We start from the raw sequence: 68,487 nt of genomic DNA, 5'->3' as shown, positions 1-68,487 counted from the left end.
GAAGGAAGGAAGGAAGGAAGGAAGGAAGGAAGGAAGGAAGGAAGGAAAAGAAAAGGACAAATTAGATATATCTATATAAGGGAAAATTTGAAAACTGGTGTATTTCTTAAGAAGAGCCATGGAAGCTAGAAAAAAGAGAGAGAGAGAGAGAGAGAGCAGAACAATACTTATCACTTTCTGGCAAACAAGAAGTATTAACCTTGGATTTTATGTTTGGTGAAAAAGATGGGTCATCCAGCAATGAAGAGAAAATGCAGACAGTGGTGGAGAAACGATTATAGAATTCAGTGTTAAACAGGGCAATGACAACAGTGACAATTATAGGTCAAAGGACATTTGCCAAACACAAGTGAAATGATAACTGAAGAAATTTGGGCTATCAGGAAGAAATGAACACAACAAGGAAGAATATGAGGAAATATCACTACATTCCTTGTTTTTAAATGACTTCTGTGTTTGATAGTTGACCTTAGTGAAGTTCTGAAAGTGCACAGGGGAGATTCTCACAACAGGCATAGGGACATTGACACAGTTGAACAGGCAATACAATGTCTGTTCATGGCTACAGCTGGCTAAGTGAGGCACTACATGTATCTACACTTAAAAATTTGATAGCCAGAGAAGCCACAAAAATAGTCACAAAGCATGACACTGAAAATAAGAGTAGACAGTCCCAGAAAGGAAGGACAAAGTGGAAATAATACCTCCACGTGATTTCGAGACTTCTTAATTGCAGTAACTAAGACTTTTAGCATTAGTGCAGATGCTCAACGGATCACAGCGGATAACCAAGAGCCTGACTCCCTTCCACACCTCTAAGTAAGCTGAATCCTCTACCTCATCCTTGACTAACTGATGTTGACAGAGAAGCAAAGTCAATTCAGTGAAGGGAGAAAATAATGTTTTATACAAACACAGTTCTGGTACTACTAGACGTCAACAGATGAATCTCCATCCAAGTCTTGCTTTATGCAAAATTAACCCAAAAGGAATCTGTATTTAAAGGCAATATCGAAGAATATTACTCACAAACACAAAAGCAAAAACTTTCAGAACCTAGGGCTAGGCAGAGTTCTTACTACCAGGAACATGAGCAGCAAATGAAAAATTAATTAATGGGATTTCATCAGGCTCAAAATCTTTCACTCTGCAAAAGGTACACTTGAGAGGATGAGAAGGTAATCCACAGACTGGGGAAAATATCCCTGAGCCATGCCTTAGTTCTATTGCTGGAGGAGACCACGATGTACTGAAAAGCAAGTTGGGTGGAAGGGGCTTAGTTGGCTTAAGCTTCCACATTGCTATTCATCACCAGAGGAAGACAAAACAGGAATTCAAGCAAGACAAGAAACTAGAGGCAGGAGCTGATGCAGGGACCATGGAGGAGTGGGGTTTACTGGTCTGCTCCCCCCTGGCTTGCTCAGCCTGCTTTCTAATAGAATCCAGGACCACCAGCCCAGGGATGGCACCACCCACCACGGGCTGGGCCCTCCCCCATTGATCACTAATTAGAAAATGCCTTAGAGCTGGATCTCATGGAGGCATTTCCTCAACTGAGGCTCTTTCCTCTCTGATGACTCTGGCTTGTGTCAACTCATACTAAAGCAGCCAATACAAGCCATATATCCGAGGAAGGACTATCTTGCAAATATATGTTTTTGAAACTAAACTTAATTAGAAAAAGTGGAAAGACCTGAAGAAATTTGTCACTACAGAAGAACTATTGGTGGCAATATACACAGGAAACAGGATGTTCCATATTAGCCAAGAGTAAAATGTAGTGCAAACTGCAGTCAGCATTACCTACCTACTAGAAGACGAATGGCACCATGGAGTGAAGGCATGAATGGTTTGGCTCACTCCCAAACCATTGGTGGGAATTAAAAGGGACAGCATCTTTGTAAAAAATCAAGTATCCATAGGTGTGTGGGTTTATTTCTGGGTCTTCTATTTGATTCCATTGATCCACCATTCTGTTTCTATGCCAGTACCATGCAGTTTTTATTATTGTTGTTCTAAAGTACAGCTTGAGATCAGTGATGAAGATACCTCCAGAACTCTGTTATTATTCAGGGTTGTTTTAGCAATTCTGGGTTTTTTTTTGTTGTTGTTTTTCCGTATGAAATTGAGAATTATTCTTACAAGTTCTATAAAGAATTGTGAATTCAGGGAATCTTATAAAAGAAGGGAGAGATAGAAAGACATGTGGAGGACAGGAGCTCCAAAGGAGACCAACAAAACCAAACCAAACAAACAAACAACAACAAAAACCTGAGCCCTGGGGCCTCTGCAGAGAGTGATACCCCAATCAAGGATAATGCATGGAGAAGACATAAAACCCAGGCTCAGATGTAGCCCATAGACTCAGACTCCAAGTGGGTTCCCTAATAAGGGGAACAGGGTCTTTCTCTGGCATGAACTCAGTGACAGGCTCTCTGATCACCTCCCCCTGGGGGATGCAGCCTTGCCAGGCCACTAGATCAAGGCAATGCAATCAGTCCTGATGAGACCTGATAAGCTACGGTTAAATAGAAGAGGAAGAGGACATCGCCTATCAGTGGACTAGGGACGGGGCATATAGGGAGAAAAAGGAGGGAGGTTGGGATTAGGAGGAGATGGGGGAGGGGACCACAGCCAAGATACAAATTGTAATAAATGATAACAATAAATAAAAAATGTAAAAATAACAACAGCAACAACATCAAAACCCACTCAATTAATTTATGTGCCTTCAGATCCTAAATATTAAACAATTGTTTACTCACTATTAAAAAAATAAAAATAAAAGAGACAGCTACCGTGGCAGCAAGTGATTTTCACATTTTCATAAAAATTATCTACTCAGGGGCCAGAGAAAGGGCTCAGTGGTTAATAGGCTGACCGCTCTTCCAGAGGACCTGTATTGAATTCCCAGCACCCACATGGGCATCAGGCACGCATGCGGTTCCCAGACATATACACAGGCAAAACACACATTCACACTGAAAATAATAAGAGTTTATAAAAACAAAGACGATTCAGCTAGCACATGAACTAACAGTTCAACTGGGAGATATTTATGCTACAAAAAAAAAGAAAACTTGTATTAATATAAAGCTTACACATACATTTATAGCTAGTCATAATACATAAAACATTCATAATGACAGAGCTGGTCTGATGTCCCTCAGCAGAGAAATAATCCAGGGTAAATCCACACTACGGAACCATGCTCACATCACAAAGAAAATGTTGGTTGATTCAATAGACCTACTGGGGTGAGTCTCCCAAGAAGTGGAATTTAAAATGTCAGCCAAGAAGACTCATGCTACATAGTTTCAATTATATGACATTGTGGAAAATGGCTGAAACCATAACATATTCCTCACTAAAACATGCCTTGTGATTCCTGAGTCATCAGAAAGATTGGCTGGGACCTAGAAGCCTTCTTCACCTCCAAGTCTTTACTGATACTAAATTTTAAAAGGAATAAATCTCTCACATTTCTTGGGTTATATCCCTAATTTCTAGAACTATTTTTATTTGTCAACGCTCAGTATTTCTGTTGTATTGTAAAATCACCGACACAAAGCACACATTCCGAAGTGAAAGCAGGGATCAGCTCATCTTAGCCCAGGCGAAGTGGGTTCGTCTCTCAGCTTTGAGCGTCTAGTGGCACTTACAGTAAACACTTAAAAATTTGTACTTTGGGTTGGCCCAAGTGGGAATTAATACTCTTTCAAGTTTATTTAAAGACTCGGTTCAGTTCTAGAAGACTCCCTAGAAAACAAGTAGGGGTGTTATGCATGCACAGCCTAAACAGGAAATCTGGTTTTGCCTTCTACCACTCACATGAAAAGAATGTCATAACTCCGCAACCTACGGGAACTCAGTCTGAGCAGCTCAGTGACTAACTTCTTAAGGTGCTGCCAGAAGCAACAGCCTCGGCTATTTAGCCTCGGTGTTTAGAAGTCGGGTTATTTGGAGAGCGATGCTCGCTGGCTAATGTTTTTTGTGTCAATCAAAAGACAACCGGTTAAAATCGGCATGTTGATGCATATACCTGAATTACAGGAAACTACACTGGTATCAGCTGGCAGATGAGTCTTCATTCTTCCTTGTTCTTTTTGCTCCTGTCACTCTCCCTTGCCTCTCTTCCCTTCCCCCCACTTTGTATCTGTTACAGGTAGCCCAAACTGGCTTAGACCTTGTTGTGTAGCCAGTAGAGGCTAGTATCAAATCTCTGATATTCCTTCCTTCACTCCCTAAGTACTGGGATTTCAAGCATGGATTACAGCCCGTCTGAGAGTTTCCTTCTACATCCCCTTGTCATTAAAGGCAATGTAAGACATAAGAAAGAAAACCAAAAATGGCTGAGGATGAGGTAAGGTTAATTATGAAACATTCTGTGGTGTATTTTGCAAAGAGGATACCCAGTGCATTTGTCTGCAGTGGATTCCGAATTCCCCATGCTCACTCCCTTCTTTATACAGCTCTGCCCTCTACTGGAAGCAGTAATTCAGCGAATGTCTTATAAATGTGGGACCTGACATCCAAGCCACTCCTAATCCAGCCACAGCCATCAGAACTCTGTGTGGTGACATTTTAGATGGCCCATCAAAACAGATTCTTTCTAGAAAACTTGACTTTCTAGACGTCTTCTAAATAAGGAATGGAAATAAAACCCAGTCACTTTGTGAGGGGGAAATAGGATCTGCTGGAGAGACCCGTCCTTAGAGTGGTGGGCAGCGATTTAAGTACCCAGTGGTCCCAAAGTGAATCCATCCCTGCACACTTCCTCTTCCTTTCCTACCTTCCATTTTTCTTATGAAACATAAAGTGTAGCTCAGGCTGGCCTTAAGTTCCCTGTAGTGGAAGATGGCCTTGAACTTCTGATCCTCCTGCCTCCTCTTCCAGACAGCTTTATGCGGTGCTGAAGACTGAGCTCTTGGCCCTGCGTGTGCTGCATAAGCAGGCTACCAACTGAGCTACATCCCGGCCCTATAATAAGTGATTTTTATATGTCAAATGTCAAGACATACATCCTCTGTAAGGAGGATGACACTCGTTTGGTTCGTTCATAATCTTTATGCCCAGACATGTAGTACGCTGGCAAAAAGCTGATCCCAGATCAATGCAAAATAGTCAAGTATTTATTGAGGAACTGCTATGAGGATGGAAGTAGGGAGGAAAACAAGGAGGTGATGCAGAAAGAAACTGCTGGCCAGTGCTGACCTAACAAACATACATCTTGTTGGGAGAAAAAGTCACCACTCTCTCCAGCAGCAAGGGCAGCTCCTGGGGTGGCTTCGTCACTGTCTACTGAAAGCCAAGATCAAATGCATTTCTTGGATGTAACAGTTACTTTTCCTCCCTGCAGTTTTTATTTCCGTCCATGAACTTTACTTTTCTGCCCAGGGAAGCAAAAACAATACAAACTCCAAAATATTGTGAGTGGGCTTTGTTTGTTTGTTTTTTGCTAAAACCATGCACCTGTTTCATGGGCCCAGTGTGAACTGGGTCACCTGGTTTTCATGATAGGTTTGTCTAAACACACTCACATTCAAAATGCTCTGCTTACAAAATTGGGGCATTTTCATCAAATGCTAACTGCCCGAGTGCTAACATCTTCAAGTTGTGGTGGTCTTAGTGGTCCCTGCTGTAGATGTTGTCATGGTCCTTGGTACGGTCGTGGGGCCGCCAGAACATGGCTTGCTGTTTTATCCTGCCCCCCCCCCGCCCCCGTGCCCATACCTGTAACAGGAGACCCCATTCCCACTGAGAAATACTGCACTATATTCAAAGGGAATGGTTATTCTTTTTTCCTTTTCTTTTTTATTTAAGACAAAATTTCTCTGTGTAGCCCTGGCTCTCCTGGACTCACTTTGGAGCCCAGGCTGGCCTCAGACTCACAGAGATCCACCTGCCTCTGCCTTCTAGAGTGCTGGGATTAAAGGTGTGTGCCACTGCAGCCAGCTAACAGTTTCTCTTTACCATTAACTGTTCCGAAAAATCATGTCTTTACCACGTTTCAATAACCTGCATGTTAGCTGGCCATATGACTTAAGAGGCCAGCTCCTCCCACTCAGCTGGCTCTGAGAACACTGACCAACACTCAGGGAGGACATTTCTTCAGTCTGAACCGGACTCAGATGCAGTCACAAAACCCTCTCTGTTCGTTTTCCAGTGTAAAGATGCAATGTGCAAGAGCTGGAGGATGGGGAGAAAGCCTGAGAAATGCTGTGCTCTGGACGTGATGTGCCTATCCCGTTCATGAACTTACAGCAGCTGGGAACACCTCCACAAGACCCCCAGGCTACCTCCCACCCCTCACTGAGTAGCTAAGGGCAGTTTACAGATGGTTGGGGGGCGGTGGTCTTTTCTAAGGATGCAGCTATGGACGGAACTCCCACGCCATCACAGTTCCACACTTGTGTACATATAAACAGCACTAACTGATCCTCTCGAGCTATAAAAATTAAAGATGAATAATAATAAAAAAACACAAAGTTGGGGTGGGAGTCTGTTGAAGATATGGGCAGAATTTACGTGGGGAAATAGAGGCTAAGTAGGATCATGTTTCATGAAATATGTAAAGTGCATAAGAGCCTCAATAATAAAGAAAAATTTTCTTCCAAAGAACATTTCAGAGCAATTCTAAAACTGAGGTAAGGGAAACCTCAAGCTTTTGTTCTCATTTGGCTATTCTCTTATGTTTTGCATTTAAACTTTTTTTTTTCAATAAAAATGAGTTTTCCGTCCCAAATATTTCCATAAAAGCTTCCTCAAATTAATGCTTTTTAAAAGAATACGAGCAACTAAAGTTCCTGTGGTAGATCACTGATCAATGGCCCAGCTAAAACAATAATTTACCATCAAATTTTAAGTAAAGGCGCTAAGTCACGTCCCAGTTTTAGAAGGCGCTCTGGTGTTGGGGATGACCAACAGCAGAGGGCACAGAAGGTTTCCTTTGGCTGTGAGATGGCAGTGCACTGTCCCTGGAAGCTGGGGGTGGGGGTGGGGGAGGCGGTCGAGAAGAGAAGACCGGCTGGGCGGGGACAAACCTGGCAGCATCTACGTGAATTCTCCTCAGATCACCCATCCTCATCATGAAAACCAGCTGAACCTGGGACCAGAAAACCTCAGCGTTCCAGTCACACAAAAATGTTTTCTTTTCTTTTCTCTCTCTCTCTCTTTTTTTTTTTTTTTTTTGTTAGTTTGGTCAGAGTCCCAACTGTCTTGGACTCACTTTGTAGACCAGGCTGGCCTCGAAGTCAGAGATCTGCCTGCCTCTGCCTCCCTGAATGCTGGGATTACAGGCGTGTGCCACCATGCCTGGCACACAAAAATGTTTTCTATTATCACTTTTATAGGGAAAAAAAAAGAGGAGGTCAGGATGTAAAATAAAAATAAAATTAAAAAATTAATTTCTGAGCTGGGCATGGTGGCACAGATCTGTAATCCCAGCACTTGTGGGAAGACAGAAGGGGGAGGAAAGGCAGGTGGATCTCCGTGAGTTTGAGGCCAGCCCAGTCTACAAAGGAAGTCCAGGACAGCCAAGCTACACAGAGAGATGTCTCAAAAAATCAAACAACAAACAAGTTCTGCTGAGATGTGAACCGATGTCTACTTACTGATGAATAACCCACTCGATACTCCAAAATTAAAAATGCCGACCAGTGATCCAGAACTATGGAGACCGTCCGCCATGGTGCACAGCTTCTGTCAGCAGCAAATGTGAGGGAACCCTGGGTTCCACAGAAAGAGCCCTCAGGAATGAAAATTAGCAGACATCGCTGAAATCATCTTTATTCTGGTTGCAAAGATACAATGATTCACTTAATATTTCACTTGTCCCAGTTAAAAGATTCAGAACCTGCCACATTAAACAATGCCTTCACTAGCAAACTGCTATGTGAGTACATTATAAAACAAACAATAAACTAAGATGACCCATTTACAGCATTCAGGTTAGTGCATTGAAACATTAATTCATTGATTTAAAAAAAAAACAACAGGTAAGTAAGTTCACTGGCAGATAGCCTATTCTAAGAAAGGATGGTTAAAAAAAAATGGCATGCTAAATAAACTCTGAAATTTAGGTGTCAAAAATTAAGTATAAAAATTAAATCCCAAATCTGTAACTGTGGGAACATTACTTTGTGAAGAGAAGATCCAAAGATACATGTCTAATCAATGTTCTGTAGAAAAAACTGGGAAAGTAAATAATGGCCCACAAAACCAGACAGTATGGTGAAAACTGTTCAGCGCAGTAAGAAATTGGAATCTTTAGCATCTAACAGAATAGATATCCGTGTGGGTTTTTCAGAGACTTCCTCCAACTTACATGGACCATTACAATAACGATACTCTCCTTAGCACACAGCGAATTAAATAGACCGTGTGTAAATACAGACTATCTTTACTATCTACAGAAAATGCATAGATACACATCGGGAAATGACTCACTGATTTAGTCATTGCAATCCAATAACGAAAGATCAGTAATGATCTGCACTGCTGTGAACTACTGGCTATAAAATGTCCCACAAACAGTTATGTTAAGACGTTGATATTGAGAATATTTGCTGGACAAATCAAATTTAAACTTTTTTTAAATAAGATAGCACAATCATGTTATACATGTTACACAGTGACTGAGGTGCAGAGACAGAGCACAGACGCCAATCAAATAATTCCCCAAACTCAGTCAAACAATATAAATAAATTATAAATGAAAGGCATATACAATGTGAGCAAAATCCAACAGTCATTGAACTGAAAAGCATGGAAGTTATACCAGCAAGGGTATTTAGAAAAAGCTCCAGTATTAGAAAATATCAGGTTGAATCCAAAGGAACCTCCCTCACCCCACCCCCACCAGTAAAAATGACAAACTGTGGAACCATCCTTTACACGACAGCCTTAAAATAATAATTGACACTGATGACGAGGATCTGCCTACGAGACTTAGACAACGTCATGCAGAAGGTCCAGTCCTTCCCGGCTCAGCCTTTCAGCCCCCATACGATGAGACAGATAACCACAATTCCCACAACGAGGATAAAAATGATGATGCAAAGGGTTTTTCTGGATTTGCGCTGCAGAAGCAAGAACAAGACGTAGTGTGAGTGAGATTCAGCGACATGACAGCCCAAAGTAGCTCAGTTTCACTTGAGTAACAGTTTGCAGACCTCATATTCAGGGCTCAGATTTTCTTCTCAAAAACCTCTACAACATGCATAGTGTTGTTCTTTTTCAAAAAAATTTTTTTGTATGTGAAATAATGTTATAATTCAAGGAGCAATTTTTTTTTTAAAAAAATGCAGGCAGTTTTCCTGGGAGTATGTTTGAACTTAAGAAGGAAGACACCATGGCTGGAGAGACGGCTTGGTGTTCAGGGCCCTGACTACTCTTCCAGAGGACCCAGGCTCAATTCCTCATACCCACATGGCAGCTCACAACTGTCTGGAACTCAGGCATGTGGTACACAGACATACACAGGCAAAACACCAATACACATTGTTGGAGCATCGTCCAAGAATGAAGTCATGTGAGGGGAATTCTGAGTGCTTGTGAGAAAATTCCAAGAAAGTAAGAGTCTTGTGACCTCAGTTTCTCAAGAACACAGAAGTGTTCTTGGAATATGTTTTCTTGCCCCTCCCAAGTGCAACGGAGAGGAGTGAGTTTACCTTAGATCATTCATCACAACTGGCTATTGTTATGTGTTGTATGCCTTAATGGAAAAACTTGTGCCATGTGTGGCTAATCCCTGTGAATGTACATTTTACTCATGTGACTCTACTGAACCCTTGGAGAATAAATTGTCTGATTTCCTGAATAAAGCTGGCTATTGTGTGAGACTTTAGTCTGTCTTATTTTTAGTCTGTCAGGTTCAGCTGACTTTAGAGCAGTGACAGAAAATAAATAAACCTTTTTAAAGAAGAATCTGTTCAGAATATAGCGTTCGGTGGCAAAGTATTTGCTTGGCCATATGCAAGATCCTGGGTTAGATTCCCTGTTCTCTCTTAATCCCCAATAATGAAAAAGAAGACAGGAAGAACTAAAAGCTGCCAGCTTAAGTGTTAAACTGGAAAATATTGCAAAGAAGAATCCCAAAGACGCCAGAGTTACAGGTGGCTTACCGGATGAAAAATGGTGCTAACATGAACCTTTCAGGTTAAAAGGAAACTAAAAAGCAGTTGAGAAATACCTCAGAAGTCACAATATTGTGCACCTTTACAAGCTCCAAAAAGGTGGTAACTATGAACAACAAAAAGTGATGTTTCAGGCGGGGATTCAGATGATGTGCTGTGGACGATGTTCAGAACCTCCGGAAGAGTGTGGCCTTACTCTTACTGAACAAAGGCCTACCTGTTGTACAACAGTTCGTAATTAAACACTGTTTGAAGCGTTATTTATACTTCACAGACACAGATGGTCTCCCCGCGTTAATGAGATTCCCTTGAGGAATAAACTGGTGTGGACTGAAGGGTCTGCTACAGGTTGACATACCGTGTAATGACTAACAGCACTCCCGGCTAATACAGTTTCCAGGGACTTTGAAGAGACCTTTCTAGTACGAGGACCTTTGTCACTTCAGCAAGACTTGTCACTGACAACAAGAAAGAAGAAGGTCTGGGCGGTGGTCATGCCCCCCCCCCCCCCCCGCCCTGTATTCTCAGCACTTGAGAGACAGGGCCAGGTGGATTTCTGAGTTTGAGGCTGGCCTGGTCTACGTGGTGAGTTCCAGGACAGCCAGGCTTGCGAGAGACTTGTCTTGAAAAACCAAAAACCAAAACCAAATAAAAAGAAACAGAACAGAATGGGGAGAAACAAAAGGGAAAAAGCTACCAAAGAGGTCCCTCCGTGTGTTGGGCTGTCACGGTCACACCAGAGACCATCACTGAGTAGAGGGCAGTGCTTCACAGCAAGCGCTAGAAAAAACTAGAATTGCTAAACGTGCAGATTGTTTTCTTCAGCAGGAGAAACTGATACTGTTTTCCACGCAGAAGGCTGTGGATGGCTGTATTCATACCTGGTAGTCTTTACTGTTCTGTAAATAGAGCCCTCGTCAACCCCCCAGAATCCAAGCATTGTTCATCTTCATGCTTACTAAAACCCTTCCTCCCTAGGTCCTTGTCCTGAGCTCTGTTTCTGTGTCCATAGAACCGGCTCTGTGCGATGGCCACAGATGCTTGCCTCAAAGAGATGTACGTCAGTGCAGCCATGCTCGAAGCGTTGCTATGATAACTCACCTGCAGCCGCTTCAAAGTGATCATGTGTGCATACTGTAAGGCAAAACTCCGAGTTACAGATACGGAAACATGCTGCGGTTCGTGTTACCTGGTAATCTGCCGCTCTTGACAGCTGCTGGTTTGCCTGCTGCACATGAACCTCCGCGCTCTCTACGTTGGCTTCTATGCTGTCTTTAAAACAAATGCACATACACACAGCACTGTCAAACACAGACTAATGACCTGATACTAAGTCACTAACCTGCACCCAACAGACACTTAAAGAAGTGACCCAACCAATATGCAAACATATAAACAGGGGACCTTAATCGCCTTCTCCAGTTCTACCCGGACACAACACCACAACTAAGTACTGTCATTTTGTAGCTATTGGATCAGTGCCAGAAAAAGCACCTGTCTGTCTCTAGCCTCAGAGCTTACTGTCTAAAGACCAGAGTGAAGAACAGATTGACCCCCTTCTGCCCAGTCCCAATTCATCATTGCATAGGGAAAACAATCACCTCAGCTTCCCAGAAACAATCCCCTCAGGAGCAAAGGAGGAGGCCAGATACCACACCTTGGTCCTTTGCATGTCTGCCTACTCAAACTGCTAATTCAGTGTTCCTCAGCTCTGTGTCTGTTTCCGTAAGCGCAACCCACCTCAAACTGTTCCCATGAGCACGGTGCCCTACCCTCTGTGCATAGTCCAGTGGCCAACTCCACAATGAAAATAACTTCAGTTTGTCTGTTCTCATCATCTACCTAACCGAGGCGAGGAACAGACCTCACCCAGGGCCTGTGGCGGCCCTCCCTTCCACTCTGCTCTAACCTGAGGGTCGGGCAGACACTGATTTGCAGGGTCTCCTCCCTACAGAGTCTCAATCTCTCTGTCCCGTCCTTCTAGCCCCCTTTGACGGCAGACATCCATAGCTTCTTCATTTCTTGACTATCTTGTCCTGTGACTCAGTGATGTTCTTTTCAATACTTACCCTTAGTGTCATAGCTGGCGAGTGCGTCATGCAAGAGTGGAGCCTTCTTACTATACCGTGGCCTCTCTATAAACCTACTGCACACTGTGTGTGTGTGTGTGTGTGTGTGTGTGTGTGTGTGTGTGTGTGTGCGCGCGCGCACATGCCTGGTACGCACATACTTGTGCACATGGGTGTGGAAGGTTGACATCACGTTTCTTCCTCAGATGTCTTCCTCACTACTTTTTCACATAGAGCCTCTCGCTGAATCTGGAGCTCATTAATTCCGCAAGAATAACAGGCTAGAGAGCTCCAGGAATAGCCCTGTTTCTGTCTCTTCAGTTCTAAAACCCAGACTAGGATAGCATGTGCCCACATTAAACCCAGCCTTTCCGTGTAGGCGCGAGGGATCTCAACTCAGGCCCTTGAGGCTTGTGAACCAGCCTGTCTCACTAACTGAGCCATCTCTGCAGCCCTACCGTACTCTAGGGGTGCCTGTGTGTTGTGTGCATATGTGAATGTGTGAATGTGTATGAGTGGGGTGTATGTGTGCGGTGTATGTGCGCAAGCGTTTGTGGGTACAAGCATCTGTGTGCCCAGAGGCTAAAGGGAAATGCCAGGTGTCCTGCTCCATCACTCTCTGCCTTCTTCCACCAAGGCGGGGTCTCTCACTGAAGCACAAGCTAGGCAGGGAGCAAACCTCAAAGATGCAGTCTGCACTCCACAGTTCTGGGGTCACAGACAGGTGTGGCCAGGCCCAGCTCTCTTTTCACAGGCATCTTATCTCAGATCCTCATGCATGGTGAAAGATCTCACCCACTGAACTCTCCCTCCAGCTCCCACACTCCATTACCCCCCCCTCCACAGTTACATCCAGACCTAAGACTTTAGTGCCAAGCGGCCCCTACCATCGAAAGGAGCTACATTAATCTATCAAAAACTATACGGTGATTGGTAGAACAAATGACCAAGCAAGTTAACCAACTGTTTCACATAAGACAAGACAGCATACACAATTACAAATATCATGAGTTCACCCAGTCCTCAGCATGAGGAACACTAGATCCGGATAAAACTGAAACTCATGGCCCGGACAGACGTTGGAATGCCACATGGGGCCTTATGAGCTCAGCATCAGGAAGGGAGGAATGCAGACAGAGGCAGGGGCAGCATATGGATGGTAGAGAGTATGCTTTTGATTCCAGAGGGGCCCAGCAGTTACTCTTGACTGAGAAAGCGGACGCAGGTGAACTACAATAACATGCTCCTGCCTCACAGTCCACACCAGCAAGACTTACCAATCACATCTCCTTGCTCGTGAATCATCATCCCCAAGTCTTTAAATATTTCATTAATGTCCATAATATCAGCCTAAGACAAAGGAGTACACGTTATTAGAAATTCATTCACCACTCCCACAAGTGGGGAAATTCAAAAGAAAAAAAATTTAACACCTATTCATACATTTATAAGCATGCATTTAGATGTAATTTATAAATTTTAGGATCATTGGAAAGATGTACTACTATAAGCCATCCTAACTACAGTCTCTGGATGGCCACTAGTTATCCAAGAGCCTGTGACATTTTCTGTATCATGGGAGGCAGGATGGACACCAAGGAAGGCATGGACTACAAGTTCAACCCAAGAATTTCTCTTGTCACAAGCAATATTTGCTTAGACAAATACAAATATTATTAAATTTCAATAAAAACTACCCATCAATTTAACAATTTCAGTGAACAAAACGTGTAAATTTAAAGCCTTACTTTAATAAATTTAACTATCCAACAGATCATAGTGAAAATACAAACATCATTAGTGGGTAAACATATTATAAATTTATAGGAGAAAGAAATGACAACTTTACTTTTTCTCAGTATATACCTATTTGGTTTTCCCAATTAAAAACTCTTTTTTTTTTTTTTTTTTTTTATTTAGGTGTATAAGGAAGTCTGCATATCCCTCATGGCCTTGACTTCCCTATGTGTAAAATGTCAATGATAACGACACAGAGAGTTTAAAGAGCTTTTATGAGGGCGGAATGAAAAATTAACAGTTATCACGGTGTCCTGGCACACGAGAGACCTGCAGTGAACTGCAGCGCTGTAACGATTAGTAGCCTACATTTCAGGGGCTAGAGCAGCTCCACAAGAACGACAACTTAGCAAATCCTTCATCTCCGTGATGCCACAGACACCCTAAAAAAAACGACAGTGCTTTTAACACTGTTGTAAAAGTCTACTCATGGAGGGACGGTGCACTTGCTGCCGGATGCTACCTCGGCTCTCCGGACAGAGGTTTGTTTCTAGGATGGTATTTTCTCAGTACTGCCGAGAACTGCGGATGATTTAACCACATGGAAGGAATATGGCTTCTCATCCTAGCGCCAACGGTGTCATTTCTTAAACAGGAGTCACTCCAAACTCGATACCAGAAATTTCACCAAACTGGCAGGCGTTCTTAGAGCTCTCCTCCCCACCATTCCCCAGGGGTGTGAACACAAACTCAAAGACCAGGGCAGTGGCCAGGCATGGCCACTCGAGCCTTACTTCCAGCTGCCTGATTGAAGACTCTCGCTCCTGAATAAGGCGGAGGTCGTCCTCTGTGATTTCCTCATCTTGAACTTGCACTTGGGGCTGTGTTTGGCTATCAAAATAAATACAGAAAGAAGACTTATTTATCACTTAAGACGCTCTTCCTGGACAGGATATTTTGATCCTCAAGATCAGAACGCTGCTCATGTTCCAAAGTGCTGAAGTAAGCAGGCATGGTGGTACCTGCCTGTAGTCCCAGGGTTCACCAGCGGAGGCAAGAGGACCTGGAATTCAAGGTCAGCTGGCTACACAGTGACCCCAGGCTAGCCTGGACAACACAGACAGCTCCTGTCTCAGCAAATAAATAAAACGTTCTAGGATATTTTGTCCAAATTGTATCCCATTTTCATTCCACTCATTATATCATCATATATAGGTTTAGACTTACTTATTAAAAGTTATACCTGGTAACTGCACATAAGAATATTTTACTCTTAAAATTAAGTAAATAAGTTTATTTGGGTGATCTATTTACATATTACAAATAAATACTTTATAAATATTTGATTTTTCTGAAATCTACTATTTCAGTTTATAAATAATAGGCTATTTGTGCTACAATACAATAAAAGCTTTCAGGCTGCTTCATGGAGTATAACATACAAAACTTCAAAAATTATCTTTTGATTTAAAAAATGTTTTTCTTATTTCTTACCTTTCCCAGGATACAAGATTCTTTTCTTTTGAGCCGTCTTCAGGAAAACCACCCTGAATAATTTAGTTAGAGGATAGAAAGGAAGCAAGAATAAGGAAAAGTTAGCAACACTCATAGTGTCCCTTAAGATGGTCTATCTGTGTTTTGTGTGGTTATGTGTTCATGTCTGTGTGCATACATGGGTGTGTGCACGAAGATGGGTGTGTGCATATTTTTGTGTGTACTAGTATGTGAGCATATGTATGGGTCTGTGCACACGTTGGGGGATACATGTATGGCAGCATATGTATGGCTGTGTACATACATTTGTGTTTGTGGATGTGAGCATAGTATGGGTGAGTGCATGTGCAGTGGACGAGGGGACAGCTGACCTCTTGTTCTAATTTTCTAGGTCAACTGCTTAAGTGATGACAAAGTAAGATCTTAAGCTGACAAGGAGGGAATTTGCTATTTACAAATAATAAGTACCATTTAGCTAATATTCAATGTCACTGTGAGACCTCTACATTAAAGAGTGAAACATCAGCTAATGGTGGCTCCTGAGAGAATTTAAAGCTAGATTAACTCAAAGGTTCACTTTGGATCACCCTCTCATTTATCTTTTCCAGGCTCATATTCATTCTCAGAATCCTTGGCACACTCACTGAGTTCATCTCCGTGCTGGCGCACACCTAGCACCAAGCCTTAACCAGACCTCTAACCTTTTCTTTTTTCACAAAACAGGCTCTCCTATTTTTATGTAGTCTGTACTCTGCTCTTGCTCCATGAGGAGTAACTGCAACAATACACAAGGTGATACTTCTTCAAACCTGAGGAGAGACCCCTTAAAATATTCACAGACGTGAGAGTGCCTCGGACCTCCACACCCTTACACAGCAGGACGATGTGAATGCCAGGCTTTCGCACAACACCTACCGACACTCTGGAACTCGCTCGCACTCGAGCAACGAACTCCTTCTCTCTCTCGGCAGCCTGCCTCTGGGCCTTCTGAAAGTTTGTCAGCGATGTGGTGAACTCCGCCACTAATCGGTCTTTCTGTATCTTTCTTTGACGCTGGAAAGATGAGAGAAAACAGCCTGCTGAATCAAACTGTGAAGGTTGCCGAGATTTACAGCAGTTGCTCCACTACTGCTTGGCTCGTTATTTGATCCTAAAATTGTCACTCACTCCAGTTACAGAAACTCTCTGATGGACTCTGAGGCACATTTCCAGTGGGGTTCAAACACTTGCACTCTGATCTTGAGGCAAAAGGCCAACCCTGCAGGGCTTCCCACCTTAGACTTTTATAGCCACTGATAAGTGAGTCATGGGGTTAAGGTTAATTTTAAAGTAATCCGGCTTTTAGGCAAATAAAACCTATACCCTTATGTGTATAATAACTTGCAGTAAGTAAGCAAGGAGCTAACTGTGCCCCCAGGCACATCTTCTGAGTGTGCACGCTCGGGGGGTGGCGGGTGTTAGTCCTGCAAAGCCAAGAAGCAATTGCCCAGGAGGCATTTTCTCAGCATGCACTTAATTATGAGCCAAGGCAGCTACATGGAAATAATTTCTGCTTTATGGAACCGCATGATACTGCCTGAACAACTAACTACAGTTTTGTATTCTGGTAACTAATCTCAGATACATTTTTTTTTTTTTTTTGGCAGTCTAACTTCCTCTGTAGCATCGAAGTTCAAATATCCAGCCGTGCATTTAATGTCTTTCACATTCAATGCATCTGAAAGTCCGGTACCTGTTCACTGGGCGTGGTGGGCAGAGATCCAAACTCTTTAATGTACTTATCTGTTTCTTTCGCAAGTTGGTTAGTATACTGTTGCTTCTGCTGCCTACAGTGAAAAGATAGAGAGATGATAAATAAATAAATAAATAAATGAATAAATAAATAAATAAATGAATAGATAAATAAATAAATAAATAAATATCAGAAAGCAGAGCCACGTTATAGCCAAAGAAAACCTCTACCACTTGCGTGAACCCTGGTAAATCGCTGCAGAAAAATTAGTTTTTGTCAAAGTGTTTATTCAGACTACAATCTGTGAAAGTTCTCATAGTTCTCTGGACTGGCTGTCAATTTCTTCAGCCAACCAAATCTTTACTTTTATTTTTTGATAAACACTAATAAATATGACATAGAAGGGTCTTCATTCACCCAGAGTAACCAAGTTTAGAGAAATAAATATGAATTGTTGTTACCTACAAGTAAATGTCATTGTCTGTAAATGAGAATGACACCAGTGAGAAGGGCGTGTGGTTGGGACGGTGCTGGCTGGCTGCCCCTTCAGATTTAGAGTCTGGAAGTGTGTGCAGCTCTTACCTGTGTCTCCCTGGGAGGGCATATGAGAAGGAAAGACTCTTTGTCTTTGTCCAGGTATGAGGTACATTTGTATGTCTTATTTATGTGAATACTTACGTTCCATAAACACTTACAAAGATGGAGGAGAAGGGGTGATAGTACACACTTACTAGTAGTTAAACTTGGTGTGGACAATCTAACAGGGCTTCCTTATAGATAGAACTGAATACAACAAAATGAGTAAATTATACCTATACCGCTATTCTCCTAGCTTTCTTATAAAGAAAAAGGTACAAATTTTAATGAAAAAAAAAAAAAAACAAAACAAAACACCTTGGTATTTAACAATGTCATCTTGCACTAGAGGGATGCTTAGAAACGATACTGGGTTTCTGCTGTACATCCTTACTGCACACAGGGACAGCCAGAGGGGCTCACACAACACAGTGCCCAGATGTGGATGCCTGCGCACAGCTGGCGAGGAAGAACCATAGCAATGCCCCTGCCTCGGTGTCTGAAGAGCTAGGCTTACAGTCGTGAGCCACATGCAGGCATTGCTTTGTTTTTGCACAGAAGCTAAGAAGCTGGTGCTGGCTTTCAGAAGTTTTCACTGTGTAAGTCAATCCACCTAAAGCTGGGTTTCTGGTTTTCTTTTGTTTTGTTTGAGGGGGATTGTTCATAGGACATATACTGTATCTAAATCAGTGAAAAGGGTGAGAAATGAGTCACATATATAAGACTCTCTGAGCCCAAATTTTCAAATGCCACCAAAACCCATTTTATTTTTTGTCTACGTTTTTTTTTTAATTTTTATTTTATTTTTATTAATTACAGTTTATTCACTTTGTAGCCCAGCTGTAACCCCCTCCTTCATCCCCTCCCAATTCCACCCTCCCTCCTTCCCTCTTCTTCTCCTAAGCCCCTCTCCAAGTCCAATGATAGGGGAGTCCTCTTCCCCTTCCTTCTGACTCTAGTCTATCAGGTTTCATCAGGACTGGCTTCTTTGTACTCCTCTGTGGCCTGGTAAGGCCGCTTCCCCCTCAGGTGGAGGTGACCAAAAAGCCAGCCCATGAGTTCATAAAACCCATTTTAAAACTAACAGGAATGTAAAATAAATAAATAGATAAATAAATAAATGAATAAATAAAAAATAAATAAATAAATAGAAAGTTTTCCCATGATAAAGTAAGCCTGCTCCTTAGATGGGGCTCATCCTTACTGGATGAGAAAAGTTACATACAAGCTTGGCTCTGGTACCAGGGAAACCTTTTAATTTTCCATCAAATTTTCCAATAAAAAAGCCACTACAAATGCAGCTTAAAATACATACTCTTTTCTCTGGCTTAAAAAGAAAAATCACTTACAGCTGTTGCCTCAATTCCGGTGAATCTTGAGGTGTTCCCAGTTGACTCAGAGCTCTCTGTATTTCCACCGCTATCATGATAGGAAATTAATGAATAATTGTTACAAACGTTACAGCCACAGAAAATTACTACCTTAGAAACAATAAGGCAATTAAATGACTGAAAGAAAGAAAAACAAAAGCCATAATAATAGATAACAATAATTGAAAAAAAAAAAGAGAGAGAGTAAATGTCTTATTTGTATCTAATCAGTAACAGCAACAGACTGATCTCCTAAGATTGAATGGGAACGTTGACCTTTGAGACTATGATCATGACCCAGAATGGTAATCTCTTTCCCATACTACCAGGACTGTACAGAGAGTAGGACATGTGTGTTTTACTACTGGCATAAAAATTATGGAATGCTAAATTACTGTGGCAATTACATATTTTGCTATAACAGAAGGCAAGGATGACAGCTTTAAATTAGAAATGTCTAACAAAATTAGAAAAATTATTTCCATTCATACAGATAAGGGTAATTAAAGTACGCTAAAATCACAAGACATTTATACAGCCTCTCCTATCCCCGAGAGACAGTGGTTAAGACCAAAGTCAGCACCAACACGAGACAAAATGGCATTATGAACCACATGGCAAGCTGTGACGGGAAGTCACAGCAGTCCTTGACATGTTTTTCTTTCCAGAAATGCTAACCCAAGTTTAAATCATGAGGAAGAAACTGGACCAATCTAGACAATGGGACAATCTACAAGACACCTGGTCTGGACCTGTAAAAATGTCAGTGATGATGGGATTTCGTGTGTAATGAGACCTTTCACAGTCCAGTCCTGTGAGACCCAAGGACCTAGGTGTCCAGGCATTTGAGGTCACCAAAGATTGTCCCTTGCCTTATTCCAGTGAAGATTAAAGATACGGACGCTCCTGGGAGTATGGGAAGTGGAAACTCTCTTTATTAAAGAGAAATCAGAAAATTAAGAAATTAAGGAAACATGAGAGGAAGACACCTTGGAATATCAATGTCCAGAGTTTCTACAGGGCTGTGGCGGAAACTACACAAAGGCTGGGCTAACTGTTAAGACTGGCCTCTTCTCTAGGCCATCAACAGCCACTGGAGGGCCCGAACTGAGTTGGTGACCATGCCCTGTCCATGGGCTACCCACCAAGTTAGGGGATGCTGAAGTCCCCTCTGCCCATCTCTGATTTATGCTTTGCTGGCTGTTGACCTTGATGGGCTGTGAGCTGTTAGTCCTGGCCAGTATTACCATTGATGATCTGGCATGTGTCTTGCTGGCTGCTAATTACACTATTTTCTCTCTGAGCACACATCTGCATGATCAACTTGTAGCTTTACCATAGTGACCAAACTCTATCCCAGCCACCCAGATAATGGTTCAGTCTTCCGTGGTTATGTCCTAGTTAGCTCTTTGTCTCTGGGCGGTCTGCAGTGGTCCTATGGGAGGAGCCTGTTGTTCGAAGCCACCCTTACTTACAACTCAGCCTTTCAGAAGCCACTGCATGAGGATGAAGAATATGTAAAAGGACAAAAGTGTCTTCTTTGCATTCCCCAAAGGGTCACGGGGCCAGCTGGCATGCCCTAACTGGCAGAGAGCCATGTTTTAACTATTTGCCTCCTTCCCTGTCCATTTTCTCCACTGATGAATACAGGGTGTGCTGTCTACAGGTTACATGCAGAGTCTGGTCTATAGTCTGAGGAATGCTGTCCTTCAGTCCCAGTGGAAGGGAGATATGTCCAACCAGAAATGACTCATTGGAAACTGCACTGGGCAGAAGAGATCTTACCTCAACTCCCCTGTGAAAAAAGTAAATCTGTTCAAGTTGTATGAAAGACAGAAGCAGTATGCCACATTGGGGCTTTTCTTCTTTTTAAAGCTTATGTAGTTAAACAAAGAAAGAAAGCATGCTTATTGTAGGAAACAAAACAGATGAAGCATCAAAAGTCTTACTATAGTGGTATTGTTTTAGTTGGTCACGTCATGATTAATACAAAGCAGCACCAAAGGACCAATCTTTAAAGAGAAAAAAAAATCCTAACTGTTAAAGTAACACACTGTATAAAGACTCGTTCACCATGGCTTTCCATCAGATGAGTAATTCTTGTGAGTTTTATGATGGCTCTGGGAGCAGCCACAAAAAGAAAAACGAGAGTCTTGCACAAGCCAATTATATCAAAAGATTTTGGGCTGGAGAGCTGGCTCAGAGGTTAAGATCACTGGCTGTTCTTCCAAAGGTTCTGAGTTCAATTCCCAGCAACCACATGGTAGCTCACAACCATCTATAGTGAGAACTGGTGCCCTCTTCTGGCGTGCCGACACATGCAGGCAGAACACAATAAATAATAAATAAATAAATCTAAAAAAAAAGGGGGGGTTTCTATGGACAGATAAGTTTATCACAAACCAAATATTTTGGTGAACACCCCCTTCCACTTAAGAAGGTCAATTCTTAAGAACTATGGCGTTGTCTGAGAGGATGTACTTAATTGATGAGAGTATGGATGCAGATGGAGGGGTGTCAAGGATACCCACAGCATTTAGCCCACAGAAGCAAAGAAGTTTATAGTAGAGACCCAGAGAGGAGACCCCAAAACAAATGCTTCAAGAGACCTTCAAACCAGAACCTAAAATATCTGTGCTCTTTTGGAGGAAAATGCCCAAACTGTCAGTGGTGTGACATACCTATTGATTTGGAATAACAAGAAATAGAAAAGCAACATCTAGTTTGGAGACTCACATGTCTAATCCTATACTTAGAAGCAGAGTGACATGACCAACTCACCTATAAGACATCACAAGTAGGAAGTAAACTTTTCACAGTCAAGAACCACAGCTACGCTTTATCCACTCCTGTATTTACATACTGTTGATACTTAATGGATACTTTTATAGCATAACTATTTGAAAAAGCATTGAAGAGATCAAAATTTATATAAGAAACTGCATGCATTTCTAAAAACAGAAAGCAAAAATAGGAGGTGAGTTTAAGATTGCTAAGTGCTCAATTGTAGTTAATTCACTTCTTCAATAAGTACAGGCTACCCACTATGGGTCAGACATAGTGGGGGATTATGGACATGGACAGCAATTCTGCAGTGTTCTCTGACTCAAATAAGTGCATACCCGAAGACCAACTAAATCATCAACCAGTGGGTAAAGGCCATGGAAACAGAAATCAGAAAGAAAAAAAAAATAGTAAGAAACTGAGTGAATCCCATTATACAAAGATGTTGATAGCTGACGTCCAAGAAGCTATATTTTTTTAGTAAAGCTGCTGGATTAAAATAAGGAAATCTGTACACTTAGAGAAACTAATCAAGAAGGAGCACTCTGGCTAAGATGCTCAATCCCCATTCAGAAAGGCGAAGAGGATGGAGATCAGAAGAGGGAGAAAATGGGGAACAGGACAGGAACCTACCACAGAGGCCTCTAAAAGACTCTATACTGCAGTATATCAAAGCAGATGCTGAGACTCATAGCCAAACCTTGGGCAGAATGCAGGGAATCCTATGAAAAAAAGGGGGAGATAGAAAGACCTGGAAGGGACTAGAACTCCACAAGGAGAGCAGCAGAACTAAGAAATCTGGGCCCAGAGGTCTTTTCTGAGGCTGATACTCCAACCAAGGACCATGCATGGAGATAACCTAGAACCCCTGCACAGATGTAGCCCATGGCAGTTCAGTGTCCAAGTGAGTTCCCTAGTAATGGGAACAGGGACTGCCTCTGCCATGAACTGATTGGCCTGCTCTTTGATCACCTCCCCCTCAGTGAGTGCAGCCTTACCAGGCCACAGAGGAAGACAATGCAGCCATTCCTAATGAGACCTGACAGACTAGGATCAGAAGGAAGGGGATGAAGACCTCAACTATCAGCAGACTGGGGGAGGGGCATGGGTGGAGAAGTGGGAGGATGGGATTGGGAGGGGAGCTACAGGTGGGATACAAAGTGAATAAACTGTAATTAATAAAAATTAAAATTAAAAAATTAAATCTAAAAAAAAAATTGTGACTACAAGGCCAATTGTGAGGAGAAGATCCTATTTAAAAATGACATCACCATTTTCTCTCCAAAGCAATCAATCTATAGTATGTGGCAAAAAGTATGGAACTTGTAATTGAATGTATAATAAAGACATATATAAGAACATAATATAGTTTAAAAAATAAAATAAAATAGGAATTTCCTGGTTTTCAAAACAATAGTTTTTTTCTGTGTGCTAGAATTACTGAAAAAGGTAATTTCATGGCCTGAGTGTGTGAACAACACAAAGGAGACAAAAGTTGAGCATGCCTAACTTGCAGAAGCAACAGAATGGAGCTGAGTGGAGGCTGCATGTACCCAGCGCTCCAAGTAAAGGGATGACAGGGCCACTCTGTGCAGATGAAACTGGACTGCTTCTGTTCCCTGAGGCGCTATGAGCTGAGAAAATTCTAGAGACGGTATTTCACAGGTCACTGTCACTACCTTCCGAGGTCATCAAATGGCCTGAAAAGCCATGGAGCTGCTTTGTACAGTTTTCCAAGCGAAGACGGGTATTAAATAAAACGGGCAAATACAAACAACAAAGTGAAGCAACTGTGGAAACTGTGCATTGCCTGTAGAGTCGAGAATGTTTGCTATTTGGTGCGCTAATGGCAAAACTGTCCTGAATTATTAAATATTACCAAATTCTGAATTCAAAAGCTCCACTCAGCCCTGAGAGAACTAAGAGCTTACGCTATTAATTCTGTTTGGCATAAATACTTAGCAGTGTTGCATATTTTCCACAGAGGATGCCTGGGCATTTAGCTGAGTTCCTGTACCTTTCAGAAAGTATGTTACTAGTGCTGGAAAGGACTATGAGAGTGACATAAATAAATTACTTTTTCCATCGTCTGCCACGCTGTACTGTCTGCACTATTACCCATTTCCAGGGAATATACTAAAGCTGTTTATAACAAAAAATATAACACTATCTCTAAAACATCCACCCCAAGCTGCTGTCTCATTAAAAACAGTTCCTGCTAAGAAGGAGTGTGTGCCGCCTTCCAGTGGATGAAAGAAAGAAAAACGCTTTATAAGAATGAACTTTAGTCACTAAATTGCAGGTACACTGGATGCCCGCTGTGTAGAGCTGCAGCCTGGGGAATCTGGCGTTCTTGCAAATGTTTGACAAATGAGTACGCCAGGCTGTTGGGAACCACTGACCCTGCCCTAGCCCCACACAGCACTTTCAAATAACTCCTCCAAACAGCCACGTACAGAATTCACTGTATTTTAGCAGAAAAGGTCTCCATCACCAAATCCAGAATAACAGAGTTGCGACGAGTCAGAAATGAAATGACTGCCTCGACCCTTGTGATACCCTGTTGCTCCGATTCAGTTTTACACTCCTTACACAGAGGACAGGCAAGTCAGTGCCTACCAGGAAAGGTCACCAGGCAAGGGCACCTGAGTCAGCCTGCCTTGGAAATGTGATTCCACTTCCTGCTGCTGACTGCGCATTTACCTAATCAGGCCAGCCACAACTGCGGGCAGTCTCATGCACGGAATCCACCTAATTCCCAGTTGTCATTAGCTTATGGGGAAGCGGCTTGTACCGGAGATGGGGTGAGCTACCGCATGGGCACTCACAGGAGCAAGCAGTTTGTCATTTTCTCTTCTGAGTCAGATGTGAACAGTAAGAAAATCCTTATTAACATAACCATTGACACTCATGCTTGAGGAGAATGCAGTAGCTATAATGTCTTCACTAGTTTTATGTCAACATGACACAGCTACAATAATTTGGGAAGAGGGACTGTGGATTAAGAAAATGTCTCCATAAGATGAGGTTGTAGGCAAGCATGTGGTGCATTTTTTTTATCTATCTATCTATCTATCTATCTATCTATCTATCTATCTATCTATCTATCTATCTATCTATCTATCTGCATGCTCTGTTTTCATGCATACCAGAAGAGAGCACCAGATTCCATTATGGATGGTTGTGAGCCACCAGGTGGTTGCTGGGAATTGAACTCAGGACCTCTGGAAAAGCAGCCAGGGCTCTTAACCTCTGAGTCATCTCTCTAGCCCAAGGTCCAGCCATTGTGAGTGTTGCCACCTCTGCACCTCTGCAAGCCATGGGGAGCAAGCCAGTAGGCAGCATCCCACCATGGCCTCCGTTATCAGCTCCTGCCTCCAGGTCCCTGCCTGGCTTGGCTTCCCTCAATAGACTCTGAACATGTAAATCAAATATATCCTTTCTTCTCCAAGTTGCTTTTGGTCATGGTGTTGCATCATAGCACTAGCTGCCTTAACTAAGATAAATCATCTCCACTATACTGCAGAATTAGAGATAATGATGAAGAAATCACGTGAGAGTTACATCTTAGTTAGGAGTCAGCTAGTACCTGACAGTAGCATGTATCCAGCAGCATCTACATATAAGAGACATGATTGCAAACAGAGTGAGAAAAGGGGATAAATGGTAAAAGACTCAACTCTTTCCTCATCTATCAGTTCCTACCTGCATTACAGGGTGGGTTGGAGTATTAGAAGAAAATGTACAGGAGAACTGGAAGTTGCCCAATCTCCTCTATAAAAATGCAAGGCATATGCTTGGAAGTTTGGGAGCGGAAATTCAGATTCATTGTGTATCAAAATGTGTAACTCATCAACACAAAACAGGCTTTAAGGGAAAGAGTCAAATGAACTTGGCCTAGTTAATACCAATAAAACTGTGAAACTAATTTAAAGCAGAAAAGTCTTCCGGAGAAGACACCAAAAAAAAAACAGCGGCTGAAAACACAATGGCCTCTGTTCAAACTGTTTTATCTCTTGTCCTGTCTGTGACTTCAGCAGAACAGAGCTCAGCTTCCAGAAGGATTCAAGCCCAGAGCAAACTGTGGAGGCCACTTGCTGGCGGAGCTGAGAGAGATGCCTTTGCCTCCAGAGGCCCAGTCCCTAGCTGCTGGCACTCTGCTGCCCAGCTCAGCATCCCTGTGGACACACCACCCTTCCTCTGTACAGAAAGCGGGTCTAGAACATGTCTAGACCTGACTACTCATCAGCCTAAGTCACCAAAGTAGCAAAATCTGGGCAGTTGACTGCTACAGCAGACTAATAGGGGGCAATTCTGTTCTTAACACTGAAGCACAGAAGGCGGCATTCTCTTGAAGGGGATTTCTATGAGCAGAATATGACAGGCTGCAGCTCTTAGCAAGGCTGCTCTACCTGGCTGTTTTACCACACACTGTGCTGAGTTGTCTTGGGAGGTCCTGGCCTCTACAGAGGGGAACTGCTCAAGAAGTCAACAGAGCATGACTGGGCTTCGGGGATGTCCTTACACCTTGCAGGAACCCAGCATTCCTGATATCAGATTGCTCAGGATGCCCCCAGCTTCCTTTCTCTCTCACACTCACGGTGGCTCAGCCATTCTGTCTGAAAGCGGCAGAGAGCAGGCCCATGTCACCTCAAGCAACAATTTCAAGCCTTTCCCCCACTCCCCCATCGCAGCTTCTGATCCTTGCTCACTGCCACAATACCACTCAGGAGCCCCTAAGTTACTGACTACTGACGACGGGCACTTGTCTGCTTCCTTTAGGAATGCAACAGAAGCTTGATTCTGAATCTTTTCCCTCCTTCCCTCGACCTGTCTGGATGCACAGAACAAGAGTGCGGGTGGGTTGGGGAATCCATATGAGTTATATTTCCAGAGGCATTAAAAATAAACTTAAGGTTGTGTAACCGTAGGCCAAAGGAACAGAACCAAGCAGACACCAGGCAGGTGCTACAGAGAATGCTGACCCAAGCAAGGGCGGTGGAGCTGCTGTCACTCCACTGTGAACAGAGCACCCCTAACCGAGAATCGAAAACAAAACAAAGAAATGCTCCAAATTCAACACTTGTGCACACCTATGCAGTGACACAAGCAAAAAAAAAATCCCCATGGATTTTTTTTTCCTGTACAAAATCACTATAAGAAAACATTGTACACAATTTATCTTTAGACCACAAGTTCAAGGTTTATGTACATAATTAAGTTTCAACCTGAAAGAGGAAGCGAGAAGAGAGAGATCTCAACATACTTGTTAGTGCAGGGCGGTAAAGTGCTGGGCAGGCTGCCAAGGCAGGGGGTGCTGGAGGGGAGGAGGCATGAACTTAACGGAAGAAGGGGTGTTCTACAAGGAGGGCAGCAGCTTGAAAGAGGTGGCTGCTGCGTATCTTGGGACCCTAATATGATAGAGTGATCAAGACTTAGGAACAACCCCTCCAACGTTAAGAGGACCCTGGGAGGTACAGAAGGAAGGAATTAAGCAACTGAGGTGGGGGAACAGGAAAAGGGAATCCTTGAGCTGGGAGAAGGGTCGCTTTCTTTTCCACACACCAGTCTCCTGCCCTGAAGATTAAAGTCGCCTCACAGAATGACAAAGAGGCCCTGCACAAAAGGAGATCTGAAAACGTGGAGAGGAAGATCCCAAAAGAATAGCACAGTCAGCCAAATAATGACCACTAAGGAGGTTAAAACTGGAGTCACTCGGGAAAGAAAAGAAAGGGCAGACTGTGAAATGAAGTCTGAGGAAGGGCCAGAAAAGAACCGATGCACACAAAGAGCCAAAACCCATCTCCTCCATCTCCTCTGTCCAGGCCGGTTTGGAGTATTCTAGTGGCTCAGCCACACTTGCTTCTTTCGGTAGCTGTAGCTCTTGGCTCACTCTTATCTTGCTCACCCAGACTCCTATCTTAGTTCCTGCTGATTTCAACACACAGGTGGCTCAGCCTTCTACTGCTCCCCAAAATGATTCTCCCTCGGACCTCCCTCATACGCTCCAAGGGTATGTCACATGCTGTGCCTTCCCCACAAGCCAGTGCCCAGGCCCAGCACTCACAACCTCCGATCCTCCTGTTCATCTGGCTCCCTCCCTCTGGCATGCTGACTCCATACACCTCCTGTGTGCCAGCCCTGCCTTACTCACCTTCCTCTTCACTGGCCTCCTGACACAACACACACTCCACAGTCTATCACTGTAATCTGCCCCCTTGTACACACCCACCAGCCTAGGTACCTCTGACACATCTAAAACCATGACCCTCTGTCTCTGCTCTGTCGCTCTGAAGCCTCTGCCCCAACCATGGTAAAGGACTTTACAATGGCCTGTGAGGCAGAGCTAACCTAGCACTGGCTCCTCCTCACCGTTAGTACCCCAAGGCAGCTGCCATCTGAACACCTTTCCCCATTCAAAACATTCCTGTACACTGTGAGATGCAGACTGAAAATTACCTCAGTCATGAGTTCAAGCACCAGCTCAACCATGAACTCCTCAGCAGGCAAGCTTACCTGGTCCCCAAGAACCCTCCTCCAAGCATGCAGTCCTCCACCATCACACAGCAGGCTTTTGTTATTGCTATTGTGCAAATCATTTCCTCTTTCCTTTGAACTCACGTCTTTACCTTATTTTTCTCTCACTAAAGTTTCACTCTACAGATGCAAACATCTCCACTTAATTCACTTATAGACTTCAGGCATCCAGACTGTCCAGCACACCACAGATGCTTCAAAAAGAGGGAGAAGTTGTACAAAAACACGAGTTAACACTCTGGTACCATACGACAGAGAATCTTAAATACATAGTGGCCACAACTCACATCACTAATTCTTTACCTTAGCTGTGGCTTCTTTCGTGACCATGGTAAACTATACTATAGATCGAAGAGTAGGGACAACAAACACACCAAAGCAGAACACTGTTCCTGTCCAATGTGGACTCTTCCAGGGCAACTAACTGAAGTGGTCGTTTCTGGTTTCCCTGAAGACTTGGCTTCGTCATGTGATGTTTTGCTGCAAGCTTGGCGCATGATGTTTTGCCCAGGTTGGCTTGTGAGAAGACACATGATGTTTTCCTGTGAGCTCTCTCATGTGAGGGGCATGACTTTGACCAGCTGAGAACATCCCTGGGTGGACTCTGAGGAGAGGAGATACACAGAGGCCTACACACTGTGAGACATCACTGATGTTCAGGTTTCTACACTTGGCTTCACTGAGAGAAATGTTCCAGAGAACTTCTCAGGGCAATCCAACTGAGTCTTGTAGTTTTCGCTGACTTTGTGTTGCTGCTTGGTGTTGGCCTTTGGACTGGACTGCTGGTATCCTGACCATTGAGTCTGGTAATCCCCTGAAGACCCACTGACCCTAATCAGCAGGAAGTAGATAAAAGAGGTCTACAGTTCTTTTCCCTACTAATCACCTACCTCAGGTTGGGGGAGGGAGATTGGAAGGGAAGTAAAGGTGTTTAAGAACCCTATATAAAGTAGGTTTGATGAAAAAGCTAAGCCCACACTAACAGTAATGACTACTTTAAGGAAAACCCTATTTGCTATACACGTAAAAGATACTGACTCCATCATGAAAAGTACTGCTCAGGAATTGCTACAGAACAGACAAGCAAACAGTTCCATAAAGAAATCAAAGGTCTAAGGAGCAAGTATTGTCAAAATAATTCCAGGAAACAAAAGCTAGACAGCTTCCAGCCAACCAAACACACATGGGGCCATGGCACAACTAACCACAAACCGTAATTTCATAAAAGGGAAGCAACAATGTAATCCAGTCAATCACTGAGCATAATTATGTTCACAATGACTAAAGCCAAAACCATCTGTAATTATTTAAGTAAGTGTAGCATGATAGGTACATATGGGGCTATGGATCACATGGACGGCATCATGCTTTATCTTTGTAGATCACCTGGAAATAGTACAGGTGTCAAGATCCCCAACTCAGAAACACACATTTACTCTTGGGATTAAATTACCATAAGTAAAGAACTATTAAAAGATGGATGCAACATCCAATAATGAAATGCATGAAGCCAGCAGATGCAGGAGAGAAAGTAAAGAGTAATATGTGTGTATGTGTGTGTATGTGTATTATAACCTCATGCTCTTAAAATTTTTTTGTATAAATACTTTGGTGGCAGAGATACTAAAACCTTTCTCTCAAAGTCTAACATTTTAATGGGGACAATAAGGGAAAAAAATTGAAATTATACTTTGATTTTTCTGATAAAAGACATTATAAAGACAAAGCAAGCCGATGAGGAAACTAGAGAACAGGTCAAATAAGACATCGTTAAGGAAATGTGCTGACACCACTGCAAAGCTACCTGAAAGAAAAGCAAGCACAAAGACCCTGAGGCAGATGGTGAGTGGAGGAAGGGGTTAGACTCATTGCAAGAGCCAAGAAAGTCAGAGACGAGGTTTAAACTGGGTGGGCTGTGTGCTGATGTGCAGTTTCAAGAGTCTGCCTTGTTTCTGCTGTATAGAAGACTAGGCAGGCCAAAGAGGAGGCGGAGACAGCAATCGGAGGCTCCCATCATCTGAACTGGTAGGGAGAGCGTGGGCCTGGGTGGTGACAGTATAAAGGAAGAGAAACGGACAAGGGGACATATGGAAGCAGTGGGCTGTACACCTAGAATCCAGGCAGGGGTTCTGCTCCTGTCTCCCATGCCAGAGTGTAGGACAGAACCAAGGGAAAGAGAGTTCATGCTCGGGGCATCAGACCATAGATGCTTCACACACAGGGAAGAGAGAGAGAGTTCCAGGAAGCCCTTTAGAGCTGCCAATTAAGAATTTAGTGCATAAAACAAATAACAGGTGTGTACTCAGGCCTCACAAATAGCAGCCCCACTCTACCTTGCAGGACAAGTCACTGGCGGCGGGGGAGGGGAGCCCTTTTCACTGAGATTCCCTTGGATGAGAAACAGTCTCCTGATCTCTGTCCTGTGTCAACAGTTTGGGCATGAGAAAGTCACTACAGGAAAGTTGTTGGTGTGCAAGGAGGTATAAGATCTCAGTCACCTATTTCCAAAGGTTGTGTCAGGAGAAACAGGTGTATCAGACCACATAGGAGGAGGCAGGGGCGAATTTTCAACTCCCCCTCCTCCGCTAACCACCTTCCCATTCCACCAAAAGACCGATGGAGAAAACCCTATCCCATTTCTCAGCAAATCTGCTCTCTTTACTGGAGTTCTTTTTACAGAAAAGCTTGCTCTGGCTGCAAAAAGAAAAGTCAAGATACTAGCTTCCCTTTTGCGCAGTCATGAGTTAAGAGGCAAAAATGAGCGTTTCTTCACTGGACTGGAACACGGTCTCCTCCCAGAACAACGAAATGACCTATGCTTTAAAAAATATTTTTACTAATTCTTTGAGGATTTCAGACAATGTATTTTGACTACACTGACTCCCAACCCCTTTCCCAATTCCTCCAAGATCCACTCCCACCTAAGAACCTACACTTTCATTAGAAGCTTCTTACTTCATTTCAGAGTCCTAAAAGCCTTACGGGTCAGGAGCTAAACAGAGATTCTTCTTCACAAACAAGAATAGAATATGTGAAGTAAGAATAGCTCCTGAACAACATGGAGACATCATGGTTCCTTTCAAATTCTAATCAAGATTACTTTTATTGAAATAGTTGAATCTTTTTTTTTCAAGTTGAAAGTATTTTATTTTTTTTCTTTATTAATTACACTTTATTCACTTTGTTTCCCCCTTGTGGTTCCCTCCCTCCTCCCATCCCAATCCCTCCCTTCCTCCACCCTCTGCAGGCATGCCCCTCCCCAAGTCCACTGATAGGGGAGGACTTCTTTTCCTTCCTTCTGTTCCTAGTCAATTAGGTCTCATCAGGAGTGGCTGTATTGTCTTCTTCTGTGGCCTGGTAATGCTGCTTCCCCCTCAGGGGGAGGTAATTAAAGAGCAGGCCAATCAGTTCATGTCAGAGACAGTCCATGTTCCTATTACAATGGAACCCACTTGGATACTGAACTGCCATGAGCTACATCTGTGCAGGGGTCTTAGGTTATCTCCACACATAGTCCTTGGTTGGAGTATCAGTCTCAGGAAAGACCCCTGTGCTCAGATTTTTTGGTTCTGTTGCTCTCCTTGTGGAGTTCCTGTCCTCTCCAGATGTTACTGTTTCCCACTTCTTTCATAAGATTCCCTGCACTCTGCCCAAAGGTTGCCCATAAGTCTCAGCATCTGCATTGATAGTCTGCAGGGCAGAGCTTTTCAGAGGTCCTTTGTGTCAGGCTCCTGACTTGTTCCCTCTTTTCTCCTTCTTTTGATGTCCAGCCTCTTTGCCTAAGATCCAGCTATACCACTCCTAGGCATATATCCAAAAGATTCTCAAGTACACAATAAGGACATTTGCTCAACCATATTTGTAGCAGCCTTATTTGTAATAGCCAGAAGCTGGAAACAGCCCAGATGCCCCTCAGTGAGGAACGGATGCACAAATTATGGTATATCTACACAATGGAATATTACTCAGCAATGAAAAACAAGGAAATCATGAAATTTGCAGGTAAATGGTGGGATCTGAAAAAGATTATCCTGAGTGAGCTGTCCCAGAAGCAGAAAGACATACATGGTATATACTCACTCATATAGACATATAATATAGGATAAACCTACTAAAATCTGTACACCTAAAGAAACTAATCAAGAGGGAGGACTCTTGCTAAAATAGTTGAATCTTTAAGAGACATATGATTTAAAAAAAAATGAAAGAAATGACTGAACACAAAACATGTTTCTGCTATCTTCTTTTAACATTTGTAGCTAAGGTACAAGGGTGTACTTGGCACTTTGCCAGAGAGCTCCAGAAAGCAGACACACACAGAAAAGCCTGTGTGATATTATTATGCGAACTTCAGTAGAGGTCTGCACTCGAATCCTGACTTCTGTTTAGAGTTGCTTACTTTTCATCGTGTCGCATGAATGTGTCGCCCACATGCATGTATGTGCATGTGCATACCATAGGCGTGCAGCGCCCAGGGAGGTCAGAAGAGTTAATCTGGGTCACCCTGTTCGTGCTGGCCACTGAACCCGGGTTCTCTACAAGAGCAGCAAGTGCTCCTGGCTGCTGAGCAGTCTCACCAGCCCCCGTAACCAGAAGACTTTGTTTCAGTGTATTTGACTACATCGTCCTTTAGCCACCTTACATTTTCGTTTATAATACTTAAATGCCAGAATTCCATTTTTTTTATTGATAAATTTTTTTTTTTTTTTTTTTTTTTTTTACTATTTTGCACATGTATATAATGCATTCTGGATTCTCTCTCTTCAACCTCCACTTTCCCTTCTGTTCTCATCGGCTGAGCATCTTTACAAATCTCTTTCCCACACCCATTATGTTTTGTTTCATCCCACAGAATGTGACGTGGGCTGTCTGTGTGACCTTCGGTTTGTGACTACCGCTTAATGGCAGAGACTTAACTATAACAACTATATATGGATTCCCCACCCCCCCAGGTGCTGTTTCACAGTTAGCTGTTCTCAATTCTGAATTAATTCCAGCATGACTCACTCTAGAAACATTTATGCCCATCACTCCCACCTTCTGATATCAAAAACTACTACATAGTCCTGGAGGGATTCTAGACCAGGGGCTCTTAACCTGTGGGTCCTGAACCCTTTAAGCTTAACATGTCAGATATCCTATACGTCAGATATTTACATTATGTAGCAAAATCATGGTTGTAAAGTAGCAACAGAAATAATTGTATGGTTGGGGTCCCCACAACATAGGGAATTTCGCTTTATAAAGTTGTTAGGGGTTATAATCTAGCCACAAAACCCACATTCTAGAAAGTGAAAGCCCTTGTTCAAGCTCATGTTCACATACAGACACAGACACACACACACACACACACACACACACACACACACACAGTGTGGATTAGAGAGTGTTCTATGTCCACTGAATTTCCTAATGGTTAAATTCTCAAACAACTGATTCAAATTAGGGAAATGCAATTTAAGCCACATAAGCTAAGAATGCTGCTGAAGTGGGTAGAACTTTAGGCTGTGCACGCAGGCAAGGCCTCGGCGCGGAGCTGTGTGAGCTCTGGAGGACGCAAGTGCTCCAGGGTATTGCTTTCACTAAGACCAACCGAGCACAAATCCTAAGACCCACCGCCAACCCCGCAACAGAAGCAGCACTGCTGTGGTGGTTTGAAGAGGAAGGGCCCTAGACTCGTGTGTGTGTGTGTGTGTGTGTGTGTGTGTGTGTGTGTGTGTGTGTGAATACTTGGCTGTAGGGAGTGGCACTACTACCAGGTGTGGCCTCGTGGGAGTAGTTGTGATCTAGTTGGAGGAAGTGTGTTACCATGGGGGCGGGCTTTGAGGTCTCCTGTGCTCAAGCTCCGCCCAGTGTGGCACACAGTCTCCTTCTGCTCCCTGTGGATCCAGATGGAACCCTGGGCTCCTTCTCCAGCGCCATGTCTGCCTGCACACCGCCATGCTTCCGGCCATGACGATAATGGACTAACCTGTGAAACTGTAACCAGTCCCAATTAAATGTGTGCCTTTTTGTTTAATAAATGTTGCCTCGGTCATGGTGTCTCTTCACCACAATAAAACCCTTGCTTGTAACAGCAAAGGGCAGAAATGAAACAAAACAAATAAAAACAGGACAGACTTCAAATGTTTGCTGATAGTAGAGAAGTAAACTGAGGTATAAATTTTGAATAAAGAACACTAGAAATAAAACTAAGGACCTATAGCCGTGCAAATGAATCCCACCCGCTCAAGAGGGGAAGCTCAATACAAAATAAAACTCTTTTTAGCTATCGGAGGAAGCTGAACAATCAGGTATATTAATTAGTGATGCTGAAAACTCAGGATCCTGCTAATCTCTGGTGGACATGAAGGAAATGTAACTGTGTAAAGGACTTTGGGGGCTCACACTGTTCTCCTCACCTGCACAATACAGTGGTGGATGATCACTGGGCTGAACACTTGTCATCCACACCACTTAGTAATAAATGCATGCCAACTTTTAAAGACAAAGATACTATGCTGAAGACTTCACTACATCTCTTCTTCCAAAACACAAGTACTCGGGGAGCCATGGGTTACCGTGCAGACATGGCCAAGTCTAAGAACCATACCACACACAAACAGTCCCGCAGATGGCATAGAAATGGCATCAAGAAACCCCGGTCACAAAGAGACGAATCTCTTAAAGGGATGGACCCCAAGTTCCTGAGGAACATGTGCTTTGCCAAGAAGCACAACAAGAAAGGCCTGAAGAAGATGCAGGCAAACAACGCAAAGGCAATGAATGCGTGAGCAGACTCCATCAAGGCCCTAGTGTAGCCTACTACCATTAAGCCTAAAATGCCAAAGGGCCCCGGCCACAAACTCGGCTGTCTGGCTTTCATTGTTCACCCAAGCTTGGGAAGTGGATTCAAAGCTACATGGCCACAGGTTATAGGCTCTGCCAACGAAAGCCCAAGGTTCACACCAAGGCAGAGGCCACAGCTCCAGCTAAGACCAAGGATTCAGCTCCAGCTCTGGCTCCCAAAGGTGCCCAGGCCCCTGTGAAGGCCCCGTTGGAAAGGCTTCTGTTAATGTGAAGACAGACGGACTGGTGTGACACACCCACCTACACACTATACAGATGACCAGTGTCCTATACAGCTTTTGCAAATAAACCTGAGGCAAGAGCTGTTAAAAAAAAAATACAAATTCTCTTTGTGTGTTCTAAAGACATATTTTCTATGAGGTCTTTGGGGAAGAAGCATGCATGGCCCATGTGAAAATATTCTCTGGCCAGCCCACAAAGGATTGTTGACCTCGTTCATCACAGGTGGGAGTTGTCTCGAGGAAAACACACAACGACGACGACAGAAGGTAAAGACTGGATATGCCCATTCCAGATGTTCTAATAAAAAATGCTACTTTTGAACATGAGCTCTAACTTTGAGAAACTAACTCTATCATTTCTGAGATGCACACAGAGCTTCTAGACCTAGGAGGCTCATTTGCATAGCAACATTAGCCTGCTGGGAACAGCTGTCAGAGAGCTCGAGCTAAGAAGGACTAGATGCCATATCCGGCCTGGGACAGAAAGCACTGCCTATGGCACATGGGCACAGGAGGGAGTGCTGGCGGCACAAATGTCTCAGCAGCTCTGCTAAAGATCAACAGCCTACATCAAGGGATAAAAATACCTGCTACATCGCTTTACTGCTCCATGCTGGAGTCACAGAGAAATCCACAAACTTAAAGGAGAGATTGTTTCAGTGTAAGTGGACAGCTACAATATGAGCCTATACCCGTTACATACATGTGTAAATAGTTATCTAAATATTTTGTTTACTGTAAATCATATCAGTCATAGTATAAATGCTTACTCTTAAAGCAGGTTTATAAGAGTATAGGATCCCCTTCAACAAAAAGTTACCTAACAGCAAAAACCACTTAACTTCAAAATACTATTCCAGGGCTAAGGATTCTGGAGACACAGCTCAGTGGTGGGGCGCTTGGCTCACATGTATGAGGTCCTCAATTCAATACCCACTACTTCAGGAAAAACAAAGTTTCATCTATCCTGTGCTTTGCAAAACAACTGCCAGGATACTGGTAAAAGCAGACAAAATTATATTCTTGCTATCTGTTATTCTTTGCTTCCTCTAATAATAATAATAATAATAATAATAATAATAATAATAATAAAATGTTGTTTCCTTTTTTGGCATCAAATAAGCTACAACATTCAATATTCATATAATCCTTTATTTATCTGATCAAGACCAACAGGAACATAAGCCTTGCATTCTGCTTGAGTAAGACCCTCACCTTCTAGCTACCTTACTCACAATATCTTTCATTTACAAAACCCGCCCATCTGGAAGGTCACAGACTTTAAAGATGCAAACACTGGTGTCAGAAGAAGCACCTACCTTCGGTGCAGAGAACCTATTCCATTGCACCCATGTGTATTAATAGCATTGTCAGAATGGGGGAAGGAGAACTGAGATTTCACACTTCTGCCTTTCACTTCCACATGTCTACCCGGCCCTTATCAGAATGTCTACCAGCCACTTATTTTCACTCTAAACCTCCTTTCATTCAGTCACTGAAGTTCAAAATTAGAGAAAGGTGCAGGCAGCAGTGCTGGCCATAAAGCCATGACCAGTCTCAGGTTTGTACCAGCCAACTAAACCCTCCCGCTCTAGCTCCTCCTGCACTGTAAGCTCTCCCTCAGCTTCTCAAGCCATCCACACCTATCTCTATCCTCCCTTTCCTTATCTGATGCTTTCCCTTTGTATTTCCCTCAACGATAAACATACTCAGAAACTCACCTTGCAGGGCAGATGAAAAGGCAAAGCTCTCTCCAGAGCAGTGGTTCTCAAACCTTCCTTATTGCCTTCAATCCCTGCTATCCGTCATACAGTCCCTCACGTGCTGACTCCCAACCACACCATCATTTCATTGCTGCTTCATAACTCTATCGGTACTGTTATAAACCGTAATGCAAATATCTCTGTTTGCCGAGCGTCTTAAGCGATCCCTGTGAGAGGGTCATTTGACACCAAAAGGCGCATGACCCACAGTTTGAGAACTGCTACTCTAAGTGCTACATTTCCGGTGGCTTCTCACCTTGAAAGACTTTTCCTTTACAATTTTATTCTAAAGTTTTAGCATTTCCCTTTTCTAGTTAAAAAAAAAAAAAAAAAAAAAAAACAATAAAAAATAAATGTAGCCCCTGCTCTGACCATAATCTTTCACTGGCAGTGGTGGCTTATGACTTTTAATTCCAGGCAACCAACCCAATGAAAGCAAGGAGAGTGACTTGTTTTGGTCATCCAGGAAAAGACCTGAGGCAAGAAAGCCACTGAAAGTGAAAACAGAGACCCAGGTGGTGCTGGCTACTTCATCTTGATTTCATTGCTGGTTCTCTGATCACTCAAATGCTTCATGCCACCTTCTCCATGACCTCCAGAATTTTTAACGCCTTGGTCCTTTTCTCCAAACCTTTTCAGGCTTAATTCAGACCCACTGTCTTAAATACCATTTGTGCTATGATCCCAAGATCCCAATTTCCAAATTCATACATCTCAACTGTCTGCTATCTCCACTTAGATGTGCAAAACACATTACAAAATGGACTCAACCAAGGGGAAGCGATCCAGTGGTAATGTACTTCCCTAGAAGGGCAGTAAAAATAAAAACATCTACTAGAAGGAAACAAAATCCCCCCAGCTAGTCCAGGATGGCAGTCCCGCTTGCAACCGCCCATTCCGGTGGTCAGGGCAGAAAGTGTGGCTCCTCCCCTCTCCTCCCAGACCCTCGCACATGCACCTGCAAGTCCTGCTGGGTTTGTCTCTAAAATGCACTCTCGGGCCTCCTTATCTGTCAATAGACACTGCAAAGACCAATATATGGATCTGACTCTGTCTCTGAAGCTTCAGCAGTCTCCACTGCCTTCAACAGGGAAATTTAAACCCCCCCACAGTGCAGACAAAGCCCTAGGTAACTCAAGCATCAAGCCTCCTCTGATTTCCCCTCCAGCTACTCTGGCCTCAAGTACTGTGCTTTGGACAGGTTGGCTCAGGCTCTCTATTTTCTGAGCAGCAAGCTCTAGACTGCTTTGGGGCGTTTGTGGTTAGGGATCCCTTCATGTGGCTTGCACCTGTAGCTCTCTCTGACAGGCCTTCCCCCTCCAGCCAGGGCCCAGCTAAGCAGCAAAGCTCCCCAGATGCCTGCTTCGGCATCACTTTCACACAGGAGGCTGTGGTGTTTATTCACTTTTATACTGTATGTTGTTTCATGAAGACAGGGCCTTACAGATCTGTTTACGGCTATAGTCACATTCTCTGAGCTGACCGGCGTCTAATATGTAACAGAGCTCAAAGAACTACTGTTGAATGTGCCAAAACAGAATAACGCAATTAAAAGTCACTCAATCTGGACCATCCTTCCAATATTTAAATGTCTGAATAAATGACTTGGGAATTATCTGACTATTATTTCTAGTCACTTGGTAACAACACTCACTCCTGAGAGGCGCACCCTTGTGCAATTTGGATTATTCAAAAGTCCCTCTGCCTTCTTAGTTTGAGACCTAACTCCCAGTAGCTTCGAACTTGTGTAGTGGCCCCAATGGACAGAACAGGCTTCAGTTTCACTACTGACAGACGGTACTTTGCATATCTGAAGATATATCTTGACTTAATGATTTCAGTCTTCACTAAAAAACATTTTAATTATTACATTGGCACACAGCCTCCAGTTCAGGTGCTTTTGAACTGTCTACCGCTTACCATTTCTCTAACCTCAGAGTGGTACAGCCACTGCTCAGCCTCCTGCATTCCTGGCACCGTTTCATGATACAAGCCAAGAGACCTACTCTATTTTGGCATCCCTTCTTGCAAAAGGTCGGGATTCCCTTATGTGTAAACTGAGCAATAAGCTCCCTTAAATTTCACACAGGTGATTACATTCACCTGAGGCCTATCAGTAACACGGAGACACACAGCAAGAGAGCCACACAGAGATCAGGGCAATCTGAAGCCAAAGAGCAAGAAGCTGCAATCACCCTGACGGAGCAATCTCAACAGCCTGCCACGAATGCATGGTGCTGAGTGCTCCTCTTTCCTGGCTCCCCTGACGGCAGCCAAAGAAAACACTGATTACTTCGAATCAGAGCAGACATCAGTGCCTTCTAGAAGAATCTTTATTCCCTTTGCCTCCAAAGCACATTGGCATCTCCTTAGCAGAATCACCTTAGCAGAACAGTTTTGAGAGGTTAATGATTAAAAATGGTATGATCATTTGGAGATGTTCTGTAAGTCAGTAGTGTATTAGCTGTTGGTAAGGCTAACAAATAAAGTGTATTGACAAGCAGCCAAGAATGTAATATATACTAGTGTCATGTGCGGTGGTATGTTTAATCCCAGCACTCCAAAGGCAGAGCCACGTGGATCTCTGTGAGTTTGAGACCAGCCTGGTCTGCAAGAGCAAGTTTGGGCCCGATGTGCATACTGAGACCCTCTCTCAAAAAAAAAAAACAAAAAAACAAACAAACAAAAAAAACAATCCAAAAAAACCAAAAAACAAAAACAGAACAAAAGGAGTTCTGACAATGTCCTAATGTCAAAGCACCAAGAGAAAGATAGCCAGAATAGAATATTCTGGACTGCGTGGTTATCTGTGATTCAGGAATTAAAAACCAAAACCTGTATGCCTATGACTACATTATGCATATACATGAACACGTTCTGAAGGGCACATGTCACATTGGATCTGTTGGTTTGCTGTCTTTGCCGAATGGGAAGTCCGTGCGGAATCAACACCACCTTCCATAATATCTCTCTAAACAGATTAAAACATCCCCTCCTGCCACAGTCTGAATGCCATCAAAGTGGCCATGTAGGAAGATGCTACCAAGAGGTGATTAGTCTATTTCTCAGTCTCTCGGAGCTGGATTGGTCTTCGTGATGGTGACAGCCATGACCGTGAGTGGCTACCTCTCCTCATCTCCTGCTTCCCTTCCTGCCGTGTAATAACTTGTGTCAAGAGGTTCTCACCAGAAACCAAGAAGATGCTGGTACTGTGTTCTTGTCCTCCAAAACTGTGACTAAATCATGTTTTCCTTTATAACCTGTTCATCCTCATGTATTTTGTTACAGCAACAACAACAACTAAAATACCTGCTTAGTTCTTTCTTGACTCTCTTAATTTTATATGACTTACTTGCAGGTACAAAATTAACTTAAGTACTATCTATCAGATCTTATTCTTAATGAATATAAATCTTCTGCACTCTTGCTAGAACTCACCAGATCTTAACCTATGAAACTAAGCCAGCAGATCTCAGCTTCAAGAATGAGATGATCTCAGAGCAAATCTAAACATCAACCTATAAAGCCTATTTCACTAAAGGAACAGTGCACCTCGGGCATTTGCTGACAGACACTCTGCTCCTCTATTGAATCGCCTCCATACTCACTCTAAAGAGTTCTAGCCGCTTCACACGTGTTCTTAGAGGATGTTCCTCCTTCCTTCCTGAACTGCTAGAGTTTTATCAACTGCCACCAGGTTCAATTAAGAACTGAAAACAACAGTGAAGTCAAGTTGAAGCTGAACTCACAGCATTGTGTGATCTTCTGGATGTTAGAGGAGATGCGCTGAGCCAGCTGGGCAGGGTCCCCACCAATCCCAGGAGTGTAAGACATGGCTGGCTGGCTGACTGGCTGATTTCATCAGATGCAAGTAGGCTAGCTGGTTTTCTAGGAGTCACCTAAAATATAAAAGTTGTACAATTATATTTTTGGAAATTATTGGTTTGCATATCCCAACTTATCCACCTGGGAGATTATAGGGTTGAAAAAAATTACTACTGCTATTTTCTAGAGAGCATTGGTAAAGCATAAACATACAAGCTTTATACTTAGGTATGATTTATACAGAAAACAAAGGCCTAGACTTGAAGACCAAATGGACAGGTCTAGAACATGTGGAAAAGGTAAATGATATTTATCAAAGAAAAGGGGGAACTGGTAGCCAGCCCTGGACCAAATGATTCATTCCTGCTATCAGTGGGAGACAACCCAGCAAGGGAAAGAGAGAAATGATGTAACACTTACTACAGATCTGTGAAATGGAAATAGTTTACACTGGCTAGCTAGCAACTTCACAGCCTCCTCTTTAAAGGCTTCCTTAACTGATCCTTTGAGAGAACTGTGGCTTATAAGATTAAGTAACAAATCCAAAGTCACACAACTTTGCTACTTTGATGAAGGTGAGATTTCAGACCAGGGTTCAGATTACAAAATTACCCATGTTTGCAAGAGCAGGAGTCTTGGTTTCCAGTGCAAAACTATTGGGCTTCCTAACAGATGAGTGTACAAAGATACTAAAATCTGACTATGCTTGTCTCAACTTATGTACATGGTTGTTACAGTGTACTTAAGGAAACCTGTATATATGTTCTGTACTGATATAATTAAATGATATTTTTGATGCAATGTTGGGTTGAAGCTACAAACAAGAAACCTGAGGGTTGGGGAAGGCACAGAGGGATAGTGCTGAGAGGAAATACTGCAGCTAAGCCGATACTACTGGTAAACCAACTGGTTCTGTGTCCCTGGAATGTGCTTGGTCATCGGACAGTCTCGAGAGCTTTGCTATGATCTCCGCTCTCCTTCCTTGTGCACATGAATCAAAGCCAATTTCATTAAAAGCAAATTCAAGCCTTAAGTAAGAGATGACCCACAGCTCCCTTCTGGGATACAGTGAATTAGGACTGCAGCCATGTAAAGAGCTGGGCAGGACTGAGTAGGTCCAGACCCATAGAGTTCAGCATGATGCTGTATGTCTGTAATCCCAGCACAGGAGCCACTAAAGCTTAAGAACCTTGAGTTCAAGATCAGCTTAGGCCTGGAGAGTCAATTACCCTGACACCATTTTAAGCATTTTAAGCATATCTTTATAAATTTTTGAAAATTCATTTGTGTGTGTGTGTGTGTTCATGCTCCTGGGAGGGCATGGAGACCAAAGGACAACTTTCAAGAGTTGTCCCCTCCCACCCTGTGAATCCTAGGGATCAAACTCAGGTCATCAGCTTTAGCAACAAGTGCCCTTAACTGCCAAGCCATTTTTGCTAGCCCCATCCTTTAAAAAAATTAGATGTTTACTAAGATATAATTCATATAGCATGTAATCTGACCATTTAAATCATATAATCCAATGATTTTAATGTTAACCAAGCTGTGTGACAATTGCCATGTGATTTTTTTACAATGCACACTGCTCTGAGAAGAAAGTCCTTGCCTATCATTTTTCATCTCCTGTTTGTCCCCCACCTTCTCAGCCATAAACACCATTCATCCACTTGGAATGTTTTCCTATTTCAGATGTTTCACATGAGTGGAATCATACAATATACATTCTCTGTGACTGACTTGTTTATCTTCCTTGTGTTTTCCAGGACTATCTCCTGGTAGGGTCCATGAGTATCTCAATCCTTTTTATTGACAAGATTGTAATAAATGGATAAAGACAATTTTCTCTTGGCTCTTTCTATCAGTCAAACTTCTAACAGTGCCCTTGGTTTACAGCCCACATGGACACACTGTGAAGAACTCTTTAATCGTGGGCACAAACAGATAACTCAGAGTTATCTATATGTCATACCCTTATTATTCTCTCAGTCTCTGTCTGTCTCTCTCTCTGTGTCTGTCTGTCTTTCTCTCTCATGTCTATATATCTGTGAAGTCACTAGAACTCACGAGCTGCCTGTTCAGCTGCCAGGAAAACTGGCAACCAGAATTCCCTACCTTGGGCAAGATCCTTAGTTATCTGGGCCTCCTGCCAGGATCAAAATGAGATAATGCACGTCCAGGGACCAAGTGCTTTTCCAGTGTACACAGAGGACAGGTCTGATGTGCTACACCACATGCTCCCCTACAGCCTAACATCCCTCCTCCACAGAGGCTAATGACAGAACCCTGTTAATTCCTGCAAAGGGTTTCTTTCTTTTTAATTTTTTAAATTTATTTATGTATGCATTTTTATTTTATTTATTTTTTTTTTTTGAGACAGGGTTTCTCTGTGTAGCCTTGGTTGTCCACAACTCTCTTTGTAGACTACTCTGGCCTCAAACTCACCTCTGGCCACCACCTGCCTCTGCCTTCCTGAGAGCTGGAATTAAAGGCATGCACCACCATGCCGGGCTTCAGCTTTCTTTTAACTCTCAAAATTCATACACCTAAAGTCCAAATCTTCCCAGTGTTTTCTCTAAAAGGGATTCTTCTCCTTTTTGAAAAGTAAGTCAGGCAATCACAATCAAGCCGGTTGTTTTCATCCGTGTACTCAAGAAGCAAATTAGAGAATCGCCCTGTTGGTGAGACAAGCGGGCTTGACCCATTCTAAGAGCTACCACTCACTCTAGCTGTGCGGAATCTATCAGAGAAAGGGTGTGGAGATGCCCACCTTGCTGCAGTCTTGAGAGACGAACGCACAGCAATCTGAGAAAGAGCTAACTATTTTCTACACGTGGGGCCTTTTTCTCATTCTCAAAAGCCTGTGCAGTAGGCATAATTACTATTGTAGTGATTATGAGGCATCATTGAGAATAAATAACTTGTTTAAGATGAGCAAAGACCTACAATCTGAACATAAATCTGGGAGCTCACAAACACTGGACAAAATCTGTTGCTTTCTGATCAACAGCTTAGCATGGGTGGACCCGCTCAGCTACGAAGGCAAATTTGCAGCCTTTCTGCGTACCCACAGGTAGTTTCTTCCAACACGGAAGCAAAAGTGGATGGACGGACGTAATGCTGTGGAGTTGCACGTTCCCTTTCTGTGCAGCTAATGAATGACAGCCTTTAAAAGTCAAGAGTTGGCCCTCCGGATAAAATGCAAAGTACGTGGGACAATGGCTAACTTTTCTGGAAAAACTAAATAAACAGGCAAGTACATGGTTACTGAGAAATGGCTTTAAAGTTTATGATTTTTTTTTTACAAGTGAGCTAATAAATTCTGTGCGTAAGATGTTTGTGCTCTGTAACCATCCTCAGTCCCTAGCTTGAGCTCCAATGCACCAAAGTATTCTTGTCGAAAACCTATTTGGAATTCCTAGTGTCTTTGCTCAAAATAATTATGACACACTGTGTACCTGCTCTACCTATAGAATAGCTACTTCTGACATGGACTATTAAAATGAATTCAGTTAAATGAAAGCCACCCAAGCCACCTTTCAAGTGCTCAGAAATTATATGTGGCCAGTGGCCAGCAGCTCGGACAGCTCACATGTCCATTTCTATCACCATAAAAGTTCTGCTGGACAGTGCTCAGCTCAACATCTCGGTAATTATCTTTTTATAAAGACACATAAACACAAAGGTGAAAGAGGAGAAGCGAGGATCAAAGCACAACAGCCTCAATGAGAGCCATCTCAGGCTGTGTCGAAAGAATAACGAGGACGTGAACAAAGGGAATTCTGACGCAGATTCTTCAGTGTGAAACACTGCCCTGCAGTCACCACCGGGCACACAGTAGAATCCTTCGGACTTCCGGTGTGACACTTAGCCTGCTCCCATCAAACGGCCGGTTTCACTTTCTTAATCACGAACATCAGCATAAGATAATGAGCTTCCTTCTCTTTTGTCCCTCAGAGTTTTTATTTGTGTGTGCGGTGTGCGGGGGAGTGTAAATCGCCGGCCTGTTCTGTTCTCTAGTACTTGGCTACCACACAGGTCCTGAATGAGCATTTGCAGTTTGAATGAAAAAGCGCACCAATTTCCTAAGAACACACACCCAGCCTGAGAGTAAATGCTAACGTTTCTAAAACACCAACTTTCGGGCTTGTTGCTGCCTTGGCCTCTCTGGGTGCCATTTTCCTGGCTCTAGGGGGCCCTTCCCAGGATCTGCACGTGACAACCGGCTCCTTCTCCCAGCGAGGGGTCACTCACCCTAGAGAGGCCAGATCTGAGGTGAGCTGTAGTCACCACCACTGTTGCTCTCTGCTCTCAATTGAACTATCACGCTTCACTATTTGGTTTCAGCTTAATTCACCAAGGTTCTTTTTTTTTTTTTTTCTCTCTCTCACAGTTTTACACGTTAATATTTCAAGTTACACTGAAGTAGAGCAAAATCCACTCAGACTGTGTTTGCTTTCTATGACAGCAATAGACACAGCAATGTTGAAGACTGAACCCAGGACCTCATGCCCGTTCCATTTAGCGGCGTAGAGCTCAGCATAATTACTAACAATTTTCAACCACCCGCACTTGAACAAACAGGGGATCCTCATCGAAACTAGAAATGGCTGTTCATCAGGAGATGCATAAGAAGGAGCGAGCTGAAGGACAATGTCCCAAGGGTGGAAGAGTTAATACAGTGTTACATTAACTTCCCCAGACACTGGGAAAGTACAGGCCTAGTCTTAACTAGTCACAAGCCTGGGGCCAACTTCGGAAGCAGCTTGCAAAGCCAGAGGCCCATCCACGTCACAAGACACAATTTTACAGTTTTACAATGGTCTGTGCCCATTGTAGCGCAGAGTACACCTAAAAGAAACGCCCACCTCCAACAGGGCCAAACCAGTGTTTCATGGTTACTTCCTTTTTTTTCTTTTCCTGATTGCAGACAACTTGTAATTGAAAATTACTGCCAGAATACAAGATCTGAAGCAACCAAAATATGATATATGTGTATCAAATCTAAACGTAGTCTAAAAATTAGCATTTGAATAGAAGGCTTCCTCTCCCCACCGTCACCCACGCCTCTTTTGGGGGGTGGGGGGTGGAGGTGAGGGGTGGAGGGCAGTCTGAATTTAACCTAGAATACACAGATGCGAATTCTTGAAATACTTTGTTAAGGGTCTTGGGGGTAAATCAATTAAAGGCATGCACAAGGTAGCTGGTGTAAGTCAAGGCCAACAAGAAAAGCAAACGCAATGGGCCGCGGAAAGAACCTGTGGCCAGACGACCGGGACCCACTGCTTTTGCTTTTCTGTTCTGTTCTCCTGGAGGGGAAGTTGATAGAGAATGGGAACGGAGTTATCGCCAGCCGGGAGCTGGTGATGGGGTCGGGCTTCCCTGCCGCGCGCCTTGGAGCGCTCGCGCGCGCGCGCGTCCCGGGGCGTGGGAGCCTGGGAGGCGCCGGCCCTGCGCCCTGGGGAGCCCGATTCCGCGTACCCCAAGACAGCCACCGGGGGCTGCGCTTCTGGGGTGTCCCTCCCGCCACCTGGCCTCCGCCTCTGCAGCCATCCCTTACCGTAACCTCTCTGGCTTCCTCCTGCGCCTCCTCCGGCCGCTGTCACCCCGGGGGCCCACAGCCCTCCGCAGCCGATCTCAGCTGATGGGCGGTGGCGCGAGCACGCCCACTGCGCATGCTCGGCGCACAGCCCAAGGAAGAAGGAGGCGGGGCTCGCGTTTCTTCCATTGGCCAGGGACTGCTGAAGCTCGGAGGGACGGGCAAAACTGCTAGGGAGCTAGGCTTCTAAGGCTGACATTCTGATGGTGGACGTCCATGTGCAAAAGAAGAGGAAGGGATAGAGGAGAGCTGCCTTCTTTATTCGGGGGAACCATCCTCCCCGGATTCGGGGGCTCCTCCAGGTCCTGTTTCCTAACCCTCAGCTCTGCAGTAGACTTTATTGACAACTCCACTTGAAACCAGCACTGCCAAAATGTCAAGGCAGTGCTAGCTGAACCCAGGAAAGAATAAATAAATAATCACCTCCGAGTGCCACTTGGTAAAGATGTTTTCCTAGTTCATGATCGATCTCAATTCCTTGATATACCGGGTGCAGTTTCCCCAGGCTTTAAGAGCACAGAAAGTTCCAACAATAGCTCTCCAGACAACATGTGACTCACAGATGAGAAGCGTCAGTTGCTCAGGTGAAAGAAATACTTTGCTAAATTAATTATAATATAGATTGCTTTGACCGTTGCCTATAATTAAGACTGAGCTGTTTTCTGAAAAAAGCATGAAAACACATGATGCCAAAAGTGCAGAAGAATTCAAGTGAGGAGGATAATTCCAAGTATTGTGAACCAGAACCATGAAGCAAACCCTACGTTGGTTGCTTTCACACATGCGAGCATACATAGATGATTTAGGTCAGACTCAAACACTGCATCCTTTCAAGACAAATCAGATCCACGCAGTGGAGTGAGCACAGAGGCCAGAGGACCTGCACCCGTTGAAAGCAATGATTCGGCTAGACCCATTGTGAAATGTTGAGTTTTGCTCTATTTTGTCGGTTACTGGAGACTGAACCAAAGGGCTTGCCCATGGGAGGCAAGTGCTTTAACTGTGCCCTGTATCTCCAGCCTTTTTTTGTTTTTGAAACAGGGTCTTCATAGTTGCCCATGAACTCACTCTGCAGCCCAGACAGGCCTTGAACTTGCCATCGTCCTGCCTCATCATTTCTGAGTAGCTAGAAGTACAGTCCTGTGTCACCACTCACCCAGGTTGTTTGGGGTTTTGATTTGAGGTACTAAAGACCAAACCACATTTTGGGTATTTGGTCTCCCACTGAGATCTACCTGAAGTGCCCACTGTGAACTTTTAGAAACATTAGCCCAATATAGTGATCTTATATGTTTTTCAAGATACAGAGGAAATACGGGCTTTTATTTTTAAATCTCCCTTTTTTTCAAAATTGTTGTATTTTTTTAAAAGTCATTCTCTGACAAGACAATAACCTATGTAAATCGGAAGTCATGTTAGCTGTTAAAGCTACAGAGTCCTTTTTGGAAAATCTAGTTCTGTTACCTCGTCACACAGATTAAGGAACCTGAAACACCAAACGCTTCCAAGTGACACAGATGATTAGCCACAGTGCAGGCTTGAGTGTCCCAGTCCAGACTCTGGAGTCCTCCTCACAACCTGATTCACTCAGCAAATACCTGCCTGGGAGTCCGTTCTGCAGCAAGAATCAAGCCTTGCACTACGGATATCAAAACAAGTAGAGGTGATGTTTTCCTGTGGGGCAGTGGTGTCCCTCCCATGGCACCAAAAGCTGTGCCGTGATGGGGTTTTACAGAGCCCTGTGACAACCCGGTGCCTTACTGTAGAGTGAGGACTGATTTCTGAAGTGGAAACAGGAGCATAATTTTTGAAAGTTATATAAAAGTTTCCCTAGAGAAAGCCTAAGACTCGACCTTGAACCCCAGCCTTTGTCCCAGGACAGGCAGTGACTAGTAGGACAACCTAAGAAGGTCTCTGGGCCCCAGGGCCTTTGCTGGGGTGCAGTACCCTCCCTTCCATCCAGCCCAGGGGTCTAGCAAAGTAACTCAGAAGGGACCAAGGCTGGGGGCTCAAGATTGAATCTTGGGCTTATTCCAATTTGTCATTTTTTTTTAAAGAAAATTTATAATTGGGTTTCTTCCTGGTCGTTTGCTTTTGAAAAGGAAAATTAAATGTTAACTCTGCTGAACTTAAAGGCCCGGGGAGGGGGGGGGGGAATGTATTGCAAAGGAGTTCCTGACAATTGTAGTATGACATTTAATTATTTGTCAGCTAATTAGTGAGATTCAGATGATGTCTTACACCCAGTGAGGCCTGATACTTTTCAGCTAGTGATTAAATCAAGACCTTAAAAAGCAATCATTTCACCTACCACAAAGAAAATGCTTCTACACTTCTAGGAGTCTGCCTTAGTTACACCTCTCTTTCTGTGAGGAGACACCATAACCAAGCCAACCTATAAAAGAAGGCATTTAATTGGGGCTTATAACAATGTCAAAGTGTGGCATGACCATCATGGCAGAAAGCATGGCAACAAGCAGGCAGGCATGGTGCTGCCAAAGTAGATGAGATCAGATGTCTGATCAATAAGAACAAGGCAGAGAGGTGGGGGTGGGGGAAAGAGGGAAAAAAGAGGGGGAGAGAGAGAGAACCAGTTAACAGGGAATGGAATGGCTTTTAAAACCTCCAGTGAAACCCCTCCTCTAACAAAGTCACATCTCCTAATCTTTCCCAAACAGTTCCACCAACTAGGGACCAAACATTCAAATATAAGCTTCTTGGGACCAATATCATTCAAACCACCACAGAGTCCATTACATATGGCTTTTAAAAAAATGTAATTTGGGTTTTTCAGAGGTAGTTATTTTGGGAATTATGTTGTTTTGTTTTGTTTTGTTTTGTTTTTTAAGTTTGAGAAGCAATCAGAGGGAGCCATTGCATAGCTGTCAGCATCATTCTTTTCCTATGAAAATATCTCCCATGTAAGCTGCCTGTGCAGGATAGAGAGCCATTCACTGCTCTTTCAACAGCTTCTGAATAGCATCCTAGTGGATGGAAATATATAAATAATAATGCCCACTGGGCAATGGTGGCTCATGCCTTTAATCCTAGCACTTGGGAGGCAGAGGTAGTCAGATCTCTGAGCTCAAGGTCAGCCTGGTCTATACAGTGAGTTCCAGGACAGCCAATGCTACAAAAAGAAATCTTGTGTCGAAAAACTAATAATAATAATAATAATAATAATAATAATAATAATAATTCCATTTTACTTACTGGCCACTGAACTAAAACAAACAAACAAAAAAAAATCCAAGGCCATTTTTCAATGATTATTTTAATTTTGCAGAAAACCCAGAGAAACGGAAGATTAAAAAAATAATAATAACTATAGATAGCAAGTCAAAGAATATCTTGGTAAGTGAGACATATAGTTTGACTTAAGAAAACTTGTAATTTATAATATAATGAGAAAACCATGGCTGTGTTTCTGAAGTCAGTGCCGGAGCAGGTGAGCATTAGTTCTGGATACCATAATTTGAAGTACCTCACAGCCTCCTGGGGTCGACTTGCTTTCTATGATCACACGAGCACCTTGACAAAAGCTAGCACACGTCAGGGTCTATGCTGATGCTGAAACACTTAGATTAAAACTGGGCATCCAAATGGACGGGTAAGTTGGGATAAACTTTATGTTGATGTCAGTTCATTTTTTTATTAATATGAGGCTGAGTGACTTATAAAGAATAGAAGTTCATTTTAGTTTATGATTCTGGAGGCCATCAAGCCTGAGGCCACGATGTCTTGCCTTCCTTCTGGAGGGGACCTGAGCTATTTCATCAACCTGGTAGAGGACTGCACTTTCACGCATCAGAGGCTATGAGAAGTGGCTCAGTAAAGAAACGGGCATGCCTTTATTTGATCCAACATTCCTGGGTCTCTTCCATCATGAATATTTTTATACTCAATATGCAACATTCTGATGATTAAGGAAGCCTATGTCAAGACAGCAATCTTCGTACAAAGTTGCTGATGCACTCGTGGTCTTTTCTAATCCCAGTTAGCTCCCAAGGTCTCCCTTAAGCAGCATTAACGTGGCATCTTAATTACTCTCTCCACGGCTGTATGAATTCTGAGACCAAGGCAACTTGAGCAGGCAGGAAGGGGTTTCCTGTGGCCCACGCTTTGGGTGGTCAGCCGTGACAGGGAAGTAGCAGCAGCAGGGACATGAGACTGCTGGTCACATTCCGTCTACAGCAGCAGAGAGTGGCGAAGGGCTGTGCCCAGCTCACTTCCTCCCTTTCCCGTCCAGCACGGCAGCTCCGGGAATGGTGCCACCCACTGTGGAGTCTCCTCTTCTTGGTTGGTTAAATCTCGACAGCCTCCCACAGTCATGTTCAAGGGCCTGTTACAAGGTGATTCTAAACTTCGCTACACTGACTTGTATGAACTGGGCGCTCCATTTTTTGAGCCTTAGGAGACACGTCAAAACCATAGACGCCCGTTTGTTTCAGTACTTTTCAGACACTGTTTCCACCAGCCGCCTTCTTTTTGTCCATCACTGTCCATTCCTTGTCCACTACAGTAGCCATGGAGGTGACAAATACAGTTTTGCTCCCTTTTATTATCACCGTAGCAGTGACTCACTAGCTGGAAGCCTGACCGGGAAACCCGCACTCCGTGGTTGCGGTAAGCCCTAAGGTGGGTGGCGAGGTGTGCTCGCCAGTGAAAATGTGGAACTTCTAGGTGGGTGAAGGAAGCTGGGGACTGGTCTACTGAGAAATGCTTGAGCAACCTTCCACACTTTGAAGATTAAAGAGCACGTTGCACACTCATAAATCAGAGGCCGTTCAGGGGGCTCAGTAAAGAAACAGGTGCGACTTTATTCGAGCCAACATTTTAAAAATCTATTTCATCACGGATTTTTTAATATTTAATATTTGAGAATAAGTATGTGCTGTCTAGCTGTAAGCCAAGTTTTAGACAAGCTGAGGTCCTCTGGGAAGAGGAAGCATGGATTGAGAAAATGCCCGCACTAGACTGGATGGTGGGCAGGCCTGTGGGGCATTTTCTGGATTGATGGTTGATGTGGGGAAGGCTGAACTCACTGTGGGTGGTGCAACTCCTGGGCTGGTGGGACGGCGTTGGATTAAGATGAAGGGTGAGCAAGCCAGGACACAGCGCTGCTCCATGGCCTCTGCATCAATTTCTGCCTCCATGTTTCTGCCTGGAGTCTCTGCGCCAACTTCCCTGGATGATGGCGTAACAAGCTATGAGATGAAATAAGCCCGTTCTTCTCCAAGCTGCTTTCGGTTAATAGCGTTTTATCACAGCAATAGAAACTCTGAAAAACAACTTTCAAATATGCATTATGGAAAACACGGTTCTCAAAATTAAGTCCAAGCTCTTTATCATGGCAAGCTTCCAAATTTATTCCCAAGCTTCTTATGGTGACGAAGCAGGGATGATCACCTCTGCTTTGCATTGGACAGCCCCACTTTACCGATTCTGCCTCAGTATCCTCCTCCTGAGCAATGCATTCATGCTTCAAGGTGCCCCGCGGCAGACGATACCTTGTTGAGTCAGCTTACATCTAAGGACCGCTGGGTGCATTGGAGCCTGACTTCCCACGCACTCTAATACTAGGTTAATGAAGTTCTCTGTCTGCTCCTACCTCCTCTCTGGCAACAGCTTGACCGAACACTGGGGGTTCTTATTCCTGTACTTGGCTCACAGAGTTATCTTTAACTATCATCTGCTGTTCCTACTTCCTCATTTTAAAGTAGTTTTTTTTTTTTTTTGAAGATTTTATAATTTTAGACTTAAGAAAGTTGCAGTCTGAGCACGGTAGCTCATGCCTGAAATCCCAGAATGCTGGAGGTTGGGGGAAGAAAACGGCTGTGAATTTGAGACCAACCTACCATACGGAGAAAGCTAGAGGCCAGGATCAGCAACAGTGTGAGACCGTGCAATAAGCCAACAAACAAATAAGTAGAACAGGGACAGGGAGAAGGTTTTTATAGGTAAAGGCATTTGCCACCAAGTCTGGCAATGTGAATTCGATCCCCAGTACTCACGTGGTGTAAAAGAAATGCCTCCCACCAGTAGCCCTCTGAACTCCACATGTGTGCACAATACGCACACACACACACACACACACACATTCAATAAGTAAATGAATAAATAAATAAATAAATAAATAAATAAATAAATAAATAAATAAATAAATGTAGAAAGAGGTCTAGAAGAGTCTCCAAAGATCCTCCAGAATTTGTATATGAGCGTCATTCAGATACTTTAAGGTAAACAACTCATATGACTTCTGTCAGAAATAAGCAACGACCCTCTGTCCTGTAGTATCAATTAAACTACTACTTTAAACAGCTCCACTGTCTTTTTCTGGGAACCCATCCAGGAATTCTCACTGTGTTTTTACACTGTTTCCTTTGCCTCTTCCCATCAGTGACTATTACTGTTTCTTTGTCATGACCTTGACACTTAAGTCAAGTGTTCTGTATAACACCCCTCAGTTTTCCTTTCTGAGATTGGACAGGGTCTGTTAGAGAGCAAACCAGAGAGGAAGTGGGCCTCTCCTCACCTTATGTCAGCAATAAGACATAGGCATGGCTTGTTGGTGGTGACGACAGCATCAGTCTTTTGGTTAAGGTGGTGTCTGAGCATTCTCCAAGGTCAAGAACTATTTCCATTTCCATATTACACTAGAAAAGCAATCCATGCTCAAGGGGAGTAGACTTGAACCCCATGTTTAGAAAGGAAGAACATTAAGTTTATGAGCTGGGTGTATATATGAAATCTCAGCATCTGAGAAGCTGAGGCAGGGGGATGGCGATGAGCTTAAGGACAGTCTGGGGTACACATCGAAGCAATGTATTAACCACCACTGCATACAAGAGTATCAACAAAAGTTGATGGGACTATACTGAAACTACAATGCCAATTCATCAGTTTGGGGAGAGGAATATTTTGAGATGGCACACATATTTTAAACCTATTTTAAAGCCTTATAAATCAATGAAAATTTCTTCCTTCAGTGAATTTTGAGCAGCATTCATCAGAACGCGTGTGATTATTTTTCTAGGGCTCATTTTCTATATCTTTTTATGCTTATCGAAGGAGGATTTTATCACTCCTTCCAGATTTATTCTTTTAATCATCTATTTGTATCAGCATGAGTTTGTGGATCTTTATTTTATTCTTTATCCTTTCAATTCAATTGTCTCTCAGTTCTTCCATCATTTGGGAGGTGTGTGTTTGTACCTGTTCGGGGGGAGGGTTACATGTGCATGCACATATTGTGTACTTCTGTGGACAGAGAGAGAGGGCATTGTTGGGTATCTTTCTTTTGGAAACAGATAAAGCTAGGAAACAAATGTATTCTATAAACTCATCTATAAAAACATATCTAGAACTGTAATTAATATGAAAACATAAAAAATTATATCAAAAACATATCTATAATTCCATCTATTTTCTGTATCTGCACACAGGGGTTTATGCCAATCTATTTTACCGTAGGCTTCACCCTAGCCTTCTAGGTGGACTCCTGTGTTTCTGTGGACCTCTCTCCCTCACAAGGAAGAACCTATCTGCTGTGAGCTACATTTTGTTTATTTGTGTGAGATAAAGGTTGTTTCATAATTACTGGCTCAAACTCATGTGAGAAAAATAAAATCTGGAATATAGTACTCATAAGCAATTCTTTGGCCTTAGAGAATTAAGTCAAAACATGTTTTCAAAATTTATCAAGCTCAGCTCTTTGTCCCTACCCACTCTAGTGCAGTGTGGCACATTTGTTTTGCAGATAGCTTTGTTTGCTGTGGGTGGGTCTGAAGTCCTTCCTACAGTACTGATTTGTTTTTGTAGTTTTAAATTTTTTCCAGTTTTTTGATTAAATTGTAATTTTTTATATTAATTACAGTTTATTCAATTTGTATCTCAGATGTAGCCCCCTCCTTCATTCCTTCCCAATCCTACCCTCTCTCCCTCATCTCCTTTCATGCCCCTCTCCAAGTCCACTGATAGGGGAGGTCCTCCTCCCCTTCCTTCTGACCCTCGCTTATCAGTTCTCATCAGGACTGGCTGCATTGTCCTTCTCTGTAGCCTGGCAAGACTGCTCCCCACTCAGGAGGTGGTGATCAAAGAGCCAGCCACTGAGTTCATGTCAGAGACAGTCCCTGTTCTCATTACTAGGGAACCCACTTGGAGACTGAGCTGCCATGGGATATATCTGAACAGAGGTTCTAGGTTGTATTCATGAATGGTCCTTGGTTGGAGTATCAGCCTCAGAACTGTGCCAGATATTTTGGTTCTGTTGCTCTCCTTGTGGAGCTCCTATTCTCTCCAGGTCTTACTTTCTCCCCTTCTTTCATAAGACTCCCTGTACTCTGCCCAAAGTTTGGTTATGAGTCTCAGCATTTGCTTTGATATACTGGTGGGTAGAGTCTTTCACAGGCCCTCTCTGGTAGGCTCCTGTCCTGTTTCCTGTTTTTTCCTTCTTCCAATGTATATCCCATTTGTCTTTCTAAGTGAGGACTGATCATCTTACTAGGATCCTCTTCTTGTTTAGGTGTACAGATTTTAGTATGTTTATCCTATATTATATGTCTAATATCCACTTGTAAGTGAGTATATACCATGTGTGTCTTTCTTCTTCTGGGATAACTCATTCAGGATGATCTTTTCTAGATCCCACCATTTGTGTGCAAATTTCATGATTTCCTTGTTTTTTAATTGCTGAGTAGTATTCCATTGTGTAGATGTACTAAAATTTTTGTATCCATTCCTCTGTTGAGGGACATCTGGGTTGTTTCCAGATTCTGGCTATTATTAATAAAGCTGCTACAAACATGGTTGAGCAAATGTCCTTGTTGTGTACTTGAGCATCTCTTGGACATATGCCTAGGAGCGCTATAGCTGGATCTTGAGGAAGCACTATTCCTACTTGTCTGAGAAAGTGCCAAATTGATTTTCAAAGTGGTTATATATTCCCACCAGCAATGGAGGAGAGTTCTCCTTTCTCCACATCCTCTCCAGCATGTATTATCACTTGAGTTTTTTATTTTAGCCATTCTGATGGGTGTAAGGTAAAATTTCAGGGTTGTTTTGATTTGCATTTCCCTGATGACTAAGGATGTTGAGCATTTCTTTAAATGTTTCTCTGTCATTTGATGTTCCTCTATTGAGAATTCTCTCTTTAGCTCTGTACTCTGTTTTTTAACTGGATTACTTGATTTGTTGCTGTTTAACTTCTTGAGTTCTTTATATATTCTGGATATTAGCCCTCTGTCAGCTATAGGGTTGGTGAAGATCCTTTCCCAATCTGCAGGCTGTTGGTTTGTTCTGACGGCAGTGTCCTTTGCTTTACATAAGCTTTTCAGTTTCATGAGGTCCCATTTATTGATTGTTGCCCTTAGAGCCTGTGTTTTTGGTGTTCTGTTCAGAAGTTATTTCCTGTGCCAATGAGTTCTGGGCTCTTACCCACTTTTTCTTCTATCTGATTTAGTAAATCTACTTTTATGTTGAGGTCTTTGATCCACTTGGACTTTAGTTTTGTGAAGGGTGATAAGTATGGATCTATTTGTGTTTTTCTACATGGAGACATCCAGTTAGACCAGCACCATTTATTGAAGATGCTGTCTTTTTTCCAGTGCATGGTTTCGGTTTCTTTGTCAAAAATCAAGTATCAGTAGGTGTGTGGGTTTATTTTTGGGTCTTCAATTTGATTTCATTTATCCACCATTCTGTTTCTATGCTGATACCATGCAGTTTTTATTACTATTGCTTTTTTAGTACAGCTTGAGATCAGGGATGGAGATACCTCCAAACGATCTGTTGTACAGGATTGTTTTGGCAAGTCTGGGTTTTTTGTTTTTCCACATGAAGTTGAGAATTTTTCTTTCAAGGTCTGTAAAAAATTGTGTTGGTATTTTGGTGGGAATTGCTTTGACTCTGTAGATTGCTTTTGGCAGGATGGCCATTTTCACTATGTTAATCCTACTAATCCATGAGCATGGGAGATCTTTCCATCTTCTGATATCTTCTTCAATTTCTTTTTTCAGAGACTTGAAGTCTTTTTTGAACAGGTTTTTCACTTGCTTGGTAAAAGTCATACCAAGATACTTTATGTTATTAGTGGCTATTGTGAAGAGTGTTGTTTCCCTAATTTCTTTCTCGGCACTTTTGTCTTTGGTGTACAAGAGGGCTTCTGATTTTTTTTTGACTTAATTTTGTATTCAGCCACTTTGCTGAAGGTGTTTATCAGCTGAAGGGATTCTTTGGTAGAATTTTTGGGGTCATTCAGGTATACTATCATATCATCTGCAAATAGTGATACTTTGACTTCTTCATTTCCGATTTGTATCTCCTTGATATCCTTTAGTTGTCTTATTGCTCTAGCTAGGACTTCAAGTACTATGTTAAAGAGATATGGAGAGAGTGGGCAGCCTTGCCTTGTCCCTGATTTCAGTGGGATTGATTTACGTTTTTCTCCATTTAGTTTGATGTTGGCAATAGGCTTGTTGTATATGGTCTTTGCTATGTTTAGGTATGTGCCTTGTATCTTTGAACTCTCCAAGACTTTAAACATGAATGGGTGTTGGATTTTGTCAAATGCTTTTTTTTTTTTTTTTTTTTTTTTTTGGCATCTAAGGAGATGATCATGTGGTCTTCTCCTTTAGTTTGTTTATATGGTGGATTACATTGATTTATTTCCATATATTGAACCATCCATGGATGCCTGCGATGAAGCCTACTTGGTCATGGTGGATGATATTTTTATGTGTTCTTGGATTTGGTTTACAAGTATTTTATTAAGTATTTTGGCATCAATGTTCATAAGAGAGATAGGTCTGAAGTTTTCTTTTTTGTTAGGTCTTTGTGTGGTTTAGGTATCAAGGTGACTGTGGCTTCATAGAATGAGTCTGGTAATGTTTCTTCTGTTTCTATTTTGTGGAATAGTTTGAAGATAATTGGAGTTAGCTCTTCTTTAAAAGTCTGGTAGAATTCTGAGCTGAAACCATCTGGCCCTGGGCTTTTTTTGAATGGGAGACTTTTGATGACTGCTTCTATATCCTTGGGGGATATAAGACTGTTCAATCTATTTATCTGATCTTGATTTAATTTTGGTAGATGGAATCTATCAAGAAAATTGTCCATTTCATTTAGATTTTCAAATTTTGTGGCAGATCTGTTTTTATAGTAAGACCTAATGATTGTTTGAATTTCCTTGGTATCTGTAGTAATGTCCCTCTTTTCATTTCTGATTTTGCTGATTTGGATAGTTTCTCTCTGCCTTTTAGTTAGTTTGGCCAAGGGTTTGTCTAGGTTGTTGATTTTCTCAAAGAACCATCTCTTGGTTTCATTGATTCTTTGAATTGTTTTGTTTCTAATTTATTGATTTCAGCCCTGATTTTTTTTCTAAGGCTTTCAGGTAAGCTGTTAAGTTGCTTTTATGAGATGTTTCAAATTTCTTCTTGAAGGTACTTAGTGCTATGAATTTTCCTCTTAGCACTGTTTTATTGTGTTCCATAAGTTTGGGTATGCTGTACTTTCATTTTCATTGAATTATAGGAAGTCTTTAATTTCTTTCCTTATTTCTTCCCTAACCCAGCTGTCATTGAATAGAGAATTGTTCAGTTTCCATGTACGTGTAGGCCTTTTGCTATTTCTGTTGTTGTTGAGGTCCAGCTTTAGTCCATGGTGGTCAGATAGGATACAAGGGATTATTTCAATCTTCTTGTATCTGTTGAGGCTTGCTTTGTGACCAACTATATGGTCTATTTTGGAGAAGGTTCCATGTGGTGCTAAAAAAGAAGGTATACGTTTTTGAATTTGGGTGAAAATTTCTGTAGACATCTATTAGGTCCATTTGATTTAGGGTCTCTGTAAGTGCTTTTATTTCCCTATTTAGCTTCTGTCTAGATGATCTGTCCCTTGGTGAGAGGGGAGTGTTGAAGTCTCCCACTATTAAGGTGTTGGGATTGATGTGTGATTTCAGCTTTAATAATGTTTCATTTACAAATGTAGGTGCTCTTGTATTTGGGGCATAGATGTTCAGAATTATGATGTCCTCCTGGTGGATTTTTCCTTTGATGAGAATGAAGTGCCATTCCTCATCTTTTTTGATTAATTTTGGTTGAACGTCTATTTTATTAAATATTAGGATAGCTACCCCAGCTTGTTTTCTGGATCCATTTGCTTGAAAAAACATTTTCCAGCCCTTTACTCTGAGGTAGTGTTTACCTTTGTTGCAGAAGTGTGTTTCTTGGATGCAGCAGAATGTTGGATCATGTTTCTGCAACCAATGTGTTAGTCTGTGTCTTTGTATTGGAGAGTTGAGTCTACTGATGGTGATAGATAATAGTGACCAATGAATGTTAGTTTCTTTTAATGTGGAGTTCGTAGTGTTACTGTGTTTCATTCCTTGTTTTCTTTTAGGTTTTTTGTTGTGAAGTTATCTATATCCTATGTTTTCTTGGGTGTAGTTGATTGGATTGGAGTTTTCCTTCTAGTATCTTCTGTATGGCTGGGTTGCTGTGTAGATATTGTTTAAGTTTAGTTTTGTCATGAAATATTTTGTTTTCTTCATCTATGTTGATTGAAAGCTTTGCTGGGTATAGTAGTCTGGGTTGGCATCTGTGGTCCCGTAGAGTCTGCATGACATCTGCCTAGGCCATCCTGGCTTACATAGTTTCTGTAGAGAAGTCTGGTATGATTTTGATAGGTCTACCTTTGTATGTTACTTGGCTTTTTCCCCTTGTTGCTCTTAATATTTTTTCTTTGTTCTGTAGATTCAGTGTTTTGACTATGATGTGACATGAAGAGTTTCTTTTCTGGTCTAGTCTATTTGGTGTTCTGTAGACCTCTTGTACATTTATGGACATCTTTTTCTTTAAGTTGGGAAAATTTTCTTCTATGATTTTCTTGCAAATATTTTCTGGACCTTGGAGCCTGGAATATTCTTTTTCACCTATTCCCATTATTCTTAGATTTCATCTTTTTATGGCATCCTTGATTTCTTGGATGTTTTGTGTTTGGAACTTTTCCGATTTTACTTTTTCTTTGATAGAAGTATCAGTTTCTGCAAGTATATCTTCAGCACCTGAGATTCTGTCTTCAATCTCTCGTATTCTATTGGTGATGCTTACCTTTGAGGTTCCTGATCACTTCTCTAAGTTCTCCAGCTCCAGGGTTTTCTCTGTTTGTGTTTTCTTTATTGATTCTAATTCTGTTTTCATGCCTTGCACAATTTCCTTCTTCTGTTTGAATGTGGATTCCTGTCTTTCTATGATGGCCCCTATTTTTTGGTCATTTTCTCTCTATATGCCTCTATTTGTTTGGCTGTGTTTGCCTGTATTTCTCTGAGAGCTTTGTTCATTTCCTCTTTATTTGCCTCCATTTGTGTGTCTATTTCTTTGAGAGAGTTGTTCATTTCCTCTTTATGTGCCCCTAATAACTGGATAAGCATAGCTTTAAAATAATTTTCCTGTGTTTCCTATGAATTGGAGTATTCATTGATTTGGGGGTTGCTGGTAAGGCCATAATGTCCTGATTTTTGTTGGATATGTTCTCACACTGACCTCTTGCCATCTGCTTATCTATAACCTTCACTGTTTGTTCCCGGATCTGTACTTCAGACTGGGTCCGCCTTTCTCTGGTGTCTGGAGTATTCTTGAGGAAGATGAGAGAGGGCCACTGGTTTGAGAGTGTGCATTGGTGTTTCAGCTGTACCTAAGGGAGAATGGTCCACAGGCACACGGTGCACAAGGGCAGGTAAGCAAGCATATGCATGTGAGTGGGAGTGTGCCTTGAAGGACAGGGTGATAGAGAGTATAGATGCCTGGAATGTGGGGCCAGAGAAGGGTGCAGGCAAAGGAGGGGGTGCAGGCACTGATGCTTTCTGCGGACACAATGCGCATGCACAGATTCCCTGAATACCTCAGTGGCCTACAGGCCTGTCATACTGTCCTTCTGGTACTCAGATTTGTCTGGGCTCCAGGAACTGTTTACCTGGATTCCACTGGTAGACCCGCAGAACAGGGGCTTCAATGTTGAGAACATTGTCCCGAGAGTCCCTATGTTGCCCACAGTGAAGCTGTGGGTGGTACAGATCCAGTGTCTGGCTGCTAGCGTAGAGGGACCCTGGATCTGGGGCTCTGCAGGCACTCACCTGAATGCTCATTCACTCTCTATCAGGTCTAGTTGGAAGGCACAGGGGTTTCTCCTGTTCTCTACTCCCAGATTTGGGCCTGCTGGGGCAAATGCAAGTGTGGGAGGTCTGTCAACTCAGTGGTGCTACAGCCACAGAACTTGGAGGCTGGTATAGGGTCCAAAAGGAGTCCAGCCACAGCAGCAGAGCTGGAGGCCCTGGGGAGCCCCGACAGATGTCCATGGACCTGGGTGGGCCGGCAGACCTGCGTGGCCCATACAGCTGGCAGCCTGCCACTGACAGACTGGTAGGCCTGCCTTCTCTGTCTCAGATACTGAGCAGGGAGTTCTGTGCTGTGAGCCGTGGACACCGTGGGCCTCCTCTGCTGAGGAGGAGGGAGGTCGGACAAGGGAAGTGCAGGGGGATTGCATATTCGCCACTATCAGTTCCCAGTGAAGTCCGCGGGGGACCTGAATCCAAAGGGTCTCAGCTCACTAGTTGTCCTCTCTCACCCAGGAAGCCTCAATGTCGACATTCTTGCTTCAGCTGCCCCTCCACTCACCAATTTCAGAGTTTCAGATCCTCTGTCCCTCAGATACCGTGTGTGCTGGTGGCCGCTGTCTTGGATCCCCTCACTGATTTTTTTTTTTTTTAAGGCTGATTTTTTTTTCTTTTTATTATTTGAAAAGAGCTTTATATATAATAGTTTAACATATACAATACATAATCATATGTAATATATAATTATATATTGGTAAATTATAATTATATATTAATATAATATAGTTTTAATATATAATATATTATGCATACAATATATATTTCTGTTATTTGAATCAACACACACACACACACACACACACACACACACACACACACATATATATACATTTAAGTGGGTTTTTTGACAAACACAATACATCTATTTCCTCAATATGGTTCAGAACATTTCCATTGCTCTAAACATTTCCTTCTGCTCCTTTAATCCACTACACCCTCTTCCCTAACCTGAGCAACTATGGTGTTTTCTGATCCTATTGAGGCAGAATAGAAAGACAAAGGACTTTATGGGAAATTGAGAGAGGAAAAGAACCCCTTACCCAGGAACCAGGTTGAATTTACCTCCAAGGAAGCAACACCCAACACAAGGGACAACTGTTCAAGGCCTTTCTCCTTTCCCAGCTGTTAGTGTGCTGTTTTCTAGGAATCTCACTAGAAACACTAGTTACAGGAAGACAACATTAATAACCTCTTGTGCAACTCTATGGATTTCTGGTTTTAGTTTATCAGATTATAATACCATCCAAGGTGTCTCTGGCACCACCCGAAATACCTCATGTATTAAAAGAAAAAGTAGGGTGATGGTGGTTATTCTTAGCAGCATTTTCAGATGTAACTTGAGAACCAACAACAACAAAACTAGTGGCATTCTAAGCCAGTGAATTGCAAGCTCCTTCAGGCAACTGTACCCACACTAGAGAGCATCTTAAGACCTGTTTTTACAGAGGCCTGCACCTGAATTCTCAGCTGTGTCTTTCTACCCATCCCCAAGCTCCTTTCTTTTTATTCTTATTAATATGTTCAGCTCTGCTTCAAACTAGCAAACCAGAAATGCTTTTCTATATCAAAGCCACAAATCTTAGTTTGGCCTGAGTCAAGATCCCTAAAAGAATAAAGCAACTCTCTAGGTTGCAATTCTGTAACCCTTGCCACTGATACCAGTACAAAGATGGAGTTGTGCAACCTTTAGAGTCTCTGGTGTAGCAAAATGCATTTAAGATGCTTCCACAGTGTTGGAAGAATCAATACTGTGTTCTCTTTTGTGGCTGACTGGTCAGATATGATATAACATTATTATCTCCACTGGTTACTTTGGTTTCAGGTTGTTATGAGGAAAATGCCTGTAGATATCAGAATAGAATTGTTGTTTTTTTTTTTTTTAGTAACAAATTTATTTTTTTTATTTGACTAATTATCTAGAAATGGATTGAGGGATTGAATGGAACACACACACATTTAAAATTTAAAAAATAATAAAGTTACCATCAGAAAGGTTTACAAACATCAGTGAGTTCAAGGTGGTTTAAGTATGCAAGGGATTTACTGATTTTTCTGCTTACTCCTGTCATTATTTATTAAAAAACAAGGATCGAAGTCTCCAACTAATTTTGATTTTTCTACTTTTCCTTCAATCTCAGTCAGGATTAACTTTATGTGTTCATGTGTTTAATTTCTCTTTTATTATAATTATGCACTGCCCCCCTTTTTTTCTGTTGTGGCAATCTAAGGTTCATATCACATTTATTTTAGCTGTTTTAGCTTTTATTTAGTTGAGGTTTGTATAGTCCATTTTTATCTATCTCTTTAATTTTACCATCTTCACATTTAATGTGAGCAGCGTGTAGACAGTATAAAGTCTTTTTTTCTTTTACTTCTGTCTTTAGTCCTCATGTTTTAATTATTAGACACAGACCGTCCTGCAAAAAGACTTTTATTCTGTTTCAATCCTTGTCTCATAGGCTTACTGCCTCTGTCTTTTACCAAGGCCTAGTCCTGGAAGCTTCTAGCCTCCATATACTCTAACCTAGACCTAGAACATTTTGAGCCTCTGAGACTTACTGCTGAATAAGCTCACCCTTTCTTGATCTTACTAAGCTCTGGGCTGGCTGGTTCAACTCAGCTGTTCTGGCTCAAACTCTTCTCTCCGCTGACTTATTAAATCTGGCTTTTCTTTAGACCTGGGAATTGCTCTGTTTGGCCTCAAACGAACTCCAGCCATCTGCTCTAGTCTCTTGGCTCCTTCTATTCTCTGGCTCATTTGGTCTTCACCTGAGTTCACTCTCTGCAACCTGTCTCTATTTCTGTCCCAGTAAAATTGCCTCTCTCTCTCTCTCTCTCTCTCTCTCTGCATTGCCCTTTAAGTAGCGTCCCTTTCCTCTCTCTTCTCCTGACAGTTGGGAGTATCCTATTCTGTCAAATCTCTCTTTAATTCATCACTTTTTCTGCCAGTCAATTAATCATCACTTTCAAACATGAGTGTTTCCTTCTACAAACTAATTTTACCTTCTTTGTTTGGGATTAAAGGCATGTACCATCACACCTGGACCTAAGCTTTTCTTTACCTGAAACTTGTTCTATACCTGGCCTTGAGCTCAGATCTGCTTGCCACTGTCTCCTGGGTTAAAGGTGTGTTTGTATTCCAGCCAGATCACACAGACCTAAAGGTCTTTGGATGTGGTCTCTTGCCAGAGCAGCCATGTTCTGAATTTAAATTCCTCTACACCATCCATTTGTAAAGTCATTGATGTGTTTGAGTTAAATCTTCCTAGTTGTTGTCTATTTGCCCCATTTGTTCATTGTTTTTCTCATTTTCTTCTTGAGTTTCATTAAGAATTTATAAAAAAAAAAAAAAAAGAAAGAAAGAGAAAAAAGGAAAGGAAAGCACTTTTAGCTCTACTAGTAAATTATTATATGTGCTTATGAAAATGTATAACTTCGAAAAGCTTATCTCCATTTCCTTTGAATCAGGCATTTTAAGAACCTAAACGCAGCCCCTTCTCAAGTCTTAGTTCTTTGCTATTGTCATACGTCACACTTAAAGAGCCCAAAGTGTCTTTCAGCTTTTTAAAAATTGTTAGCCTTTTGAGTTATTCAAGGTAAAGCGGGTTTCTTTTGCCTTTGTACAGTCCATCTCTTAATTTTTTTTTTCAATTCTTTGTATAGAATCAAGTTTGTAACCTAGTTAATATTACTTCCTGCACATTGTCTCCTTGAAGTGAAGAGGGTGAGAAAAGCAGAAATTTCACAGATGTGTAGACAGGACACAAAGTGAACAATTTCTTCATTAATGTATCATTAGACATTTGCAAGTCTATTAGTACTCTCATAAATACTAAGAAGACACAATTCATTCCATAGTTGCTAATGATACAACGACCAGATTCCCTTTAATTACCATGGTAACTGATCCTCAATGACTGTGGGTAATGCTAAATTGAAATTAATTTGGCCTGAAATTACCTCTCTGCATGTTTAAGTTTGTCTTAAAGGTTTCTTGAAACCAGCATTTGTTGTGATCTTATCTTTTAATTAACCAATCAGTCAAAACCAAACAAAACACAAAACACAAGAGATCGGGGAGATGGTTCAGTGGTTGAGAGCACTGGCTGCTCTTACAGAGGGCCCAGGCTCAGAGCTCGGCACCCATATGGCAGCTTAAAGTCAGGTGTAAATCCAGTTCCAGGGGATCTGATGCTTTCTTCTGAGCTCCAAGGGCAGGAGATGTTGGTGTGGTGCATGGCCACAGTTGCAGGCAAAACCCTTCCACACATCCACCAAAAACAAACAAATGTTAATGAATAGAAGCAGGAAGCATGCCTGACCTCCAGGCAGAAGTGCTGTCCCTCCAAGAATAGCGGCCACCTTCAGTCAGTGCCGCTTGGTCCCAGCTGCTCACTCCACTTTGGCCTTGGTTGATATTGCTTGGGAGATTTAACTGATCTTCTGACTACTTGCTTCTTCTGTCGCCAAGTGAAGAGCATTGATGTTTCTGGCCATTAGTGTGTCCGTTTACTTCCCTTCTTGGTCTGTGGAGATCTACCGTGAGTGTTTTGAAACTGCTTTCTAAAGTGAACACACAGTTGGGGTTGTTATATCTTCCAGTAAATTATTTCCTTTACCTGAACTGGCTAACATCAGATAGATCCTGGGCTTACAGTAGAACCAACCCTGCAGCTCTGTTTATGCTCCGGAGCATCTCTTCGGGTTTTGACCTAAAGTTGTCTCCAGCTGTATTCTAATTCTGTGTGGACTGTGTGTATGGGGAGGGTGGGGGAAGCGTACATACGATGTGGTGCATCTGTCTTTGAGTACATATATAGAAGATAGAGGATGACATCTAAATATTCTCTTCAATTGCCTCTAAACTTTATTTTTTCAGACATTTATAAATCATATGTACATGTGTACTATATATGTATATGTATTACAAATGTTATATACACGTATACATGCGATACACATACACATATATATGTAACTATGTATGTGTGATATAGGTAATACTTGTGTGTATAAATATGTGTGTGTTGTGCCTGCTCATTCTCAAACTCCAGATTTAGATGGATTATATTACCTATCCTATCCTTTTTACAAAGTCAGATCCAAAAGAGGGAACTGGCCAGTGCAGTAGAAACCGTGAGAGAAGCCGTTGCCTCTTGTGGATGAGGCAGGTTTGAAACTGTACCAGAGCTGCTAGACCCATGACAGAGACTTTGTGGAAACAGTGCAGAGGAAGCCAGAGGGTTAGGGTAATTCAGGGCCCAGTGACTGAAATCTCCTGGGAATAAAGAGGTGAAGTCCTAGAAGCTTATGAAATGAGCATATCTGCCAGGGAACTTACGGGAAGAACCAGAAAGTAGCCCTCATTTACATTACAAATAACAAAAGAATAACAAAAAGAACACTAAAAGTAAAGTCAAACAAACAAATTGTAAAAATTTTTTGTGGTATATATATAAAAAAATAACAGTAAACCTGAACTTGCAAGGAATCACTGAAAAGCTGTCCCAGCAGGGAAGGGGCCCATTGCAAGTGTGATGATCTTTGGATTATAAAAATCTGTAAGGGCTCCTGGTTCACACAAAGGAGTTTCCTTTTATAGAAACAGGGCCAGAAAAGACTGGGTGTGGAGAAGTGGAATGAAAGGGAGTGACCGGATCAGATAATGCTTAACCCCAGGCCTTCCTGTTCTCAGAAGAGAACTAGCTGGCTCAGACCACTAGACAGGAATTTAAGACTTGGGAAAAGAAGTCTCAGCTGAAGGTTCATCAATAGGAGTTTTGTTCTTCTTGGTCAGGGAAGACCAAAAGTTGAAGTTGAGCTAACTGTGAATGGAGTGTGTGTGTGTGTGTGGGGGGGGCATTTTCTCTATATCTGGCCTCATCAAAGCAAAAGATGTGGGTCTTGTCTTAGTCCTGTGGGGATCATCTTTATCAGGACACAAAATATGGGACAGGGGTTCTTAAACACTACTGTTTTCGGGGGGCAAGGTGCCCAGGTGAAATTTAGTACTGTTGGTCACCAGATAGCCCTATGATAAAGAGTGAAATTTGTGGTGAAAAGGGGTGTGTGTGTGTGTGGGGGGACCAGCTGTCTTACAGTACGGTAATCCTGCCATAAATATAGCCCTTCTGAACAAGTTACCGCTGTGGTCGATTATGTCTTCAGCTCACCTGTATTCTGACATCTTTTTGGAAAGGCATGCAGAAATGACATCACAGCAGTGTTTGTAAAAGTTCCACAGGGCTGGTGAGGCAGCCGGTTTGGTGGTGAGGAGGTTCTTCCACCAAGTCTGAATGTTTACATTTGAGTCCCAGAACTCACACCGTAGGAGAGAACTGACTCCATAAAGTTGTCCTCTGACCTCCACACAAGTGCCTTGGTGCACATGCCCCCAGATAAATAAAAGTTAAAAATTAAATAAAACAAAACTCACAACGTTTGTGAACAGCATAGAAACCTGCAGGTGGAGCTTTTAAGGACATTTTCATGCCCCACAGGAAGACCAACAAAGCCAACTAACCAGGGCCCACGGAGGCCTGTGGAGACTGAAGCACCAGCCAAGGACCATGCATGAACCGGACCTCAGCCTCCTACATATGTGCCCCAGCTGGCAGCTCAGTCCTTATATAGGTTTCCTAGTAAGAGGAGAGAGGGCTGACTCTGACATGACTCTGTTTCTAGCCTTTTGATCACTTTCCCCTGGTGGGGCTGCCCTCCCAGGCCACAGGGGAAGAGGATGTGCTCAGTCCTGATGTGACTTGATCTCTTGTGGGGAGGCAATTCCTCTTCTCTGAGGAGTAGGGGGAAGGGGAGGGGAAACAGGGACACAGAGAGAGAGGCTGAGACCAGGAGAAGAGGAGGGAGGGGACTATGACCAGCATGCAAAATGAACAAATACAAATTAAAATTTAAAAGGGGCATTTTCACATATTTAAGAACTGAATAACAAGTGGCCCCTGGCACCGACAACAACACCACGACATTGTGATAACAGCATGCTCTCTGAGCCAGCGTGCCTGCTTCAAACAGCTCTGGAATTCACACGTGTGCTTTGGTTAACTGAATCTTTCAATGCTTTGTTTCCTCACTTGGGAAATGGAGACAAATACATTTCACAGGTTTGCTGTGAGGGTTCCTGCGTGCACACTCCAATACAGATGTGGTAGAATAGCTATTATTGTCGGCTGTATTATTATTTTATCATATAAACACAGACACAGAGAGAGGGGGAAGAGAGAGGAGAGAGTGACAGAGAGATGAAGCAAAATCTGGAAGAATATACTTGTAAACATTCATTTGTAAACTTTTGCTTTATATGCTTCTGAGCTTTCTTTTTCTTTCCTTTTCTTTTCTTTCCTTTTCCTTTCCTTTCCTTTCCTTTCCTTTCCTTTCCTTTCCTTTCCTTTTCTTTTCTTTTCTTTTCTTTTCTTTTCTTTTCTTTTCTTTTCTTTTCTTTTCTTTTCTTTCTTTCCTTTTCTTTTCCTTTTCTTTAAGTGACTTACATGAAGAAAGCCAAGCTCCTCTATTTGAAAATGACGGGTCATGAAGAATCTCAGAGGGCCACAGCTGGCCTGTGGCTCAGGATGATGCTGGTACTGAGCAGACAGCTCTCTGGTGTGCAGTGCCTGCTG

General features: G+C 42.6%; 1 protein-coding gene across 1 annotated transcript; it reads right to left on the bottom strand.

The window, feature by feature from the left end:
• Positions 1-7,772: 7,772 nt before the first annotated feature.
• On the bottom strand, positions 7,773-46,746 carry Stx7 (syntaxin 7). The gene is made up of 10 exons (XM_055599443.1): positions 46,651-46,746; positions 41,018-41,167; positions 19,094-19,163; positions 17,169-17,262; positions 16,352-16,489; positions 15,437-15,489; positions 14,737-14,833; positions 13,483-13,555; positions 11,326-11,408; positions 7,773-9,080 (listed from the first exon to the last, which is right to left on the bottom strand). The coding sequence occupies exons 2-10, from the start codon at positions 41,100-41,102 to the stop codon at positions 8,988-8,990; spliced, it is 786 nt and encodes a 261-aa protein (XP_055455418.1). The 5' UTR covers positions 41,103-41,167; positions 46,651-46,746; the 3' UTR covers positions 7,773-8,987.
• Positions 46,747-68,487: the final 21,741 nt, after the last annotated feature.

This window comes from Psammomys obesus, unplaced genomic scaffold, assembly GCF_907164565.1.
Source record: "Psammomys obesus unplaced genomic scaffold, mPsaObe1.curated_primary_1811, whole genome shotgun sequence".
Classification (NCBI taxonomy): domain Eukaryota; kingdom Metazoa; phylum Chordata; class Mammalia; order Rodentia; family Muridae; genus Psammomys; species Psammomys obesus.
Note: the sequence above shows the minus strand (reverse complement) of the source record. Positions and strands in the feature narration are given on the sequence as shown.

Bases quoted from the DNA above. Each gene is read 5' to 3' on its own strand.
- Stx7 (XM_055599443.1), bottom strand. From the start codon at position 41,102: ATGTCTTACACTCCTGGGATTGGTGGGGACCCTGCCCAGCTGGCTCAG. The intron at 13,556-14,736 runs GTAAGGCTCGAG...CCTTTGTCTTAG, and splicing joins CTTCAATCAGGCAGCTGGAA to GCTGATATTATGGACATTAA. The intron at 9,081-11,325 runs GTAACACGAACC...TTGCTTCTGCAG, and splicing joins CAAGAGCGGCAGATTACCAG to CGCAAATCCAGAAAAACCCT.